Here is a 60,948-nt window from a genome sequence, read left to right on the forward strand (position 1 = left end):
ACATCTTGTTTAGGATACATGGCTAATCCGTCCGAGCGATGGATTGATGGCCTTCAGTTCTCATCGCTGTTCAGGCCTCCGCCGCAGGACCCTCAACATCGAAAGGTACCCTAGTTTCTTTCTCTTGGATTTTCTATTGTCTTGTTATTGGTTTTCTTTGAATGAATCTTTGAAGCTTTTTAAACATTCTATATTTTCATGCTTGGCTTACTTGAAAACTTAAGTTGGTGAAATAGGTGACATAAATGAATATATGACTTCATATTAGCTTTAGTAAAAATCATCATTTCTTATAATCCATTGTGTTACCTTTTTTTTAGGTTCAAATTACTGCATATGTCGAGTATTTCGGTCAATTCACATCAGAACAATTCCCTGAGGACATTGCTGAGGTATGCTTGTTTTCGTATGATTATTTCACATCCCATTGGTAATGGAAGGAAAAGACACTAACTACTTTGCTTATATGTCAAGGGAGGAAATTCTTTTATTGTTTTGGGAGTTTTTTATGTAACAAAATTTGCTTGTTTTGTAACAGCTTGTCCGCAACCGCTATCCATCTGATGAACAGCGCCTTTTTGATGATGTTCTGGGTATTGGCTCTTTCATCTTTTCTATTGTAACACTGTTCCTTACGATAACGCCTTTAAATCCAATGAATTTTTACTTAAGTTATAACTGGGAAATGACTGGTTCCTTAAACTTAATCTGTTTGCAGCAACGTTTGTCCTTCACCATCCTGAACATGGGCATGCGGTTGTTCTTCCAATTATTGCATGCATAATTGATGGTACACTTATGTATGATAAGAATGCCCCTCCATTTTCTTCATTCATCTCCTTAGTCTGCCCAAGTAGTGAGGTATTTTTTTTTCCTTTTTAGTTCAATAGAGAAGATCATCTTTGCTTCACACTATTTTATATTAATATTCTCAATGCTCACTTTTATCTACTTTTTTAACTTTTTAAAAAGTATCATTGTGGCTGACTGAGAACATATCTGTGGCATTTATATTTTTTTTACAGAATGAGTATTCTGAACAGTGGGCACTGGCATGTGGAGAGATCTTGCGGATTCTGACTCATTACAACCGTCCAATATGTAAAACGGAACTGCCAAATAGTGAAGCAGATAGAAGCAATAGCAGCAGCCAAGCTACAACAAGTGAATCTGCTGATGGGGAATCATCCTTTCACATGCCTTCAATGCGACAGGAGAGGAAGCCTTTGAGGCCTTTATCTCCCTGGATTACTGATATATTGCTTGCAGCGCCTTTGGGCATCAGAAGTGATTACTTTCGTTGGTGAGCGGTTTCTATTATTGCAAAGTATTTTTCCTTTCTTGATTTGTTTGAAACATCAATTGGCCTTTATAAAGATAGAAGCGGTTTTATCGGTTGAATATTCCAGTACTTGTGCTCTAGTAAACCTTATAGAATGCTTCTAACTTCAAGAAATAAACATGTTGGAAGACCACATTTGTTGATTAACTGTCATTTTGCCGGTAGATACATGCATATGGATGCATACATGCTTAGGATGCCATTTCCAACCGGCTACCTTGAGTAGCTTTTTTAGTTTGTCAGATATTACTGGTTGGCAATTTTATAGCATTTAATACGATGTGTAAACACCATGATCAGTTACAATGTGAGCATTAGCGTAACTCTGTTTTTGCACTAAACTTTTTGCTGAGGCTTGAATAGTGGGAGTGCTTCTGAGTTATAAGGCCTCTCTAGGAAGTACCTAGATAGTAGTTCAATTTATCATATAACTATCATTGAATTTAAAAGCTCGTGTGATGCATCCTATGAATGGATCCCGCTTTTATGTGCTTATTACTGAAGCCGGTAGCCCTTTATATGTATTAACAGGTGCAGTGGTGTTATGGGTAAATATGCAGCTGGAGACCTCAGGCCGCCTATGACTGGTCAGTTACATATTTTGGCTGGAATTTATTACATGATTTTGCTTCCTGGAATGTATAACAATATATTTTAGGCCTGAGGACTCATTACTTGACTACTGTTGTCTAATAGCTTCTATTCGTGGATCTGGAAAGCATCCTCAGCTCATGCCATCAACTCCAAGATGGGCAGTTGCTAATGGTGCTGGTGTCATTTTAAGTGTATGCGATGAGGAGGTTGCACGCTACGAGACTGCTACTTTAACAGCTGCAGCAGTTCCTGCACTTCTACTTCCTCCACCGACAACAGCTTTGGATGAGCATCTAGTTGCTGGGCTGCCAGCTCTTGAACCGTATGCTCGATTATTTCATCGGTAGAGCCCTGAACCTTTAAGAGCTCTCGACCAACATTGCTTAAGTATATTTGTTCTATAGTAGGTGTACATGGTCATATCTTGTAAGTACTGTGCTTTGCCATGCATACAGGGCATTGAGTGAAGCACTCCCGAATTTATATCAGGAAAGTAGATCTTGTTTGAAAGTTTTGAAGGAGTTTATCTCAATGTTGAATGCCTGACATGTTTAGTTGCTAGTATAAGTGTCCGTCATGATGTATTTTTTTCTCCCTCCTAATTAGGTACTATGCCATTGCAACTCCAAGTGCCACCCAAAGACTTCTTCTTGGACTTCTAGAAGCACCACCATCATGGGCCCCGGATGCACTTGATGCTGCTGTACAGCTTGTGGAACTCCTTCGGGCAGCTGAAGACTATGCAACTGGTATAAGGGTGAGTGAAACGCTTTTCACTGCATATATTTGAATATAAAATGATGCCTTCTGGCATCAAACATGATTTCATATAGTTCTTAGCAAATTGCTTTTACTGGATGTTGATGTAGCTTCCTCGAAATTGGATGCATTTGCATTTTCTGCGTGCAATTGGGACTGCAATGTCTATGAGAGTGGGTATTGCCGCTGATGCTGCTGCAGCTTTACTTTTTCGTATACTGTCACAGCCTGCACTGCTCTTTCCTCCATTAAGACAAGTTGAGGGAGTGGCAGTTCAACATGAACCTTCTGATGGTTATATTTCGTGTTATAGGAAGCAGGTATTAGTGGTCAACTTCAAAATTTTGCATGTTACCTTCCACTTAATGTGAAGCCTGTCGTATGCATATACATACAATAATGCATGATCACAAGTACTGAAAATTTATCTCAAAATATTGTTAATCAGATAGAGGTGCCTGCAGCTGAAGCAACTATTGAAGCTACCGCCCAAGGTATCGCATCAATGCTTTGTGCTCACGGACCAGAAGTGGAGTGGAGAATATGTACAATATGGGAAGCTGCTTATGGCCTGATTCCCTTGAGCTCTTCAGCTGTTGATCTTCCGGATATAATTGTTGCAACCCCATTGCAGCCTCCCATACTATCATGGAACCTATACATACCTCTTCTTAAGGTCCTTGAATACCTTCCACGCGGAAGTCCTTCTGAAGCGTGTCTCATGAAGATATTTGTGGCCACTGTTGAAGCTATTCTACAGAGAACTTTTCCTCCTGAATACTCCAGGGAGCAAACCAGAAAAACAAGATACAGCATGGGTTCTGCCTTAAAGAATCTTGCTGTGGCAGAGCTTCGTACAATGGTTCATTCCCTCTTTTTAGAATCATGTGCTTCAGTGGAGCTTGCTTCTCGCCTGCTTTTTGTCGTCTTAACCGTGTGCGTTAGCCATGAAGCTCAGTTCCATGGGATTAAGAGACCGCGAAGCGAGGAAAGTTATCCTCCTGATGAGAGCATTGAGGAGTCGCAGGCACAGTTTGAAAAGCTGAGAGACATAAAACCTAGAAAAACAAAAAATCAAGGGCCTGTATCTGCATTCGATTCTTATGTGCTTGCTGCTGTTTGCGCTCTTGCCTGCGAGCTTCAGTTGTTCCCCTTGGTTACAAGCGGAAATACTCATTTGATCGCTAAAAATGTTCAAGCTAAACCCAATCATACAAAAGTAAATGGATCTTCTATCGAGTATGGACATGGTATCGACTCAGCTATTCATCATACTCGCAGAATCTTAGCGATTTTAGAGGCACTCTTTTCACTGAAGCCGTCTTCTGTTGGCACCTCATGGACTTATAGTTCGAATGAAATAGTTGCTGCAGCTATGGTTGCCGCTCATGTTTCTGAACTATTTAGACAGTCAAAGGCTTGTATGCATGCGCTCTCTGTCCTAATGCGATGCAAGTGGGACAATGAAATTTACACTAGGGCATCATCGTTATACAATCTCATTGACATTCACAGCAAGGCAGTTGCATCCATTGTTGACAAGGCTGAACCATTAGAAGCACAATTGATATATGCACCTGTTTGTTTAGATAGCAGAACACGAAGCAAACGTACAAATACCGCTTGCTGTGATCCTCCTCGAGTATCTTCTTCAGAATATGAAGATTCAATTCATCCAGCCAATAATCTCAGATGTCAGATGGTGTTAACATCAGATGAAGGCTTAGGAAATTCCACGGGCAAAAGTGTAGAAAGTTTCCCGTTAGATGCCTCGGATTTGGCCAATTTTCTTACAAAGGATAGGCACTTAGGATTCAATTGCAGTGCACAAATTCTTCTAAGATCCTTGCTTGTGGAGAAGCAAGAGTTATGTTTCTCTGTTGTTTCACTATTGTGGCACAAACTGATAGCAGCCCCTGAAACACAACCCAGTGCCGAAAGCACTTCTGCCCAACAGGGATGGAGACAGGTAATCCGATACTTTTCATGCTTCCTGTGGTATTACTTTAGTTGAGACTAATTAGAGAGTGCATAACAGTTGACAAAGTCATCTTTTCATTGTAAATTCAGCTTTATGATTTCATGGAGATATATTTTTCTGACTACCCTATTCGGATGGTATTAGGTGGTTGATGCATTGTGCAATGTCGTATCAGCATCTCCGGCAAAAGCAGCAACTGCAGTTGTTCTTCAGGTCCAAATTTTGTTCTTCTTGAAAACATCAGCTTTCTTTATCGCTGCTGACTTGAACTCCCTACCGCTATTCATAATCTGGATGGTGTCCAAACCAGCAGCCATAAATTTCCTTATTGTCTAGCTGTTTTACTTTAGTTTCTCTATTTGTTTGGTCACTTTTATGGCCTTGTTTTCTTGTCAGGCGGATAGGGAATTGCAGCCATGGATTGCCAAAAATGATGATCAAGGTCAGAAGATGTGGAGAATCAACCAGCGGATTGTAAAGTTGATAGTGGAACTAATGAGAAATCATGATATCCCGGAATCATTGGTAATTGTAGCAAGTGCCTCTGATTTGCTTCTACGTGCCACTGATGGAATGCTCGTAGATGGGGAAGCTTGCACTTTACCACAACTCGAGGTACTGTCTTTCTTTCTATCGTCTCTCATAGATAGTCATTCATCAATGACCGTGTCTTTTTAACTGAGCACTTGTGATACTCTGAAGTCGAATGCGTTCGGTTTTATCTTAAAGCTTCATTAATGTGTTGAGTTTTTATCTAAAAATGGCAGCTGTTGGAAGCAACAGCTAGAGCAGTTCAGCCAGTACTAGAGTGGGGGGAATCAGGACTGGCTGTCGTGGATGGACTTTCAAACCTGTTAAAGGTGAGCAAATGCCCTTTTCGGCATAGTCAATTTTCGATATGCTTTTAAAGGTTCAAGTTAAAACATGCCTGCAAGATCTATGGTGATGTGATCTTTAATGTGTCAATTCATGCAGTGTCGTCTGCCAGCTACAACTCGATGTCTTTCTCATCCAAGTGCACACGTTCGTGCTCTCAGCATATCGGTACTTCGCAATATTCTGCAATCAAATCCTAAGCTGGAAATAAATGGTATCCATGGTCCTTATTTCAGTATCAGTGTCATCGATTGGCATACTGATATCGAGAAGTGCTTAACATGGGAAGCTCATAGTCAACTTGCAAGAGGAATGCCTATACATTTTCTCGACACCGCCGCCAAAGAACTAGGCTGTAATATTTCGATGTAACATGAATTAACCTTCGAATCCTTTTCAGGTCCGACTACATAGAGGAATATAATAGAACTTTCTCCCAAGTGGGTTGAACTGAAGGATATGGGGATGAAGCCTTTGAAGGTTGTGAAAAGCATGCAATACAAGGACTCTGCCACACCAAGGTTTTATGTCACTAATCTTACTTTGACTATAAATTAGCTTTGTTATATTATAGGCCAAGATTCCCATTTGTTTGAGGGATTACAGTATGTAATTTCAGTTAACTTCTATGGTTTCAATCAGTTGTATTTGGATAGTTTAGTTCATCTCAGCATTATGGGTACCTAAAGTTTTTAGTGGTTGATATTTGGTGTTAATTTTGATATAATATTAATGTATGAATGTAAGACTCCCAAGTAAATTTAAGATTGAAACTAGCATCTCCGCACCGCATACGCCGGGGATTTAAAAAATTATATAACTTATTTAACACTTATTAAGTTTAAATTAAATTTTATTAAATTATTTTTAACTATAAAATTAAATATATAATAATTCAGTACTAGGTTAAATTTTAAATGGATTTATAAAATAAAGTGTATATGAATCATTTAAACAATAAAATCAGTAATGATCTGTTTTTTAGTGAATAGATGAAAATCTTTAATATATCATTTAAAAATAATGAGAATATTTGATGCACTATCAATATGACATATCATCACTGAATAAAATAAAATAAAAGTATGCAAATAAATTTTAATAACTTCATTTAAACATGATAAAATCATAACTAATTATAAATAAATTCTAAAATCGTAAATTTGAGATTCTAAACCCTAAATATGAGAATTATTGATATTTATTTATAATAGTTAAAATTAGTTAGTATTTAATTATGTTTAAATAAAATTATTAGAGTTTATTATAAGTTCTCCACAATTTTTTTTTATTTCATTTATTGATGACGGGTCATGTTATTATTCAATGATAGTGTATGGGACTTGAAATAAAATAAAATTTTGCACACTAATCAAATATGAAACACAAATTGATCTATGAATGAATATTCAAATCCAACGGCTAATTGACGTGGCTGGTAAGCGCAACCATTAACATCGAAATAATTTGTCTCCATGAATTATAATGGATATGGATGCTACTTTGATTCTATATTTTTTATATTTTAATATATTACATAAATAATTTTATTAAATTCAAATAATTATAACAAATTATGTAAAACATGAAATGAATTGAAATAATTAACACAAAAGTAATTTAAAAATAATAACCAAAACACGACATAAATTTAAAATAAATAATATAAACATTATACACATACACATACATCTCGAAATATGCACATGTAAAAATTCATATAATTTTGATTGTATAATAACTCTTAATGTTTAACATTCTATCAATTTTATCTTAATTTTGACACATTTAATCAATTTGGTCTCGATTTTAAATTGTTAATATCCAATGAGGGCAAAATTTGCTGAATTTTTTAGAATTAGGACTAAAATGACGTAACTTATAAAACATTAAAGGTTAAATTTATCATAATACCAATCAAAAGGAGGATAAATTGATAGAAAAAGGTGCACGTTGTGATTAATTGTCCTTAGTTGCTCACTTTCAAAATTAATAGGGACTAAATTGCTCCCTTTTTTAGAGGGTTCAATTTGCTCAATATCAAAATTGAGAGGGACCGAAGAGAAATTTACCATTTTTTTCTTTCCTTAAATTTCGTCCTCTCTTTACTGTTTTCTCTTTCATTCCTCTCCCTCCCTGGCTTCTTTTTCTTTAATTGTATAATACTAAAGAATAACGATGAATTGAGAGTGAAATAGGATTTATGAATGGGGTATAGACTAACTCGCAAAAGGTTTAAAAATAGAAATTTTAAATATGTGGTTAAGCATAATCACTAAAGTTGGGAAATGTGGGGCTTATAATCGCAATTGTACCAAAAGAGATGAGGTGATGTTTTTGGAAATAAACCAAAATGTTTAGTTAGCCGTTGATTTGCACTAAAACGTGCCTTGAATGACGATTAAGGTCGTTGGTGTTAAAATCATAAACAGGAGAAGAGGTAAGCACATCTACAGTGCTTACATATGTATCCTACTTTATTATGTTTTATAGATAAATATTTGCAAAACTGTTTTCAAATTCACAAAAAAAAAAGTACGAGGGTATTATACATTTAAAATTACATATAGCCCCTTCCCAACTTTTAATTAAGAGGAGAATACGTTTTAGTACACTTGTACCCACGCCTTCACGCATTCACAATAATGTCTATACGAATCGAGTTAAGACTTAATCGACTAATGAAATTTAAAACAATATAATGTTTAATATGTTAATTTTATCATTATAATCAAAGTCAATTTCATTTTGTTAAATAATTTCTCAAAAGATTAATTTACTTCTATAAATGGATGCTAATAGGCTCTCGCATTCTAAGGAAGAAACTAGGTTAGGGAACCATTACCACTTTTGGAGAGCGGGCAAGTGATAAAGAAAGTTTGCATGTGGGAGAATGAAACCCGTGGTGGTATTGAGTAAGAGAATAATTGCTGCAGTAAAGGAATAATTTCATAAGAGACAAAGGAAGGTGAATTTGTTAAGCCTGGTGAGCTGGTCATTCTGTTTGTTATTGAGATGGAGTTGAATCAGAATAAGGAGAAATCAATGTCTTTTAAAAACTTACTTTTGAACAAAAAGGACGAATCCGACAAAAACACAATGCTGGGAGTGTTATTCCTTCAGTTAAATTCTCTGAAAGGATTCATGTTTGTTTGAGAAGAGTAGGTTGCAGATGATGATTCTAAAATTATTGGGGAGGAAAATGCATTTAGCCCATTGTTGAGTAAACTATATACTCTTTTGACACCATCTCAGCCTTTCCAGTTGATGGATTTTGAAAATTATTACTACATGATTAAATTTAGATCTAATGATAATTTAGACAATATGTCACTATCTAACCATGGTCCTCATATTTTAGTATTGATAAATTATATCCCCGTAACGTGGTTGTACAAGCCCAATAGTGCCTGGGCCCAAACCCAATAGACTCAACCAACTAAACCTAGCCCACAAAAAAAATAGCAGAAACCCTAAGGGCTTCTCTGCCGTCGTCAAAAGCCCCAAAGAATTTCCATCGTCAGACCCAACGCTTCCAAATAGAGGCCAATCGCCGCAAGACTCGGAGACCGACTCCCCACGCGCGCCGTGCTCTTCGCAACACACCTGCAAAAACGGACTCAAGGAGTCCAAAGAAAAACAAACAGCAAGCAATATTTTTCCTTCTTTTTCGATTTATTTTCTTTCTCTTTTTCGGCCTATAAAAGGCCATTTTGTAATCTGTAAAAGGGGGATAAAAATCACAGAGAAAAGGAATTGAAAGAGAAAATTTTTTGAATAAAGGTTTTTTTCTTCCTATTCTGTTCGGTTTTTTTAGATTATTTGTTTTGTTTTTTTAACTTTTGCTTAAAATATAAAGAAAAGAGAGGGATTTTACCATTTTCTTCGTCGTAGTTGTCAAACGGTGGCCATCTCCGTCGCGATCGGAGACTGGGGCGACTAAGGTCGTGGATCGGCCTAGACAGGCGGCGGTGGCGGCATGGAGGGCTGGGGGGTTGAAAACCTAGCAGAGGTTTCCCCCCTTGTAAATTTTTTAGAAAAAATGAAATGAAATAGTTTTTTAGGAATTTTTTTTCGGTTTTAATAATAAAGATAAAACGACGCCGTTTTGATGGCCAGACCCGAGTGGTGGCCCGACCCGGAGGGGAGGATCCGCGCGTTCTGGCCGAATGAGATATTTACACAATTAGTCCTTCCTATTTTATTTTGATTTTAATGCAGTACTTCATGCTTTTTCAATTTTGCCACCAGATTTCGCGCCTGTTTCAATTCGGTCCATGGACTAGGTTCGCAGACTTCGTTGAAACGGCGTAGTTGGATCCGAATGGGCATATTTCCCTTTGGGTCCTCCTTTTGTGACGCGCATTTCGATTTCATCCTTTCTCGTGTTTTCTATTTTTAAATGCGACCCTTAAATTCTGTTTAGTTTTCAATTTGATCCTTAATCGTTTTTTTTAATTTCTTTTATATTATTTAACATTGTATTATTATTATTTATTTTTATTTTCATTTTATTATTTTTATATCCATATGCATGCCTCGGTTTTTATGTAATATATATATATATTGTTTTGTATATAGTTCACGTATTTTGGTACATATTTTATACATAGTATATTTTATTTCCTCACTTTTATATACATATATATACTTCTATACCTTGGTTTCAAATTTTTTTACTTTTATAAATATATATACGTATGTTTTTATATCATTTTCATTTTCTTTACAAATATATGTACATATATATATATGTATTTGAATATATACGTATGCAAATTTTCACGATTTACCTATGTATATATACTTATACATTTTATTTTTCTATTTTGTAAATATATATGCATATGATTTAAATTAAAATAATGATTTCATGTTATGCATTAACATTTATCACACTTTCAAAAACATAGATTTTGGTTTTTTCAAAATTTTTGTTTTAAAATCATCATATTTTATAAATTTTCAAAATATTTGGTACTCATGATTCTCGAGAAAGATCGTATCCTAACTTACTGGATTGCGATTATTTTTCGATGAATTTAGAAAACCAAGTAATTATTTTGCATTAAATTCGCAAATTTTAAATAAAAGCTTATTCTTGGGAGTTCAAGAATGTTGGGTCCTAACTTACTGGTCCTGATATTTTGACTCCTCGAGATAAGAATTTTCAAAAGGAAAAGGCAATATTCGGGTATTTTGAAGATTTAAAAACATTGTGCCCTAACTCACTGGGTGTGGTGTTTTATTTATTTGAAATAAGAATGTCTTACTATTTTGATTCATTCATGAAATAAAAAGTTTTCTTTTAAAATATTTTCAAATTTTCGTCACCAAGGCATTAAAAAAATCAATTTGGTACCAATTTTGGGCGTTACGAGGGTGCTAATCCTTCATCGTGCGTAACTGACTCCCGAACCTGTTTTCTCCAATTTCGCAAACCAAAATTATTTTTAAGGTGGGCCGATCACACCTTAATAAAGGATCGGTGGCGACTCCAGTTTTGTTTTTTTAAAGTCAACAACTAAATTTTTGTTTTCAAAAAACGGTTTCGACAGCTTGGCGACTCCACTGGGGACTAAGAGAGTCGAGCCATGACTTGGTTATATTTTGTCTTTGTGTCGAAAATTAAAAGTTTTTTTAAATCATGATTTCCTTTCTCATTTTTTTGGTTTTCATCGTGGTTCATTCCCATGGTTGAACCAAGCTGGTTGATCTATAATTGCATTTTGCATTACATGGTCCGTTTTACCCCTTTAAGTGGGAGCGAGAAACTAGTCCTTCGTGAGGTTTTCACCTCCATGCAGGGTAGTGGACCGCTTCCGGGATACATCTGTACCTATGTCTTAGTGAGATTTTCATCTTCGTGCAGCCATAGGGAAATGTATCCCCCTGAACTGAACTCGATCCATATTAGCCTATAATGGGTGAAGATCGAGGAATCTGCTGGTTCGGGTACCTTTGCTCTACAAGCCAAACTTCATATAGTGAACCTTAGGAACTTGCCCTAGGTAGAACTATACCAAGCCCTAGTGGATTCCTGAATAAGTGTTCTTATTATTTCATGTTGAATTATGTCTTTATGTGTGATACTGACTTGGGTTTATTTTGTTTTGATTGCATGACATCATGATTGCATTGCATTTGCATATTAGAAAAGAGATGTTGATTTGTGTTCGATTACTAGACTAGAAAGTTTGTTATGGAATACGGGTTTCTTGATAAGGTGGAAGATAATACGGTGGTCCGAAGAAAACATGGCACGAAAAGTCTAACAAGAGGAGTATACGACTTTGCTGCATGACTTGAGGATCCAAATTGTCAAAGTTTATTCAAAAGTCATCAAAGGTCCCAATCTCATAAAGAAGCTAATGAACGTGAATGAGCAAGGATTTACGACCTAGATCAAACAAAAAGGAGATCAAATTCGTGAGATGTATCTTAATATCCGAAGGTAGATGTCTTCACTTGGAGTATGAGGTAAAGCCGTATATATATGTCCGCTTTATGTAAAGAGATTTGTTTTCTAGTAAAGTTTTCTAGTAAAAAATTTGAACATGAATCAACGTCTCTTTTCGCATTCATTTCATGCATTTGCATTTCATTACATCATATGCATTAAACACAGTTAAAGGATCCTAATTAACTAAAAATCATTGCTCAGTTAACTTGGAAACCAACCAACCAAATATCGTTACGGTACTCGAGCAAAGATTAAGGACATGGATCAGAGATTGGAAAAACTCGAACAGTGTCAGAAGGAGATGCAAGACCGACTTCAGCTACAGGTGCAGGAGCGGTTAGATAAGATGCAACAGGATATATCCGAGAAGATGCGAGAATCCCAAGATGATGTGATGGTGAAGCTAACCAAACTGTTGACTGGAGGAGGTGATAAGGGAAAGGGTCCCATGGCTGATGTCGAAGAACCACTCTATCCTCCAGGCTTTACTCCTCCACATGTTCGAACTCAAGCTGAATATCCGCACAAACCCACTGTCACAATCAGGCCTCAGCAGTCTCAGGCCAGTGCTTCGAACTTTCAAGCTAGATTGGGCTCTAACCCCGAAAACTACCCTGTTAATTGTGTCATTCCTGACTTTGATGAAGTGACTGAAAAGGAAAGAATAAAGGAAGAGTTGCCAAAACAGCTAGAGGAAAGGTGCAAATGGCTCGAGGAGAAATTCAGGGTGATGGAAGTCACTGAAAGCTGTCGTGGGATTGACGCTAAAGAGCTGAGCCTAGTTCCTGATTTGGTACTCCCTCATAAGTTTAAGATGTCGGAATTCGAGAAGTACAATGGGACGACTTGCCAGAGGCTCATATCACCATGTTCTGCAGGCGAATGGCTGGATACGTTAACAATGACCAACTATTAATACACTGTTTCCAAGATAGCCTACCAGGGGCAACATCTAAGTGGTACAATCAGCTGAGCCGTACCACAATTGGTTCGTGGAGGGACTTGGCACAAGCATTCATGAAACAGTATAGTCATATGACAGACATGACTCCTGATAGAATTACCCTTCAAAACATGGAGAAGAAGCCGACCGAAAGCTTTAGGCAGTACGCACAAAGATGGAGGGAAGTCGCGGTCTAAGTTCAACCACCACTCTTAGAGAAAGAAATGACGTTGCTTTTTATAAATACATTGAAAGCCCCGTTCATCACACATATGTTAGGAAGTGCCACAAAAAGCTTTCCTGACATAGTCATGAATGGCGAGATGATTGAAAGCGCCATAAGGAGCGGGAAAATTGATGCAGAAGACAGTAACAAGAGGTCAGTCCCAAGGAGAAGAGAAAATGAGGTGAACAACACAGGTTACTCTAAATCAGTTACTGTGAGTCAGCCAAGAAAGGTGGTTGGTAATCAACAGAATTCATCGGGGAAAGATTCCGGTATAAAGACTGAAAAGTTCCAGTTTACACCAATCCTAGTACCGCATAAGAAACTATATCAAAATTTGTTTGATGCACATGTTGTTTCCCCTTTTCATGTGAAGCCTCTACAACCTCCGTATCCCGAATGGTATAATGCAAACGCATAATGTGAATACCATGCGGGAATTACGGGACACTCGATTGAGAATTGTACTGTCTTCAAGAAGCAAGTTGAAAGACTTATCAACATGGGTATTGTCAAGTTTGGTGACTCGTCTAGTGCAGAAAATTTGCTACCCAGTCATGATTGAGGATGGGGGGACTGCAATGTATGAAGAAGTGGTGAGAAATTTTCACATCGATGTCATACATGCAGACATAATTAAAAGGGTCCTTATTAGATATTCACCTTAGAGGTATTCTAAATAATGGGACTGTAGAGGAAACCCCTGATGTATTTAGAGTCTGCTAGAGTAATGTTCAGAACACACTTGTTGCTTTCAGCCTAGAAGCAATAAGAATTTCTTTGTGAGATAGGCTCACGTCTAAACATTATTATTTTAATGAAATACATTATTGCAATCATCTTTGAGCAAATGTTCTTTCATTCTTTACGATTTTTTTCCATTCTTTTGGATTTTTTCTGCCAAACCATTCATTCATATTATTCTTTGTATATCCTTTAGCACCTACAATAGGCCCTTGGATATCAATGACATGAGTGACGCTGCTACAGACTCAAAATTGCCTTTTGAGTGAGACATGTATTTAGAGAGATCTCATGACTTTGAAGATGTCATAAATTGTAGCTTATCTCCGGACTTGTTGAGGATGGTAATGCAATAAGAGAAACAAATGAGACAGTAGAGACTGTGACCTTGAAGGAATATGCATAACCGAAAAAACAAAGCGAGACGTTGTTGGGTTACTTCAAGCATTCAAAGATACCTTCGCATGGTCATACCAGGATGTGCCCGGTTTAAGTGTTGTTATTGTAATCTAAACAACAGCACGATACTAAAAATTTGCAGTATGTTCAAGGTGAATATCATGAATGGTGCAATGAAAACTCTACCGGGGCAATGCCACTCTTTCCAGTTTATCCCATTTTTTTCATTGAAGTTGAAATTCTTTCTCTTCAAGTTTTGGCTGAGCTGAAGTAGGATGAAGATCCAATCCCGATACGGTTAGTTGAACTTAGTTGAAGAAAAAGGCTAGAAACTATTCATCAGGGTTAGATATACCAAGAAATGAATGATACGAGCCTACAGTAAAAGGCTTGTCCCAGAGAATTCCACGATGACGACCTAATGCTGAGGAAGATCCTCACTCTACAAAAAATATAACGGATGCCAAATTGGGAAGAACCTTATGTTATAGAGAAGATCTTTTCCAAATGAGCTTTGATTTTGAAGGAGATGGATGATAAACATGCAAAGTCCTGTAAACTCAAGTTCAGTCAGGAAATACTCCGCTTAAAGAATGAGATGACCAAGGTAAAAACCCGCAAAGGGCACTTTGAGTCGAAAAAATGACGAGATGAAAAATGAAAAAGTGAAAATGAAAACTGAAAAATGAAAAAGTAAAATAGAGAGGCTAAAGTGAAAACCCGCAAAGGGCGCCTTAGACCAAAGGGGATTTGAGTTGAAAACCCGAAAAGGGCGGCTCAAATATTGATCAGAATGTGGCATGAGATTATCGGAGTAGCTCAAATATTGATCAACATGGGGCATGCAGTGGTCTTGCTATACCTGAATCAACAGGAAATGGTAGGCGACATTTTGGGGCATCGACAAAGTACTTTAGATCTCCTAAACACATGTTAAACTCAGAATGGTTTTCAGAAAGTCTGTACAGCAAAGTTCAAGCTACGATATCTGGGGCACCTAATCCTTATACTATTTTTGTTATTCTTGGAACACTTCATTCATTTCCAAGATACGTATTCCTAAATCAATTTCTTTGTTACCCTTGACAATTTATTCATTTCGAGCTATGCTCAGAGCCAACTCTATTCTTATCCATGATCTTTTTGCAAGCATGTTGCATGAGAATAATAATTAATAGACTAATAAAACTTTCACAAGAGAAGTTTTGCATATTACTTTAGAAGTTTCTAAATAATAAAGTAACCTGAAACAGGGCTATTATTTAGAATTCATCAAGCTTAAGGGTTGAATATCTAAGAGGGAGAGTTTAAATTAAGACTATCCCTTCACATTTTGTTGTCAAAAACATTGACTGAACAAGATGACGAGGTCGTGTTGGTGATAAGGCTTCGATAACGGGGCAAGCGATGTTCACCAAATAATGAGAAGAAGTTGTTCTTGGAGAAGAAAATTTTTCATTTGTGCATTGGCATTTGGTATGACGCCCAGTGAATGGTAAAAGACCAAAGAGCTTCACATCCTATATCCTTGAATCTGATAGCAGATGATTGAGAAAATGTTAAATCTTTTTACTTTTGGGTTACAACGGGAGAAAGATGGTACAAATTGTACATCCCAGCAGATCAAACTTTGAGGTTTACAGTGGGGGGCAATCTGGTCAAGTGCTTATTGGGTTCGCTAGCTGAGCAAAAAGGAGCCATAGCACATTGGCAATAAAACTTTAAATAAACTTTAAGTAATGATAACCTAAGTGACAAGGAGGAATCATTCTCGAAAATGACATTCTGCATTCATTGAAATGTCATTCATACATGTCTAGTTAGGAGCATTTGATTCATTCTGTTCATGACATCTTAATCACTAGGCATAAATAGGTTAATAAAATAAATCATACAGGTCATGTTCCACAGAGAGTAGATCGGTGAAATCATAAGCCTTATCTCCCTGAGCAACAGTGGAGCAGGTTAAAAAAAAGAAAGCAGATATTGTCTTCATGTACTGGCGTGAAGTAGATCAAAGATAACAGATCCTGTCTTCCCATACTGGTGGCGAAACAGATCGAAGAAAGCAGATCTTGTCTTCATGTACTGTCGTGAAGTAGATCAAAGATAACAGATCTTGTCTTCCCATACTGGTGGCGAAACAGATCGAAGAAAGCAGATCTTGTCTTCATGTACTGTCGTGAAGTAGATCAAAGATAACAGATCTTATCTTCCCATACTGGTGGCGAAACAGATCGAATAAAGCAGATCTTGTCTTCATGTACTGGCGTGAAGTAGATCAAAGATAACAGATCTTGTCTTCCCATACTGGTGGCGAAACAGATCGAAGAAAGCGGATATTGTCTTCATGTACTGGCGTGAAGTAGATCAAAGATAACAGATCTTGTCTTCCCATACTAGTGGCGAAACAGATCGAAGAAAGCAGATCTTGTCTTCATGTATTGGCGTGAAGTAGATCAAAGGTAACAGATCTTGTTTTCCCATACTGGTGGCGAAACAGATCGAAGAAAGTAGATCTTGTCTTCATGTACTGGCGTGAAATAGATCAAAGATAACAGATCTTGTCTTCCCATACTGGTGGCGAAACAGATCGAAGAAAGCAGATCTTGTCTTCATGTACTGGCGTGAAGTAGATCAAAGATAACAGATCTTGTCTTCCCATACTGGTGGCGAAATAGATCGAAGAAAGCAGATCTTGTCTTCATGTACTGGCGTGAAGTAAATCAAAGATAACAGATCTTGTCTTCCCATACTGGTGGCGAAGTAGATCGAAGGAAAAAGCAGATCTTGTCTTCATGTACTGGCGTGAAGTAGATCAAAGATAACAGATCTTGTCTTCCCATATTGGTGAAGAAGTAGATCGAAGGAAAAAGCAGATCTTGTCTTCATGTATTGGCGTGAAGTAGATCAAAGACAACAGATATTGTCTCCCCATACTGGTGGTGGAGTAGATCAAAGAAAATAGATCTTGTCTTCATGTACTGGCGTGAAGTAGATCAAAGACAACAGATCTTGTCTTCCCATGCTGGTGGCGAAGTAGATCGAAAAAAATAGATCTTGTCTTCATGTACTGGCGTGAAGTAGATCGAAGATTACAGATCTTATCTCGATAAGCAGTAGTGGAGCAGATCGAAGATGGCGGATTTTACCTCCCTGAGGTTACAGTGGAGTACATTGAAGCCAGTAATTCTATCTCCCTGGGCAGCAGTGGAATAGATTGAAGATTACAGATCTATCTCCCTAAGCAGTAGTGGAGCAGATCAAAGATGGTAGATTTTACCTCCCTGAGGTTACAGTGAGTACATTGAAGCCAGTAATTCTATCTCCCTGGGCAATAGTGGAATAGATTGAAGATTACAGATCTATCACCCTAAGCAGTAGTGGAGCAGATCAAAGATGGTGGATTTTACCATTTTCTTCGTCGTAGTTGTCGAACGGTGGCCATCTCCGTCGCGATCGGAGACTGGGGCGACTGAGGTCGTGGATCGGCCTAGACCGGCGGTAGTGGCGGCATGGAGGGCTGGGGGGTTGAAAACCTAGCAGAGGTTTCCCCCTTGTAAATTTTTTAGAAAAAAGAAATGAAATAGTTTTTTAGGAATTTTTTTCGGTTTTAATAATAAAGATAAAACAGCGCCGTTTTGATGGCCAGACCCGAGCGGTGACCCGACCCGGAGGGGAGGATTCGCGCGTTCTAGCCGAATGGGATATTTACGCAATTAGTCCTTCCTATTTTATTTTGATTTTAATGCAGTACTTCATGCTTTTTCAATTTTGCCACCAGATTTCGCGCCTGTTTCAATTCGGTCCATGGACCAGGTTCGCAGACTTCGTTGGAACGGCGCCGTTGGATCCGGATGGGCATATTTCCCTTTGGGTCCTCCTTTTGTGACGCGCATTCGATTTCATCCTTTCTCGTGTTTTCTATTTTTAAATGCGGCCCTTAAATTCTGTTTAGCTTTCAATTTGATCCTTAATCGGTTTTTTTTATTTCTTTTATATTATTTAACATTGTATTATTATTATTATTTATTTTTATTATTATTTTCATTTTATTATTTTTATATCCATATGCATGCCTCGGTTTTTATGTAATATATATATATTGTTTTGTATATAGTTCACGTATTTTGGTACATATTTTATACATAGTATATTTTATTTCCTCACTTTTATAGACATATATATACTTCTATACCTTGGTTTCAAAATTTTTTTACTTTTATAAATATATATATACATACGTATGTTTTATATCATTTTCATTTTCTTTACAAATATATGTACATATATATATATGTATTTGAATATATACGTATGCAAATTTTCACGATTTACCTATGTATATATACTTATACATTTTATTTTTCTATTTTGTAAATATATATGCATATGATTTAAATTAAAATAATGATTTCATGTTATGCATTAACATTTATCACACTTTCAAAAACATAGATTTTGGTTTTTCAAAATTTTGTTTTAAAATCATCATATTTTATAAATTTTCAAAATATTTGGTACTCATGATTCTCGAGAAAGATCGTATCCTAACTTCTTTGGATTGCGATTATTTTTCGATGAATTTAGAAAACCAAGTAATTCTTTTGCATTAAATTCGCAAATTTTAAATAAAAGCTTATTCTTGGGAGTTCAAGAATGTTGGGTCCTAACTTACTGGTCCTGATATTTTGACTCCTCGAGATAAGAATTTTCAAAAGGAAAAGGCAATATTCGGGTATTTTGAATATTTAAAAACATTGTGCCCTAACTCACTGGGTGTGGTGTTTTATTTATTTGAAATAAGAATGACTTACTATTTTGATTCATTCATGAAATAAAAAGTTTTCTTTTAAAATATTTTCAAATTTTCGTCACCAAGGCATTAAAAAAATCAATTTGGTACCAATTTTGGGCGTTACAAGGGTGCTAATCCTTCCTCGTGCGTAACTGACTCCCGAACCTGTTTTCTCCAATTTCGCAAACCAAAATTATTTTTAAGGTGGGCCGATCACACCTTAATAAAAGGATCGGTGGCGACTCCAGTTTTGTTTTTTTAAAGTCGACAACTAAATTTTTGTTTTCAAAAAACGGTTTCGACAGTGGTTACATAGATTACCTTAGGCTCTTTATAAAAAGAGTTTGATTTGAGCCATTGAAAATAATGGGTCTCTTAAGAGGTTTGCGAGAATGATAATGTGGGTTTTTTAAGGCTATTGCTAATGCTAAAGATATACATCGAGGATTGTGTTTAACGAGTGGAATATGAGTCATTACCTAATATATGTTTTAATTGGTAGATGTGGACACTCCAAGTATGTATCCAACAAAAGCAACATCAGGAATTGGTATGTTAGATATGATGGTTGATGCCTTGATGCTGAACAAGATAAACACAATAGTGAAGAAAGCCAAAAAGGAAAGATACAGGCCTTGGGTATCAATGACAAAGAAACTAAGGCCTCAATCAAAAGATAAATGTGGTAGGTAAGATTACATGAGATATTAATGGAGAGTCTAAATTTTATTCTTTAGCTAACTTAAAAAGGAGTTTGAATCAAATTTGGGATCTATTCTTGGAGAGACAATTCAACTAGGTGACCATCAACTAGGTAAAGCCCAAAAATACTGGTGGGCCAATTCAAATCAAAGAGTTTGTGCTAGAGGGTAGGAGTGATACATGCACGGATGGGTGAAATTTATTAAATTAAGTTTGTCAATGTTTGACTCTAGAAAATTAGTTGACTTGTGATGCATTTTTGGATAAGATCTAGACATTTTTGAGTCAATATATCTTTTCGCCAATGAAGGAGCTATCTCTTAGTTTCGAAAAACACTTTGAATCACCTGATTTTAAATTCGTGAGCTCAAGTTATAACAGTTTTAGTAAAGATTGCGCAAGTAGAATTTATGGACGAGGTTATTCCAAAAATTTTAAATTTTGGGTTTTAATTCAAGTTTAAATCATATTAGGTTCGATTTTAAGGATTAATTTTAATTATATATGAGCCTAATATTGTATTTATTAGGTTATATATTTTTGTTATATATTTATTCTAATTTTTATGATATTTTTAAGTATTTCAAGAATAGCCGGTGTTGTTGAGTTTTTCGATCCTTTAACTTATATAGGATTAATTAGTTATATTTCTTGATGGGGGAAGGGAAGGGATATAACTTAGTGATAGAGTATCACCTTGACGTGGTGGAAGTCATTAGTTCGAGCTTGATTATTTCTAAACCCAATGTGAGTTGTTCTATTTTGCCTTATCCCCTTCCTTCGGCTATGATTGAATAAGAATGGAGAAGAGACTCGTGGGAGAGAACTCCGAGCGAACATGAAGCGTATGGATACAAGTTACGCTTTGGAATGAAAGATAATTCCGAACCGGTTTTTTTCATAGGAAAAATTAAACCTAATATGATTTAAACTTGAATTAAATCCCAAAATTTGTAATTTCTTATAATAATTGCATCTAGAAATGTTGCTCGCATAGTCTTCACTAAAATGGTCATAACTTGAGCTTCAAAACTCAAAATCAAGTGATTCAAAATGTGTTTCGAAGATAAGAGATAGCTCCTTCCTCAATTAGAGATCTCGTGACCCAGAAATGCTTCAACCCCATCCAAAACTGCGTTTCAAGTAAACTTATTTTCTAGAGTACAAAATTAACAAATTTGATGAACTTTTAATTTAATGCGTAACTTAGAGGGACCATGATAGAATTTTGGCACTAAAATTGAGCAGTGCGGAGTGGTGCTTTGATGAATTGGTTCTAAAAGGTGAAGCAATTTCCGTTTTCCAAGCTCTCTATATGGTAGATGGTGATTATTCGAATCAATTTCCAATAAAAGGTAAGATTCCAACAATTCATATGATTGACTTAACCTAGATACATAAGGAGGCCTCAAATGTGGAAGTCAAGCAAGCTTTGTTTAATATGGCTCCATTGAAGGCTCTGAGAGTTGACGGATACCATGCCATGTTCTCCTAGAGTCAATAGGATACAGTTGGGAATTCAATCTGTGAGATGTAAAATTAGAACGTCGGTAATGACAATATATCGTAAAGAAAAGAGAAATAAAAATAAAAAACAAACATATTTTTACGTGGAAACTCTTTCGGGGAAAAAACCACAGATAGAGGAGAAGAAAATTCACTATGTCAAATTCGAATGATTAAAAGAGGAGTTTCGACTACATCTATTTATAGGTTGAAAAAACCTAATTCTAATCAAAGTCAAATATATTATGCTAATAAATGCTAAATATATTATACTCATAAATACTAAATCTTCTAGAAAGAAGATATATTTTGTTTAACTTGACTTGCAAGAAATCTCTTAGAATTTGGGTCATACAACTCTAACAATCTCCACATTGACACGAATTCTTAACGAACAAGTTTTTCACCTCTCGATAAAACCCTTTAAGGGTTTAACTTCAACAATGAACACTAACCAAGTCTAAGCAATACTCAAACTTGGTTATAGGAAGTGACTTAGTCATCATATCTGCAGGATTTTCATGATTACTAATTTTGCTCATAACAATATCACCACGAGCAATAGTATCAAGAAAAAAAATGTACCGAACATCAATGTGTTTTGTTCTCTCATGAAACATTTGATCTTTTGTAAGGAATATGGCATTCTGACTATCAGAAAATACTGTACTGATTTTAAGGTCTTCATTGAGTTCACTACAGAGTCCCTTCAACCAAATAGCTTCTTTACAAGCCTCAGTAATCGCCATGTACTCAGCTTCAGTGATAGACAAAGTGACTGTAGTTTGCAAAGTGGCTTTTTAACTAATTGCACAACCTCCAATTGTAAAGACATAACCTGTGAGAGGTCTTCTTTTATCAAGGTCTCCAGAAAAATCAACATAAACATACCCAATGACTCCATCTCTAGTTCTTCCAAACTATAAGCAAACATCAGTAGTACCTCGTAAGTATCTTAAAATCTACTGAACTGCTTTCCAATATTTTTTACCGAGATTCACCATGTATCTGCTAACCGCACTGACTGCATATGATAAATCTGGACGTGAACAAACCATAGCATACATGAGAGATCCCACTACACTAGAGTATGAAACATGTGACATGTACTCAATCTCATCATATGATTATAGAGACAAAGTAGATGAAAATTTGAAATGGGCTGCTAAAAGAGTACTAACAGGCTTAGCACTCTGCATATTGAACTTGAAAAGAACTTTCTCAATGCACCCCTTCTGACTTAGGTACAATTTACTTACTTTTCTATCTCTGAGAATATCCATACCAAGTATCTTCTTTGCTGGTCCCAAATATTTCATCTCAAATTCTTCACTTAGTTGGGCTTTGACCTTTCTTATCTCTCCTTTATCTTTTGCTGCTATCAACATGTCATCAACATAAAGGAGTAGATACACAAAGTAAACACAACTGTCAAAACTACTTCTTTTGAAATCATGAAAAGTCATAAAGGAATCAAACCTCTTGTACCATTGTCTTGGTAACTGTTTCAAACCGTAAAGGGACTTTTCCAGCAAGCAAATATAGTCCTCTTTTTCTAAAACTGTAAAACCCTCTGGTTGTTGCATGTAAATATCCTCATCAAGTTCTCCATACAAAAATGTAGTTTTTACATCTAACTGCTCAAGCTCTAAATCATGCATGGCCATAATACTAAGCAAAGCTCGAATCAAACTATACTTCACAACTAGGGAGAACACATCTGTTAAGTCCACTCTTGGAATTTGACTGTAAACCTTTGCAACAAGCCTTCCTTTATATCTGGGTTCTTTAACTCCTAGAGTCTATTCTTTCTTTTTAAACACCCATTTACAACGAACAACCTTTTTACCTTTAGGAAGTTTCACAAGATCTCGTGTTCTATTTTTGTGGAGTGATTCCATCTCTTCTTGCATAGCAAACATCCACTTTTCTGAGTCTATACAGCTAACCGCCTCAGAATAATTAGATGGCTCTTGGTTTGCATCTATATCTTCAGTGACATTTAAAGCATAAGCAACTAGATCAGCCTCGGCATACTTCTTTAGAGGTTTAATTGCTCTTATAGTTCTATTTTTGGCGATAGAGTATTTTGGTAAAGAAGCAACTCTATTCTGAATTTTTGTACTGGCTTGAAGAGTCGATTCTGTTGTAGATTCTGGATTAATCTGATGCTCCACCTGCTTTTGATTTTCTTTATTGGAAGAGTCTTTAAGAGATAAGTTAGGTGGCATAGCAGTTTCATAAAAAACAACATCTCTGCTGATCACAATTTTTTTATTTTCAGGACATCATAACTTATACCCTTTTACACCAGCTTTATAATTAAGAAAAACACATTTAATGGATCTCGCTTCCAATTTTTCATTATCAACATGAGCATATGCAAGACACCCAAAGATCTTTAAATCAGAATAGTCAGTAGGATTACCAGACCATACCTCTTGTGGAGTCTTTTTCTCAAAGGTAACAGATGGAGATCGATTGATAAAAAAAATGCAGTAGAGGTTGCTTCGGCCCAAGACGACTTTGGTAAATTGGCATTTGACAACATGCACTGAACCTTCTCCATGATCATTCTGTTCATTCGTTCTGCAATGCCGTTTTGCTGTGGAGTATGACGAACTGTCAAGTTTCTCACGATCCCTTCTAACTTGCACAGTTTATTAAACTCATTAGACATAACTCTAAGCCATTGTCTGTACGCCTAAACTTTTCTGGAAAAATCATCAATAAAAGTTAGCATATAATTAGCTCCACCTCTCGAAGGCACTTTGAATGGCCACCACAGGTCAGGATGAATATACTCCAACGTTCCCTTCGTGTTATGGATTTCTCTAGTGAATCAAACTCTCTTTTGCTTCCCAAAAACGTAGTGCTCACAAAACTTTAGTTTGCAAATTCCTTGCCCATCAAGAAGTCCTATTTTGCTCAATTCTGTCATGTCATTCTCACTCATATGCCCTAGGCGCATATGCCAAAGTTTAGTAATATCATCATCTGACAAGGAAGAGGAAGCGACAACTGCATCACCAGTAACAATAGAATCTTGGAAAACATATAACTTGACAGTATTTCTCTACCCTTTCATCACAACGAGAGAGCTTTTGTAAATCTTTAAAACCCCACTTTCAGCTGTGTATCTCTACCCTTTTGAATCAAGAGTGCTTAACGAAATTAAATTTCTCTTCAATTCTGGAACATGTCGCATGTCACTAAGTGTTCTGACAACTCCGTCAAACATCTTAACTTTAATTGTTCCAACACCTGTAATTTTACACGAAGCATTATTTCCCATCAAAACAACACCTTCAGACACTATTTCGTAAGTTGTAAACCAATCTCAATTGGGACTCATGTGGAAGGTGCAACTCAAATCAAAGATCCACTCCTCGCTTACTTTAAAATTATTGATAGAAGCGACTAGAAGTTCACCGTCACTGTAGTCTTTTACAACATCAGCTTCACTTAAATTTTCTAGTTGTTTTCCCTTTTGATTCGTAGCTTCCTTTTTGATCTTGTTCTGTAGCTTATAGCACTCAGATTGAATGTGCCCTTTCTTCTTGCAGAAGTTACAAGTTTTACCTCTGTTTGAAGACTTTGATCTACCCTTAGATTTACCGCTAGGATTCTGTTTCTGTGTTCTTCCACGATCATCATCAGCATTCCGTTCTTGTCTCCCACAAACAATGATACTCTCTCCTTTAGAGTTGGGGTTAACCATAATATGCTTTATCTTATCATACAAGGTCAAAGAATCATAAACCTCATCAATTGTGAGAGACTTGTGACTATATAAAATTGTGTCTCTAAAGGTCGAATAAGACGGGGGCAACGAACAAAGTAGAACCAACCCTAGATCTTCCGTATCATATTGAACCTCCATGATCTCCAAGTTTGAGAAAATTTCTTTAAACATTGTTAAGTGTTTGTTCACAGACACACCTTCCTCCAAACGATAAACATAAAGACCCTACTTCATATGCAACTTGCTGGTTAGATTTTTCGACATACATATTTGTTCCAGCCTCTTCCATAATGCAGCGGCTGTCTTCTCCTTCATCACATCCTGCAAAATTTCGTTAGAAAAATGCAGATGTAATTGTGTTAATGCCTTTCGATCCTTACATTTCTTCTCTTCATCTGTTAATGTTGAATGCATCTTATCTATCCCTAGCAGGGCATCTTCCAGATCCATGTGCGCAAGAACTACTTGCATCTTAATCTGCCACAACGCAAATCTGGTATTGCGATCCAACAGCGGAATTTCATACTTCAAAGGCGTCATTACCGTGACTGAGATGAACAACCCGGAAGCTCGGATACCATTTTGAGAAAATAGAATGTCGGTAATGATAATATATTGCAAAGAAAAGAGAAATAAAAATAAAGAACACACAGATTTTTACGTGGAAACCCTTTCAGAAAAAAACCAAAAGGAGAATAAAATTCACTATGTCAAATTCGAATGATTATAAGAGGAGTTTCGGCTACATCTATTTATAGGTTGAAAAAATCTTATTCTAATCAAAGTCAAATATATTATGCTAATAAATGCTAAATATATTATACTCGTAAATACTAAATCTTATAGAAAGAAGATATACTAAATCTTATTCTAACATGAGATGGTTAGAGGTGTTTCTATTGGTGACAACTTGGAGTTGGCTTTTGACAAGACACTAATTGTGTTGATTTCAAAAGTGCCAAATCTTCAATGTCTTGCTCAATTTCTGTCAATTAGCTTGTGTGCACAGTACTTTACAAAGTTGTTATTAAGCTAATTGCTTATAAATTGATGCCCATTTTGTCAAAGATAATCTCATCGAAACAAGTGAGCTTCAACTTAGGGGTTGGACAAAACATTTGTGATAATATTATCATTGGTCAAGAAGTGATCCACTTTATAAAAACCCGAAATGAAAGGCAGGATGACAATTAAGGTTGATTTAGAGAATACTTATGTGGGGCTTCATTAAAGATTCACTAGTTGATGCAGACCTTCCCATTAATTTGGTGATCATTATTGTGCATTGCATTTCAACTTCAACTGATGGAGGAATTCAAACCACCTAGGGGCATTTTACAAGGTGATCCATTATCACCTTATTTTTTTGTAATTGTTATGGAGAAACTTGCTCATAGTATTGAAGTGGCTGATGGGGAATGACAACTGGTGAAGTTGGTGAGACATGGTTAGTTGTTCTCGCACCTCTTTTTTGCTGATGATTTGTTTCTTTTTTGCAATGTAGACTTGGAGCAAGCTGATGTTGTCTTACGAATTTTGAGTCAGTTCGGAAGGTACTTCGGGCATAACGTTAAACTTTTTTGTGCCGAGAGGGCATAAGGTTAATGCGACCAAAACAAATATCTATTTTTCTTTTAATGTGGATGACTCGTTGGAATGTTTCAACAAGGTGAGGAGTTAGGGAAGTATCTTGGAGTCCCGATCCTACACAAAAGAGTGATAGAGGAACTTTCCAATTTATAATTGAAAGGGTGCAAAGCAAACTAAGTTGTTTGAATGGCAAACTGCTGTCGTTAACAGGGAGAATCACATTGGTGAAATCTGTTTTGCTATCTATACCCAGTTTTTTCATGCAGTCACTAGCTTTTCCAATTGGTGTTTGGTAGGAGATGGAACGAATAGCTCGTAGATTTATCTGGGGTTCAATGGATACAGTTAAAAAACCAGCTCTTGTGAAGTGAGTGAGCTGTTGCAACCTATTGAAAATGAAGGTTTGGATATGAGAAGGCTAGTCGATCAGAACAAGTCATTTTTATTAAAGCTGGGTTTCCAGTTAGTGGTGAACAATGAGGCGCTTTGGGTTAGGGTTTTACACACTAAGAATAAACTATGCGAGGGGTGCCTTGAGAGTATTAGTCCAACTGCCTGCTCTTCTATTTGGCGCTCATTTTCTAATGTACGGAGATGTCTTCGTGAGAACATTTATTGGTCTCTTGGAGATGGTCCAAGCCGTAACCGCCAGGTAGTGGAATTCTGAAGAGTCATGGTCTCTATTTCAACGAGGATATGGCAAATATTAAAGTAGGAGATATGATCGATCAATTTGGTAACTGGGACTGGTCCCGTTTCGCACCTATGTTGCAACCAGATATAATCTTGAGAATCGTGGCGGTTCAACCATCTGCTGTTAGCCTTGGCTATGATATGCTTTTATGGGGTGATTCTAAATCTGGACGGTATACGTTGAAAGAGGCCTACAACACTTTGTCCAGAGATAAATGGGAGGCAAATGACCATATGTGGTCGAGACTTTGGAAAACAAAATTGCCTCGACGCGTGAGGCAGTTTGTTTGTATAACCATCAAAGGAAGCCTGCTAACAAACAGTGAGCGTTGTCAAAGGAGGATGGCAAATGATATGACATGTCCCTTTTGTGGATGTTCTCAGGAGACCTCATTACATGTGCTAAGAGACTGCCTTTTGCACAAAGTATATATAGTCAAATGGCAGTTCCTAGTCAACTCCAAAGTCTCTTTTTCATCTTGGATCTGATTATTTGGCTACTGCATAATATTGTTGATAATGGGGACACGGATGTGCAAGAAACCAAACGGAAGACATTCTTTGGTCTTTTATGCTGTACAATTTGGAAGTCACGGAATAAGATGCTTCTCAGAAATGGTAACTGTATCGTTGAAGGATGCATTTGGCAATGAAAAATATATTCATTTGGAGAAACACATAAATTTGGTCCAGGCAACTGGGTTACCTCGAGGTGTTAAATGGATTCCCCAACCATCTGGTTGGATTAAAGTCAATAACGATGAGGAGGTTAAGGCTGATGGGTGTTACGTAATGAGAAAGGGAACTACTAGTTGCTAGGCTACGGATGCATATTGGGGTCTGCTCGGTGTTGCAGGCAGAATTGTGGAGCAATTCTGATGCTTTGATCATTGCACGGAATAGAGGCTACCGTAACGTAGAAGTGAAAATGGATTGCATCAAGGCTTTGAAATTAGTCGCTGGTAACTCAGTTGATCAAGCATTAAGTCTCTTTGTTGAAGGCCCTGCCAGGTGAAATTTAGCCATATGGTAAGGGAGGCAATGAATTAAAAAAATATATTTACATTCTACTCAAAAATTTTTTTTGACATTATGATAAATTTAGTCCTTAATGTTTAATCATTTTGTCACTTTAATTTTTATTCTTTTTTTTAATCATTTTAGTCCTTTAACTTTCAAAATTTAGTCAAATTATTTTCTTTTGAATAGAAAAATTGACTAAACTATATTCCATACTAAAATTATCAATTCTTTTTAAAATAATTACCAAAAATTAAAATTTGATTCTAACACATTTATCAAATAAGTCATTTAGGGATTACTTTTAAAGGAATAATTACCACTTAGATACTTATTCTTTTATATATTTTTCGGTTCAACTTTTTCTTTTATATTTAATACTAAATAACTATAATTTTGTGTATAAAAGAAATAAATAACTACCATTTAAAAATTATTCACTTAAATAAATAAATAAATAAATAATATTTAAATTATAATAATTATAATAATATTATTATTTTGAAGTATATGGATATGGATATTGATATTTATATTGGTTGTCCAAAAGTAAAAGAATGATTTTGGGTTTTAGCCCAAAAACCCAACCCTAAAAGCCCTACCGCAATCAATATATAATTTGTTAGAAGAAACCCTAGCCTCTAGCTTGGCCTCCATTGGTATACTTCAAAAGCTCATCTGTCACCCCAGAGCCCCTTCTCTCCGCCGAATCTCCTTTTTCCCCCGTAAAAATGGTAATTACAAATCCATCTTTTGCATCCGAATCCCCAATATTCACAACTCTCTTCTCATCAATTCATTACTTCATCTCTTCCTGTAGTTTTAACATGCTTTGTTTCTTGATCCGACTAACTAGAAAGGGGTTGTTATGAGCGTTTGTAAACTGGGATTTACCTTATTTGAATTGTGGTTTATATTTTCTTCCCAAAGATTGTTGCTTTTAACCTCATTTTAATGTTTTATGTGTGTAGTCTCTGGTGGCCAACGAAGATTTTCAGCACATTTTGCGTGTCCTAAACACCAACGTTGATGGAAAGCAGAAGATTATGTTTGCTTTGACCTCCATCAAGGGTATCGGAAGGCGTTTCGCCAACATTGTTTGCAAGAAAGCCGATGTAGACATGAACAAGAGGTTTGCTTTTATCTTTCAAATTTGCATGTACAATGAAATACTGTTTATATATCCATTATAGTCCTTAATTTTGAATAAGATGATTTATGGTACAAAGTTTAGGCAATGATATATGATTCGATCCCAATAGTTTTTGCATTGATTCGAATGTTACTTAGATCGAGTATTCTTCCAGGTTCGAATTATGTATATATGTAGAGTAAGAGTGTAGGCTTTGGTATAATTAAATTGCTGAATGGCTTTCGGTTCTTGGTGCTAATTTTGTCGTTATTAGGGCTGGTGAATTGACTGCACAGGAATTGGACAATCTCATGACGATTGTGGCGAACCCGAGGCAGTTTAAAATCCCAGATTGGTTTTTGAACAGGCAGAAGGATTACAAGGATGGAAAGTATTCCCAAGTTGTGTCCAATGCTCTCGACATGAAGTTGAGAGATGACTTGGAGCGCTTGAAGAAGATCAGGTTAATTCCTTTTTTCCTGTTGATCTGTGCTAGAGTTAGCTTTTGCCCTTGTATATCCGATGCCTAAAAAGAACAATTGCTTTGGCCAATTCGTGTTACAAAGTTCTTATGCTGTATTGGTGATGTTTGTTGATGATTAAGATGAGAAAATAGCTGCAATAACCAGAGCTTAGAAATTTGAATACATCATGTGTTCATATATTGGTTTGGTTAGTATACATGATAAATTGTTAAATGAAAAATTTGTGATGTTACTTTATGGGGTACTGGGGCATGGGACGGCAACTAAACTAACTATCGATGTAAAAATGTGATGCAGGAACCACCGTGGTCTGAGGCACTACTGGGGCCTTCGTGTACGTGGTCAGCACACCAAGACTACCGGTCGCCGAGGAAAGACTGTTGGTGTGTCTAAGAAGCGTTGAATTCTTCATAACATAATCTATAGTATGATGAGGCAGATATTTATTTCTTTGCTTTTAAGCGATGTTTGCATCAAAGACAAAATTTTGGATTTGGTTTTGTTGTTTTAGTTGGTTTTTTAAACCTTGCAGACAAGTAGTGTTTCTCTTTTAATCGATTGTTTGATCTTTTTATCAATTGACATTAAGGATACCTGCTTTGATAGATAAAGATTACACATGTTTTCTTCACCTCAAGTCCAAGTCCTGAAGAATTGGTGGCGTCCATGACCAGATTGGGTTATTCACATATGGGTATTAACATCACATGGTTGTTCATGTTGGGTGCTCATATTTATAAATGATTCCTTTTATATGAAAATATATTATCTTTATTTAATATTAATTGAAAATAGGCATTTGTTATGGTGTTTTGACGTTGCCGCCTGACATATTGATGGTACCAGACTGAAATGTGAAGACCTAAAATATTCAAGAAATTGGGCAAAATATCAATGAAAGTTATTTTTTTTTAAATTATTGAAATGGGCCAAGTAAAAAATTAATTACCGGGATAGGCCTATTTTTCCAAAAACGCGTCCACGTTAACGCGTTATCAGGTGACAAAGCAGGAAAATGTTTCTTCAAGGAAGCGCTTTGTTCACGTGGACAGAAAATGCGTCTTTGAGGGCGCGTTTTGTGTCCACGTGGACAAAGCGCTTCCTTGAATAAGTGTTTTCTCCGTGTCTCTGCGTTAGGGTTATTGGGTTTAGGGTTTTAAAGAAAAAATTAAATAAATAAGAGATTAGGGTTTAAGGTTTTTTAAAATTAGATTTATGGTTTTAAGGAAAAATCAATTAAATTAGGGTTTAAGATTACTTGAGTAAATTAATTATAATTTTTTAAAAATTAGATTAGGGTTTAGTGTTACGGGTTTTAAGAAAAATAAAATAAATTAGGGTTTAGGGTTACTTGAGTAAATTAATTATAATTTTTTAAAAAATTAGGTTAGGGTTTAGTGTTTAGGGTTTTAAGGAAAAATTAAAATAAATTAGGATTTGGGGTTTAGGGTTACTTAATTAAATTATTTGTTAATTTAAAAAAGCTCCCACGTGGACACTTTTTTGCTACAGAAGTTACTGAAAAAATAATTTTGAGAAGATGTTTCTGAGAAAATAGTGTCAAAAACGCTTTAAGTAGGATGCATTGTCAGCGAAAGTAATGAAAGAAGCTCCCACGTGGATACTTTTTTCCTACAGTAGTTCCTGAAAAAATAATTTCGAGAAGACGTTTCTGAGTAAATAGTGTCAAAAACGCTTTAAGTAGAATGCTTTGTCGAAAAAATCTTGAAAAAGCTCCCACGTGGGCGCTCTTTTGCTCTGATGAGTTCCTATTTGGCCTGAGGCTATAAATGAGCCAAATTTTTTTCTCAGATTGCATAAGTTACAGCAAAAAAGTTAGAAAGACTAAGAAGGATAAAAATTGAAGATGAGTGAACTCATTAGTGCTGTTATTTACTATGATGGTGAGGTTCGTCACATCGAGAACGGTGTTATTTTTTTATCGGAGAATACAGTGCGACTGGTTTTTAACCAGAACATAGTTTTGATAGAACTTCGTAAAAGAATTAGGCGTAAAATATTCGGAACGACGCCAATGAAAGTTCTGTCTATTACGTATCGATTTTGTTCATCTGTTGATCTGGTGACATATGACTCGTTCGACATAACAGGTGCTCGTAGCTTAGAGGCAATGGTGCAAACTCATCTCGCTAGTGGAGCACCCTATATTGAGTTATATGTACAATTTACATCGCCAAATGATGCACTTGCGACGGTTGTTCGAGAGGTATACATGACCCCTGCCCGACACTCGATTAGTGGATTACAAAACACAGAATCGCCCATGTTTGGTAGCGGTATGAAATACATAATCCCTGCACGACACTCCGTCAGTGGATGGGACATGCACCTCGGTGGGTCGATGTTTGATGCTGGAAATACGTACTAGAAAACGGCATCAACTTCTAGTGGTTGGCAATCTACATCCAATTGGGGACGTTATGAAACGCCCAGAAGAAGGGATGGTGTATTCCTTACGACATCCACGGTGAGGGGACCTCGTACGTTGCGGATGATGGTGGGTTAGAAGATGACTTCGATGTGGATCCACCTCGAGAGTCCAGGCATGATGGTGTAGAAGTTGCATTATTTTCTGAACCGGAGCCTATTCCAACCGAACCTGAAGATGTTGAAGGGGGTTCAGATGAAGAAGAAGATCCACGATTCAGGGCATAATCGCCTCCAGCCCACATGCATAGTGTGGATCTATCTACAGATGATGCGTTGGAGTTTCCAGATCTATCACACAGAATGCGTGATCGTACAAGTTCGCTATTGGATTCGGGTGAATTTGAAGTTGGTAATGAGTTTTCCAATAAGGATAGTTTTATTGGTGCATTGAAACAACATAGCATCAATAACGACGTTAACTACCACGTGGTTAAATCCAAAGCTGATAAGTTTGAGGCGAAATGTGCAATGCAAGACGATACATGTTCATGGAAAATCTACGCCTCGTTGAGGAAAATGGCAGGGTTGTGGGATATAAAAAAGTACAAAGGTCCACATACATGTGCTGCAGGTACAGTATTTAGGGTTTTTGAATAATACTGTTATTATGTAATGTTGTATTATTTAACGTTCTTCGTTGACAGGTATTTCACAAGATCATCCCAAGATGGATTCAGTTATGTTAGCTACCTTAATACTACCCACGATGAAGGCAGATCTCAAGACTTTAGTGCCGGTCTTAATTGCCAATATTCGTAGCCAAATGGGGTACACGCCCTCTTACCGCAAGGCTTGGATAGCTAAGGAGAAGGAGTTGGAGAAGATGCCTAGTGGGTGGGAGGCTCCATATAATGAAATATGGCAGTGGTGTCAAGTACTAGAGAGATACGTCCTAGGTCGCATAACAGACCTTGAAACGAAACATACGTACTACAACGGTGGGCTGTTTGACGCACTTCATTATCCATGCGCTCATGTAATTGCAGCTTGTCAGAATCTCTACTTGGATCTGTTGAGCTATGTCGACGAAGTGTACAAATTACAAAACATGTACAACGTCTGAAGACATGTATTCCCACTAGTCCCAGATGAACGAAAGTGGCAGTCTGTATCGCTTGCTCCCTTTAAACTGTTACCGGATAGAGAATTACGTCGCAAACCAAAAGGTCGACCTTGCTCCACTAGAATACGTAACAGTATGGATATTCGAGAAACAGCCAATCAACAGAATTTGTGCGGATGGTGTAGGAACCCAGGCCATACAAGTAGATCATGTCCAAATCGCAATAGTTGAACATTATTGTAAAAAACTATATTGTATTATTTATATTTTTTAAAATGAAATAATATAGAAATATTCAAAATATTTCCTTATTTAAAAGAATTTCTATTTTATTAAAAATATTAAAGTAAATTATAATTACTTTATTCAAAACAACGTTTTATTTTATTAAATGAAATAATATAGAAATATTCAAAATATTGCCTTATTTAAAAGAATTTCTATTTTATTAAAAATACAAAAGTAAATTTCAAAGTAAATTACATGAATTAATATAAAAGAATTTCTATTTTATTACATGAAATAATATAAAATATTCAAAATGTTTGTACAAATATATTAAAATAAAATCAATCTCCATGCTGCACGGATTCAATTGCCACATGGTAGTAAATCGTGATTCTGTACTGGATTCCTCCTTTGTCCATCTTTCGGTGGGGGTTGTGGTTGCTCCGAGAGGGATTCTGATTCCTCCGGTAGGGGATCTGGTTGTCGATGTTAGGAGGATGACCCACCTTGAGATAATAGTGACTGTGGAGGTGTTTGCATCACCGACGGTGAAGGTGTTTGAAACCCGTAAGGTGATAGGGATTGGTAAAAAGAAGAGCTCCCCGACGGCCCCTCGTGTGATCCCTCGTGCGACGGTGGCCTATAGATTGGCGGTCCACTCGGTGTAATCGAAAATGGAGATGAACTGGGCCATTGACTTCAACCTGCCATAGGACTAGAAAAAGGAAACATATAAGGGTTAGGATGCATAAAAGGGCTAGGATACGCACCTGCCATCGTCTGAAAAGGTTGTGCTATGGGTGTCGTCGGTTGAAGTGTTGGGTCAGGTGACTGTGTCGGTGCTGTTGCTGGGCCCGGTGATTGTGTGGGCGCTGTTAATGGGCCTGCGTCATCGTTCCTTCTTCTTGGATTTAAAGGGCCACGTCGTTTCCTTTGGACACGCAATTGCTACTGCCTCTTCTCTTTCGACAGTAAATACGGCCTGTCATGGATCCTAAACCATGGCATGTAATCTGACACGCACGCTAACTCTGGAATGATGATCGGTTCTCGAGTAGATATATAATCATAATGATCTTCCCACATTTAGATATAGTGTGACCAGAATCTTGGCCAATCCATATGCAATTCCCGTAAGTCGATTCTGTGATGATCATCCAACACCTTAGGTGCCACGAGAATTGATTGTCGGAATTCAAATTACTGTAATACTCTGTCCAACTGGTGCATCTCCACGATCGCAAAGTTGACCAATGAGACTTTCACATGCCAAGCGTTCGGATTTTGGAAGTATTCATCCAGAATTACTGCCTGAATTGCCAGATTTTCGTATGGTGTCCATTAAAACTATATGAACATAATGAAAATAGTAGTTATATACATAATACTAAATACTAAATACGAATCAACTATCTCATTATGTATATCTATTTTATTTAATACTTACTTGTGCTTCCGACTGTTGGTCTAATAGAAGCAGTATATCTTCAAGAGAGGTAGGTAATCGAGCATAACTTGTCGAATGGTTCCACCTAATTAAATAAATTTTTAGCATACAATTATATTTTAAATCTACGTAATAATTGTAAAATCTAATATAAAAATTACCTCGTTATGAGTGGGAATATATATGGGTGGTTCACTTGATGACGTAAAAATAGAAAGCGAAACCGTGCCCATGACTACAGTAGTGATAGGCAACCTCCGATTTTCGCTTTATTCGGTCGCGTTGCCCCGCACATCTCTCGGTACAATGTTTCCAACACGGCAGACCCCCAATTAAATTCACCAGCTGCTCTAAAATCAACGAGTTTCAACGGCCATCTCAGATGTACAAGGTTCCGTGACAAGTCCGACATCAGATAACCTCTAATGATCTCAAGAATGTATGCCCGAGCATATCAGATTCTTTCTAGTTCGGTAGAATCATCATCCGGCTCTGGGAATGTGTCTCGTAACCAGCCCATCTCGATCCGACCTCCGTTAATATTCTCCGGAATAGCGCCCAAAAACTCGTAGCATATTGCTCCACAATCACCAGATTGAATAGACCCGGTGACTGCGTACCCGTCCACCGGCAATCCCAATTGCAAATTTACGTCTTCCAACGTGATAGTACACTTTTCACATAGAAGATGGAATGTGTGCGTCTTGGGTCTCCACCTCTCTATCAACGCACTAATGAGTTTCGGGTCCAACTTGCATCTCCGACCTATCGTCACCACGTGCCAAAAACCCGCTTCCCGCAGGTAATTCTCTATCAACGGTGATGGAGGACCATGCATATTACGGATATAGCATTGCAATATCCGATCTACAGACTTTTATAAGAAATAATAAAATAAAAATGATTTAAAATTGCATAAATGAAAATAATCTTAAATAATATTTAAAAATTAAATTTAACACTTACCATTTTCATTTGTTCGACGGATATGTGCTTGTTATCGAGATGAATTAATTCTCCGGTCATTGCTAACACGATCAAATTTTTATGATTTAAAAAAAATTCAAAAAAATAAAATTAGATCTTTATTTAAAATAATTAAAGAGAGCTTTAAGAGGAATTTGAGAGAATATTGGTTAGAAATATGAGAGAATTTGAGAGAAAGAATTTAAGTGTGAAAAAAAAATAAAAGAGGGGGTTTTTATAGTTTTTTTTACCGTTGAGGGGATACCAACGGCTATTTTTTTTTACAGTTGGTACTGTAGCGACACGGGGAAAATGCTTCCTCAAGGAAGTGCTTTGTCCACGTGGACACAAAGCGCCCCCTTAAGGACGTGTTTTCTGTCCACGTGGATAAAGCGCTTCCTTGAGGAAGCGTTTTCCTGCTTTGTCACCTAACAATGAGCTGACGTGGACGCGTTTTTGAGGAATTAAGCCATTTCGGTAATTAATTTTTTACCAGGCCCATTTCAGTAATTTAAAAAAAAAGCTTTTATTAGTATTTTGCCCCAGGGATTTAATCTATAAATTTCTCGTTTTGATTGGCAGTTAAAAACGCCTGAATGTGGCAGCACCAAACTTTCAATAAGGTAAATTGCTTCATAAGCCATATTGTTTATTATTTTCTTTTATTCTTCTTTAACATCAAAAATAGATAGGCTTCTTACCAATCAATCCAAAATATTTTTTCTACTAAAAAGTATTTTTGTAAAGAAGTCGATTTCAATTAGAAATAGATCTTATTTATTTCTTGAAAAATAATTTTTGTTCAAATTATGTCTAACATAGCGATTAACGATATTTATAATAGTTTTCTTTTACTAACATTATATATAATTTAACTAATAATTATAATTTATAAATAATAAAATTTTTCTAATGCTTTTATAATTATAATTTTATACATGTCGTAAATCAAATTGATAATAAAATTATAATTATTTTTCAAAAATAAATGAAATTTATTTTAGTTGGAATTAGCTTTTTACAAAAATATTTTTGGTAAAAAATTTTTTGACTAATTGATAAGAGGCTTTCTATTTTTTGTGTTAAAGGGGAATAAAAGAAAATAATAAATAAGAGGGTTTATGAAACAATTTACCCTATTTAAAGTTTGGTGTTGGCACCCTTAAAGCCTTTCTTTTTAGCTGCCAATCAAAACGTGAAATTTACAAATCATGTCGTTGAATATTTTAGGTCATCACATTTTAGTATGGTGCCGCCAATATGTCAAGCGGCACCGTCAGAACATTATAGCAAATGTCTATTTTAGTAATTACTCTGTTTTTCATACTTTTTTTTCGTAATTAATTATTATTTTTATATTATTTTGGTAAAAAAGTCGGGTTATTTACTCCTTAAGGTTTCGATTACTAGTTGCCACCAACAAGATTAGGTTGATTTAAATAGTATTGATAATATTTGGGTGGCTATTTCACTTAAGATTGTAGTAGTATTTCTTGTGTCCATATGGGTTTAATCGTACTGGTTATCTTCATAGCCTTACTGGTTATAATATTTTTTCTGGTACTGATAATTATCTTGCTTGTATTTGACTTCATTTTCTTGCATTTTTGGGATGTTCTGGACCGACCGAGCCACAACTTTTCATTTAGTTTTTATAGACAACGTCGCTTGTTATAATAATTAAATTATACAAGATGCTGGGGTAGACTGTGGTGGTGGTTAACATGATGTGTGGTGTGAAAAGACACTAATGATAGAGTTTTAAGGTGGTGTTTTAGCAGAGTGATGCTATAAATTTGTCTATGTTCCCTTTAATATTGGAAAAATGGAGTATTTATAGGAGAAAGAAGGTTTCGAGTAGGTCCCTCCTATCATCACTATTTCTTTAGTAGAGTCTAATTTAGACCGAGCTTAGGGCATGATTAGGGTGTACTCTAATAGCTTCTGAAGTTGTAAACATTAATGAGATTATATATAATGTGACACATGTCCTTGATGGTGTCTAACGATGCTCTCTTTTCGTGATGCAGGGATATCCAGGTATGAGAGTATCACAATAATAATACAATATATCTATTTAACTAAGCTTGATGTCATAGATGAGGTAACACTAATTTAACAATTATTAAAAAAAATAAATATAACTAGATTATAGCATACCTACGATGTGGGTGAAAAAATTACGTGATGAATTTATTTATTAAAATTTTACATAAAAATCAAATAAACCTTTAGTTAAAATAGTAAAGTAAAATGTTTAAAATTAATTGTGGAATAGGTTCAAACCACATCATAATTGAGATATTTTTCTTATACGAAGATATAAAAGGAAATATAACCTTGTACATAGAAAAGCATTTTACTAATTTCTCAATTGAGTTGGTGTATGGTTGAGTCATGACACTTATTCATTCAAAGACTTAACTATAACCATATAAATATAGGTTTGTTATACCTTAACTGCTAAGGCCAAGCAATGAACCTAATGAACCCCTTGGAGATACCCTTCAGACATATTCTTTGGAAGCAACCCTCGAAGGCAACCTTTTGCCCAACACTCAAGAGGGTCGAACTTATTAACTACCCTGCCAAACTTCAACCACCACATCCCATCTAAGATGATTGAAAAAATGTCATACCGTTAACTTATAGTTCCAAACCACTTGGCCACTTGTCTCTAATTTTACGGTAGAAGTTTGACACGTAACAACCCTTATCTTCTACCATCTCCAACCACCCTACCTAACAACCCTCCGCTTTATACTAAACATGGTGAATTTCACATCTTCATAGTCATCTCTACCTTGTTCAATTAAGCCATTAACATTTGGTTTGGTAAGTATAGAGTCATTCTCGTCATGATATCTTTTTTATGGTGAACCCAAAAGCTAACATCCCTACCAACCAAGCTAACCAAAACCAAACTCAATGCTAACCAAAGAACCAGAATTTCAGAACTTACTATTCTGATCCTTATAACTAGTATTCCCTATCGTACCTATATTAGCAAAGATACTATGAAGCTAACACCAACCACCAATAACCAAACCAGACTTATACAACCTAAAACCAAAATGCCGGTTTTCAACAATTTTTAGAACTCCAAGAGTAATTTTGAAACTTACAAGAGCAGTTCATGTAAACCCAGGAATCCTAATAAGGGCAACAAGAAGCCTATCAACAATAATAGGAGGTGTTGCAACAAGATATATAAGAACCGTTAAATGTTTACAGGTAATAAATGAAAAGGCACAATGATGAGGAAGAAAGAGCCTCCATCCGCCAAGAGCGTGACCATAAACCCAATCGTGAGGCCTTACGACATAGGGGAGTGGTAGTTAACTTGAAACTAGTAAGGAAGCACCGCCTTAAAAGGACCTAGAGTATGTACCAAACATGTGTCAGTTAGGGAAGAGACAATGAAAAGTGAAGTGGAAATTCTCCGAAAGGAGCTGTAAGAGTTGCAAACTACACAACTTAGTTACGATGAATGGACACCTGAGACCAATGGTCCTTGGCTCCCCACATCACTAGCAAAATGTATTTGACCAACTTCAATCTCCAAAAGATAAAATTTGATGGGAGAAAATATCCTACAAACCACTTTTCACAGTTTAAAAGCTATATAAAATTTCTGGGAGCTTTAGACGAGCTGAAATGCAATGTATTCCTGTTAAGATTCGAAGACAATACTAAGAACTGGTACAACTCCTTGCAACCATAGTTAATCAATAGTTTTGAATAACTTTCTAATATCTTTGTGGCCCATTTCCTAGCTAATAAAACGACATTAAAGTAAAAAAAAAGTTTACTAGTGGTAAGGCAATAGCCTGGGGAACCCCTCGGGGAATTTACAAGGCCATCTCGACATTCATTGCTAGTTCCGATAATCAATTCTTGAAGTATGCTTTAATAGTAAAGAAACCAGAAAAACTATTTCACTTGTATGATATGGCCAACAAATACATTAAAACGGAAGAAATGGATAGTGTTGCAAGTTCAAGGTATAACTCTAACCCATTATCCCAAGAGTACGACCAAAGATGAAAGAAGAAATCAGGAAAAGAATAGAAAAAATGAACTAGAAGTTGCAAGTACAACAAGGGGAACAATCATCCCACAAATCCTTGAAACCTTAGAGGTGGCATGTAGAGGGATGTGCCTTGGAGGAGCTTCAGAGGTAGCTCAATTACATAAATAGTAATTAAAAAACAAAGGGCTACAGGCCTTTAGAATCAGTTTGAGGTTTACACCCTTATCAAAACTTCTATCTCAGAATTCTTGTGCTAGGTGGCACACTTGGGAATCCTCAAGGCACATATCAAAACAATTTACATCATAAAACTATTTATTAATTTAAATAAAAAATATTCAAATCCTATCATAATCATAGTATATATAAAATTACTGACCTTATATTAAGCTTACAAAGTTTAAAAATCAATTCGAGAACAATCAGGGACTTAATCGAAACAAAATAGGAAAATGTAGAAAAACTTGAAAACATGGGTCATGTGGCTGTATAGCCAGGCCATGTGACATAGCCCAGGCCGTGTGGCCCAGGGACATGGTCATATGGCCAAACCGTGTACAATTTGAAGTTTGGGTCACACGGCTGTATTGCAGACCATGTGACTGCCTGTGTGCAAATCGAAATAAGGTCACACGACTGTGTCGTAGATCGTGTATGATTTCAAAATAGGGTAACATGGTCATGTCGCCAGACTGTGTAACAACCTCATGCCGTGTGGAAAAACCTACACTTAAAAATCAGTAAGACACGATCGTGGGAGGAGACCGTGTGTGGCATACGGTTGTGTGACAGCCTGTGTCCCAGGCCGTGTGCACTTAAAATAACTTCCAAAACAAGCCAAAACAATGCCCATTCCTTAAGTGCCAAGCCAGACCAATTTCAACCATTCACATACCTTCAAAACACATTCTATCAAGCCTAAAACATACCAAAACATTCAACCTAAGTGCCTAACCAATGTACCCACATTGGTACCACAATTTAAACATCCAACAATCACGCACTCTACAGTCTCAAGTTAATACCTTAAAGATGTACTTAGCATACCTAAATCATTCATTTCATCACATCCATTTAATCACATTTCAGATTATCTTCATAAGGCATAAACCAAAAGACCAAAAGCATTTATAATCACAACCTAAAGCCAAAGGTATCAAACATATTTACATAACTTTTCCCAAACCAAACTCCAAACATCATCAACATGAACAAATTAACCAAAAAGCTCTTAGTACATGCCATTTATAACCAACATCAAAATGACCAAATCTTCTACGGTGATCAAGGATGGATAGTGTGTATGTGGTTTGAATTTATTCTAATCGATTGAGCTTTCCGATGATCTACAAGGAAATAAAACAACTAATGTAAGCAACTGATGCTTAGTAAGCTAATACAAATTTAAACATATCTTACCTAACAAGAATCAATTTATGCACAAATTATAATAAGCTCATGTAACCATACAATTCCTAAACACACTACAATTTCCCCGAGTTAGTAAATTTGTATACATGTGAAACATATAATCACACCATGTCATTTAACATTCATTAACAACCTATGCAAATCAAAACATTCATCTCATGTTCATAATATATTATGCATATTTCACCTGATACATATTACCTGAATAACAATTGGTCGAAGGGTGTCATGACGTCTTTCAGCCACGGTCTTATTTCTTCCTGATCTAATGTCATAGTGTCTTTCAACCATGGTCTTACAAATTTGAATCGTAATGCCATAGCGTCTTTCAGCTATGGTCTTACTCGTTTGAATCGTGATGCCATAACGTCTTTCAGCTTTAGTCTTACTCGTTTGTATCGTGATGCCACAACGTCTTTCAGCTATGGTCTTACTCGTTTTCAACCAACGAATTCAATCATCATATATATATATAAGCGTTAAATCACAAAAAATGACTATTAAATTTAATTAAATTACGAACTTACCTAGACAAAAACAATAGCGAAATAAGACCAGGTGACTATCTACTACTTTGGCTTTTCCATGATCTTTGTCCGATTGATTTGTTTCTTGATCTAAAGAATAATTTTTCATTCAACTATTCAATTCAAACATCACAAATAATTAAACTTAAGCTTATAACCCTTTTCAATATAAAATAATAAAATTAGCCTTAATATTTTACTCTTTATGCAATTTAGTCCCTAAACACGAAACTTACGAATTATCCACAATCAAGCAAGATACAAGTTAGAAGATTTCGATATAGTCCTATTGAGCTTCCATTTTCAAAATTTCACAAAATTCCAAGAATTTTATTCTTTTAACAATTTAATCCTTTAACATCTAAATAACAAAAATCACTTTACAAAATAGTCTTATTTATCAACCATGCTTAATAATCTACCACAAAACTTTACAAACACCTTAAACTCATCAATGGAATAATCCAAAATGTTTAACAGTTTCACGAAATAGTCCCCGGGTTAGCTAAATTAAGCTAAAACGAACTCAAAAACATAAAAATTACTAAAAACGGGCAAAAATTACATACCATGCATCAAAGACAAGCTTGCTCGACTATCCCTTTAACTAAAATGGTAGTTTTGGTTCTTAGCTATGGTAAAATGAAGAAGATGATGGCTTTCCATCATATGTTTTGTTTAATTTTATTTAATTATCAATTTACCATTCTACCCTTATAATTTTAACTTAATAATTAACAAAACATTGACCATAATTGTCCACTATCCAACTATATGGTTTATTTACCATTTAAGTCTATTAGTTTTATTTCCATTTCCATTTACCACATTTAACTAATATAATCTAGTTTTTTTGCAACTTTTACGATTTAGTTCTTTTTAACAATTAACATCTAAACGTTGAAATTTCATAATCAAATTTTAATACGACCTTGTAATAACCCTATAAATAATAAATAATTAATAAATCACTAACACACTAGTCGAATTATGGTCTTAAAACCACTATTTTTGACACCATTAAAATTGAGTTGTTACACTCAATCTTTCGATCATTGTGAGAAATCATTGTTCATTTGTAAATGAATTCATGTCTCATTTTCATTTTCATTTCCATTTTGAGAAAACCAAATTTATGTCCAAATGATTCCATTTTCATTTTCATTTAGGAGAAAATCATAATCATTTCCTAAATGTTTCTCATTTATCTATTTCTATTCATTCTATTCATTTTGATTCAACACACTATTCATTTCTAGTTTCAACGAGCTAGCGAAGGGATCGATTGGATATATGCAATTGAGACTCAAATTATTTATAATTAAGTTTCAGCTTTTTAGCTATTAATTATAAACTTATTTAGTCACGAAATTATTCCACTATAGTATCTGACTGAGCTCTCCCCAACGGTATGCCATTACGAAAGTAACTCGATTACTGCTCGTCTAATGACTTTGTTATAAGTGTGTTACCCTCATAGATTATCCTTAATCTCTTTGGGATAATATTCATTCTCCCAATATGATTCTACTTTATCTCATGGTAACAATTACATCTTCCTTAATGAAAAGTCAATTACTATCAAATAGTAATTAAGTCATTCATCACAAAGACGAACGACCCGTAGCCACGTTTACTTTTTATCAACCATGTAATTCCAATTAGAGGATATCATTTACCCATGTCTTGGGCTATGAATTCCATTGTTGGTAATGCCACCACATACTGCAAAAGTAGTACACCCAGCACACCTACTTTCGGTTCCTTATCTATTTGAACTCAGGCTTTTACTTAAATCATAGTGTACAAGTTACACATGCATAATCTGTTATCCACTCAAGATTTAGGTACACCACACTATGAATGTCACAAGTGAATAAATCCATAAACGGATTCAGGATCTATCCTTCTTGGGTCCAGTCCGATGTACTATAACTCTAGTCACCACATCTATATCTCTATCTTTTGGGAGTCATCCACTTGATGCCCAAGATAAAGCATCTCTTAATTGGACTTGATAGACGAAATTTATTCTTTTAATCGGTTTGATCATTTTTATTAGACTAAGGACATGTTTAGGTTCATCTACTAATATAATGTATCTTTCCAGTATTACAATCCGACTACGTAATATCGCTTAGTATTAGTTTAAACATTATATAACTAATGAGCAACATTCGCAACATGTGCAAAAACCATATGGAGACAATATACAAAATATTAATGTAATTCATGAATAATTTTATTAACCAATCTATTCGAAAAAATTCCAAGTGTACTTAGACAAAATAATACGCTTAAGGCACTAGATCCAACAGTTATGCCATAGAAAATTGTGTTTATCTATAGGATGCCATTAAAGATGTTGTTTGTAAAGGTTAGTTGACTTAGTTTGTGGATAAACACAACTATAAAGATAGGGATTAAACAATGTTCCAAAGGGTAAACCAAAGTTGTCGGTAAACAACAACCCACTAGGGGTGTGATTCACGTGATAGTTTGGGAGTTTCCATTCCCAAGAAAATTCATTTTGAAGCAAGCCCCTAATTAAGGATTAAAAGATAAGTTTCAATGATATAGACTTGTGACCCTAAGTGAAATGGCTAATGATCCGCTAGTAGTAATAGCATGAATAGATGATTCTAATATGGAACGAATCTTGATTGAAAGTGGTAGAATTGTGGAGGTGTTGCATATATGATCTCGAATACATGGATTAGAAAGTCGGGCCCCATATATGGCTTTGCAAACCGGTGATTAAGGTAAAAGGGTCCATTATCTTACTTGTAACTATGAATGATAAGGGACAGATGCCATAACGTCTTTCACTTTAGTCTTACTCGTTTGTATCGTGATGCCACAACGTCTTTCAGCTATGGTCTTACTCGTTTTCAACCAACGAATTCAATCATCATATATATATATAAGCGTTAAATCACAAAAAAATGACTATTAAATTTAATTAAATTACGAACTTACCTAGACAAAAACAATAGCAGAAATAAGACCGATGACTATCTACTACTTTGGCTTTTCCATGATCTTTGTCCGATTGATTTGTTTCTTGATCTAAAGAATAATTTTTCATTCAACTATTCAATTCAAACATCACAAATAATTAAACTTAAGCTTATAACCCTTTTCAATATAAAATAATAAAATTAGCCTTAATATTTTACTCTTTATGCAATTTAGTCCCTAAACCTGAAACTTACGAATTATCCACAATCAAGCAAGATACAAGTTAGAAGATTTCGATATAGTCCTATTGAGCTTCCATTTTTCAAAATTTCACAAAAATTCCAAGAATTTTTATTCTTTTAACAATTTAATCCTTTAACATCTAAATAACAAAAAATCACTTTACAAAATAGTCTTATTTATCAACCATGCTTAATAATCTACCACAAAACTTTACAAACACCTTAAACTCATCAATGGAATAATCCAAAATGTTTAACAGTTTCACGAAATAGTCCCCGGGTTAGCTAAATTAAGCTAAAACGAACTCAAAAACATAAAAATTACTAAAAACGGGCAAAAATTACATACCATGCATCAAAGACAAGCTTGCTCGACTATCCCTTTAACTAAAATGGTAGTTTTGGTTCTTAGCTATGGTAAAATGAAGAAGATGATGGCTTTCCATCATATGTTTTGTTTAATTTTTATTTAATTATCAATTTACCATTCTACCCTTATAATTTTAACTTAATAATTAACAAAACATTGACCATAATTGTCCACTATCCAACTATATGGTTTATTTACCATTTAAGTCTATTAGTTTTTATTTCCATTTCCATTTACCACATTTAACTAATATAATCTAGTTTTTTTGCAACTTTTACGATTTAGTTCTTTTAACAATTAACATCTAAACGTTGAAATTTCATAATCAAATTTTAATACGACCTTGTAATAACCCTATAAATAATAAATAATTAATAAATCACTAACACACTAGTCAGAATTATGGTCTTAAAACCACTATTTTTGACACCATTAAAATTGAGTTGTTACACTCAATCTTTCGATCATTTGTGAGAAATCATTGTTCATTTGTAAATGAATTCATGTCTCATTTTCATTTTCATTTCCATTTTGAGAAAACCAAATTTATGTCCAAATGATTCCATTTTCATTTTCATTTAGGAGAAAATCATAATCATTTCCTAAATGTTTCTCATTTATCTATTTCTATTCATTCTATTCATTTTGATTCAACACACTATTCATTTCTAGTTTCAACGAGCTAGCGAAGGGATCGATTGGATATATGCAATTGAGACTCAAATTATTTATAATTAAGTTTCAGCTTTTTAGCTATTAATTATAAACTTATTTAGTCACGAAATTATTCCACTATAGTATCTGACTGAGCTCTCCCCAACGGTATGCCATTACGAAAGTAACTCGATTACTGCTCGTCTAATGACTTTGTTATAAGTGTGTTACCCTCATAGATTATCCTTAATCTCTTTGGGATAATATTCATTCTCCCAATATGATTCTACTTTATCTCATGGTAACAATTACATCTTCCTTAATGAAAAGTCAATTACTATCAAATAGTAATTAAGTCATTCATCACAAAGACGAACGACCCGTAGCCACGTTTACTTTTTATCAACCATGTAATTCCAATTAGAGGATATCATTTACCCATGTCTTGGGCTATGAATTCCATTGTTGGTAATGCCACCACATACTGCAAAAGTAGTACACCCAGCACACCTACTTTCGGTTCCTTATCTATTTGAACTCAGGCTTTTACTTAAATCATAGTGTACAAGTTACACATGCATAATCTGTTATCCACTCAAGATTTAGGTACACCACACTATGAATGTCACAAGTGAATAAATCCATAAACGGATTCAGGATCTATCCTTCTTGGGTCCAGTCCGATGTACTATAACTCTAGTCAGTCACATCTATATCTCTATCTTTTGGGAGTCATCCACTTCGATGCCCAAGATAAAGCATCTCTTAATTGGACTTGATAGACGAAATTTATTCTTTTAATCGGTTTGATCATTTTTTATTAGACTAAGGACATGTTTAGGTTCATCTACTAATATAATGTATCTTTCCGTATTACAATCCGACTACGTAATATCGCTTAGTATTAGTTTAAACATTATATAACTAATGAGCAACATTCGCAACATGTGCAAAAACCATATGGAGACAATATACAAAATATTAATGTAATTCATGAATAATTTTATTAACCAATCTATTCGAAAAAATTCCAAGTGTACTTAGACAAAAATAATACGCTTAAGGCACTAGATCCAACAGTTATGCCATAGAAAATTGTGTTTATCTATAGGATGCCATTAAAGATGTTGTTTGTAAAGGTTAGTTGACTTAGTTTGTGGATAAACACAACTATAAAGATAGGGATTAAACAATGTTCCAGCAAAGGTAAACCAAAGTTGTCGGTAAACAACAACCCACTAGGGGTGTGATTCACGTGATAGTTTGGGGAGTTTCCATTCCCAAGAAAAATTCATTTTGAAGCAAGCCCCCTAATTAAGGATTAAAAGATAAGTTTCAATGATATAGACTTCGCAGCAGCCCTAGCTGAAATGGCTAATGATCCGCTAGTAGTAATAGCATGAATAGATGATTCTAATATGGAACGAATCTTGATTGAAAGTGGTAGAATTGTGGAGGTGTTGCATATATGATCTCGAATACATGGATTAGAAAGTCAGGCCCCATATATGGCTTTGCAAACCAGCTGATTAAGGTAAAAAGGGTCCATTATCTTACTTGTAACTATGAATGATAAGGGACACACGGTCATAATTAACGTCGAATTCTTAGTTATGGACCAACCTTCCGTATACAATGCCATATTTGGAAGGCCAATAATAAGAAAAGCTAAGTTAATTCTAGCCACCTTTAATGTAACAACTAAATTCCCAACCCCTCGAGAAACTGACATATAGAGGTCAACCAACAAATAAAAAAACATTGCCACATCCTATCATTGTAGTTGACACAACAAGAGAACCCATTGAAAAATAGAGTGAATCTCCTAGATAAACATTGACAATTAGGTGAATCTCCTAGATAAAACCATATTGAAATTGGAAAGTCTGTACATAGGATTGGAGTTGAGCTTATATAAAGTAGAATTTACAGAGAAAACAAAGGACTTTTCCTTATTCAAGAGTGAGGCGGATAAAATAACCAAAATAGTGGCAAGTCTCCCTAAATTGGAAAGAATAGCTCTAACAAGGTTATTGAGAAACAATGTGGATATCTTCGCATAGACCATCACAGACATGCTAGGCATCGACCCCCTAGTAATTGTCCATTCATTCTATGTTACAGCTTGGAAAATTTGATTAAGCAGAAGAAAATGGAATTTTTGAATAAAAAAATCCAATAGGCCAAACACAAAAGTAACCAAGCTCCTATCTGCTATTTTATTTGAAATGTAGTCTATTTAGATTAAGTGTCAAATGTAGTGATGGTTAATAAGCCCAATAGGAATTGGTGAATATGCATGGACTTCACCAACCTCAACAAAGCATACCCTATAACTTTCCCCTACCGCCTATCAACAAGTTAGTTGATTCAACCGTTGGTCATAGGTGCATGAGATTCATGGATGTATTTTCAGAGTACAATTAGGGTGCGTTTGTTTGCTGTAAAATAGTTTTCGGAAAACATTTTACACCATTTCCGGTGTTTGTTTGGGGGAAAATGAATTCCTTTAGGAAACCATTTTCCAAAACATGGTAAAATCAAGCCCATTCCTCCGGAAATTGTCTTACGGATTCAAAATTGGTAAGACATTTTCCATTCTTCTCTAAGCAAACATTTTCCATTCTCTTCTAAGCAGCAGACATTTTCCATTCCTCAAAGCTTCTGCCTCTCCTCATCTCTGCCTTGCCATCTTTGTCTCACAGCAATCTTCCTTCTCCATCTTTCTGCTACATAGATCTGTCGGTGAGTCACCCAAAAGCTTCAAGTTTTTTATGAAATTTGTGGTTTTTTGCTGGATTTTCCAAAAATCGGAAGAAGGATGAAAACTCATCCTCTTCTTCCCTACACCACTCGACCCCCAATTCTTCACTACAGGGAAGCTTTCCCTTTTAATTTTCTTACTATTTTCTCTATAAAAATCTCAACATTTCTACCTTCAAAGCTTCAGTTAGTAGATGCGATTGACCCGATTCATTTCTTATCTCTTATCATTTTTTTTATTTCTTTATTCCTTAGTTGGAATTTTAACTTTATTTTATCGCGTTTTGTTGTGTAATTTTAGGGTTGCTGAATTTCTTAAACGAATTAAGCTTAATACTCTAATGTTCACTTCTTTTTGTATAGTTAATGATTATCATCATTTACGTTACCGTGGATTTTAGAAACCCCATAACTATTCTTAGTATTGCTGTATTGTGTTTCCATTGTCGATTTTATTAGGCATTCATGGCTGTCAGTTAACTTGCTTGGGGCATTTTTGAGCTTTCATATATGATAGTAATCGTGTACTTAATAAGCATGTAGCAGATTAGTAGCGTCCCATGTGGAGATTTTAACTTCACCAGTGGTTAAATAATCTTTTTTTTTCATGGAGACAGTAGATTCTTTTATGTTAAGCATACTAGCAAATAGTGTACTCCATTGCAATTCCTCCTAAACTCCTGCTAATGAATGATATGGATGTTTGAGTTATGCTAATTGAATTTCAAATACAATTAATCCTGAGGTGCTTAATTGAGTAAAACCTAGTCAATATATGACAAGTTGGAGTAGAGGGTAGTTATCAAAGATGAAATTCAGAGTTGGTTACAGTGCTATCATCGTTTTATTGTTAGGCTAGAGAACTATACACTGACATTTGTGTCATTTGCTATGATATGTTACAAAATATTATAGGCTCTCTCTTTCAGCAAAGAAATGGTTAAAATTCTCAAGTTATCAGAGTGGTTTAGTAAATACTAGCATGTTACGGATACTTTTTGTAATGCATCAAAAGAAATAATGTTGAGCTGAGTGGACTAAGAGCATTTCAGTTCCTCTAATTTTAAGTAGTTTCGAGTACAATGATGTTCCTCTAATTTTTGCAGGGCTATTGAGCACCCAACTTTTTCAGCACTTACAAGACCATTGTGTGATCTGTATTCACTTATTCCTCCCCTTCTAGTTGCAACGGATAAGAAACTCAGGGTATGTAGATGTTTTTGTAGTTCTGAATGCCGTGGGTCTTATTTACTGGAGTAAATTGTTATGCTTTTATTCCTTTGCATTATAATTGATTCCATGGTTTAGTTTTAGCATTGAGTTAATGGATTAAAAGGAAGTATTGATGTGATTATCCTTCTTGTTAAGTTTTTGTTTAAAATGTCAAATAGAGACTTTATACTTGAGATTTGATCTTTTATTTCTTGAATATTAAAATTGTTAGCAACTCATATATAGAGAGTTTATGCTTGAGAAACAAACCAATCAAAAATACCAATAAGACTTTCAGTTCAATCCAAATTTCCTTAGAAAATTCAATGTTAAAATGACTACTAGAAGATCTCTACCATAACCAGTTTATTGTTTAGTTCAAAACTTAAAAGTTGATAATTTTTAACTTTTCTTTAATTTTCTATTTTACTGATTTTTTAAATAGTACATATAATTACAATTTTTTAAAAAATTTAAAACCAATGAACTAAACCGGGCAAAATTGAATTTCAGGTCATGAAACTTCTCATAGTGTCTTGGTTAATGGGCTTACAGTAGAGAAAATGTATCGCAATTAGCGACCCAGTATATTATATATGGCAAAGAAAATCGAACACAAAAAATTTTGGCGAAATAAAACTTATATAGGCTTGAAGCGACCATCTTGATCGACTATGGTGGCCCTTTTCGATTTTAAGGAGAATAGTGGACATTTTGATTCGAGGGCACAACAAGCTTCTTCGTTCCAAGGTTGCATTATCCATACAACAATAGCAAAAGCGACTTTTTGCGTTTTCTTCTTTAACTAAGGCCGCTTTATGGACAAGCTTAGTCCAATTTTAGCCTTAGAAATTGAAGTGACGAACATATTTTTTTCCGAGATAGAACTGATAAACCAAAATAAATATATATACTATATAAGAAAAACATAGGTCTAACCCCATGTAGGGTGAGCTTGTTTGACCCATAGCATATACGGGTAACATCTTGAACATGTTTAAGAGCATGTAGGAGACAATTAGCATATCTTGAAATTCTATTTGTTTTTGCAAATTCTTGATTTGCTTGATTTGTTTCGATTATAAGTGGTACTTTCAATGCTTTCATTTTCATGCTTTCATTTTAAGTGGTACTTTCAATTATAATTAGCTTGATATGTATGTATGCACTCTTAGTCATGGTAAATTTATGTGATCTTATGAAAATCTTGCATCTTTTGTAGTGATCATATATTTGTGTGGCATTATTTTGTGTAGATGGATCGTAATCAACATCAAAGCGCAATTGTCGAGTCGTGACTTGAGTTTTAGCTTTTGGGGCTCTTTGGATTAAAAATTAGAAACTAGGAAGGAAATTGCTTCTAGCCCTCGTGTGAATCGAGATTATGAAAGAAAAATTATATTAATAGTATTTTATATAGTGGTGACCAAACATTGTATTGATGTGATAAGGATGAGACCAATCGCCTTTTTTAATTTGTGTGATATTCTTAGTAGGAATCATTTGTTACAATCAACAAAATCTGTGAATATTAGGGAGCAAGTAATTATATTTTTACATATAATTGTTCATAATGTAAGGTTTCGAGTGATTGGATCTAGATATTATAGATCAACTGAGACAGTTCACCGTTACTTTAGGGTTGTATTGAGAGCTATTTTGAAATTGTATAGACAAGTTATTAGATTACCTGATGAGTCAACTCCTAGTGAAATTAGAAACAATCCAAGGTTTTATCCTTATTTTAAAGATTGTTTTGGAGCATTAGATGGAACACATATTCGTGCATTCGTTCCACTTAGCATGCAAGGAAGATTTCGTAGCCGTAAAGGGGGGACGACACAAAATGTATTGGCTGCCATTACATTTGATTTGAAATTTTCCTATGTTCTAGCTGGTTGGGAAGGTAGTGCACATGATTCTAGTATTTTAAGTGATGCACTTTCACGTCCAGGAGGATTAAGAATTTCGGAAGGTAATATTTATCATAAAATAGCAAATAGTTCTAATAAGGTCATAATTTATTAGTATTAATTATGTGTTGTAAAATTGTAGGTAAATATTATCTTGCTGATGCTGGATATGGCATCCGAAATGGATGTATTACCCTATATCGTGGTGTCCGATATCATTTAAAAGAGTTTGGTGCTGAAGGGCCTGAAAATGCAAAGGAACTCTTTAATCTTCGTCATTCATCATTACGAATCACTGTTGAACGTGTTTTGGGATTTTGAAGAAACGGTTTTGTGTATTAGATGCTGAACCATTTTGGAATTTTCAAACTCAAGTAGATATAGTTTTGGCTTGTTGTATCATTCATAATCATATAATGGGAGTTAATCCTAGTGATTTACTTAATCAAGGATTATACGAGGCGTCTGAGTCTGATTTGATAATATCAACTCTCACGGAGCGAGAAGAAAGACAAGAAGCAAGAGAATGGTCTGCTAAGAGAGATGAAATTGCACAAACTATGTGGACTGATTATATGGCTAGAAATATTTAGGTTTAGGGCTTAGGGTTGTTGTTTCTATGTTATGTATGTTTTAGTATTAAAATTTTTTGAATGTTGTTTTTGTAAATGTTGGTTGGATAATGATATTGAAATTTTAGTTTGTTGGATTTTGATATATGTCTTGAATTTGTTAGATATTGATTATGTTTTAAGCTTGTTGGATATTGAATTTATTATTATGTTTTAAGCTTGTTGGATATTGAAATGGTTGAATTTATTTTGTAGAATGGGTAAGGAAACAAAGAAGGGACCTCCAAGCAATTCGTGGACAAAACCGATGGAACATGTTTTCCTTGAAATTCTAGCGAGAGGAGGCTCGAAAAGGAAATAAACCTTCTAATACTTTCAGAGCAGTTTCTATTAATCGAGTTGTTGACGCCATTTCAGAAAGATTCCAAGTCCAATGAGATGCGAAGCATGTGGAAAATCATTTGAGGACAGTAAAAAACCAGTGGCAGATTATATGCAAAATTCGAGGTGAAAGTGGTTTTGGATGGGATGATAACATGAAAATGATCACATGTGATAGAGCGACATATGATGCAGCAGTGATGGTAATATATGTATATATATATATATATGTTAAGTATATTTCAATTGTTTTTTACTTGTTATTCTAATTGTGTATAATATCCAACAAGCACACAAGAAGTATGAACCATTTTTGAATAAAAGCATTGATCATTATGATGAAATGGCTGTGGTTGTTGGCAAAGATATGGCAACAGGGAGTTTTGCCAGAACATTTGCTGACATAGATTTGGATGATGGTAATGAAGATTCAATGCACAGAGACCGCAACAATGAAGAGGTGAAGAGGTAAGAACAAATGTATCTTCATCGGCACATCCAAGCGTAAAAGAAAAAGTGGTCAAGAAAGTCTCGTTGATGAACAAATTAAATTTGTGGGTGAACAACTTGGCAAAATTGCTAATGCTTTGGAAAAATTATCAGATAATACATCACGACTTTACGAACAAGTGATGTCGATGGAGGAAGAAGGATTTGATGAAGACTTCTTGTGTTACGTGCTTGATTATCTAGGAGTCATGAATCGAGGCCAAACTTTTTAGTTAAAATAAGAAGCATAAAAAATTTGGCTTCAAAAATTTTCTCGAGGTTGAAGATATTGATACATTTATGTGGTGTAATATTATGCACTTGGACAATGTTCTTACTATGTGGTGTACCATTAATTATGTATTTGGATATATGTGGTGTAATATTATGCACTAGACAATGTTGTTACTATGTGGTGTACCATTAATTATGTATTTGGATAATATTATTATTTCTAGTACTCATTGTGGTTTGAAGCAATTTATAATTATTCAATACTTGTTTTTAACACAATTACAAATAGTTTATTTGATATTAGTTTTTTTCAATTTATAACGATTAATATTGTAGCTTAATAATTGAGTATTATTATAATTAAATCATTGCAATATATGTAAAACAATTTATTAATATATATTAATAAATATATATTAATATATGTAAAATATATGTAAAACAACTTTTCGGAAAATATTTTGAAATCATAAACAATGAAAAATATTTTACAGATTTACAAACACGGAAAATATTTTCCGATAAATCATTTTACGAAAAGTAAAACATTTTCCAGAAATCATTTTACGGAAAACATTTTATTGCCAAACAAACAGACCCTTAGATCCAAATGAATTCCAACGATTAAGAAAAAAGCCTATTTTATTGTAAAAGATGACCTATTTTGTTACAGGGTAATATCTTTTAGCCTAAAAAAAGCAGGGGCCACTTATCAAAAATTGGTAAATAATGTTTTTAAGAAGCAAATTAGAAGATGTATGTAGGTCTATATGGATAATGTGATAGTCAAAAGTGTGACCATGGACCAACACTTGAAAGATTTATAGGAGGCGAACCATTCTCTCTCTGACTTCAATAAGCGCTTATCTTCTACCATCTCCGACCACCCTACCTAATGATCTCTGCCTTGTACTAAAGGAGATGCATTGCATATCCCCATCATTATCTCCGCCTTGTTCAATTAAGCCGTTATAATATTAAAATAAAAATAAAGGTATATGGATTATTTAAGAAGCACGTTCAAACGTTGGAATATGGACGGTGTGAACTAATTACCAAAACATTGAATCTCCTTTTTAACGTGCTTATTATTATCCAAAATCCAAACGTCAATTAAAAGCTGTATCCATTTATGTTACGCGGTTCAACCGCACTGTTTAAACTGTCCCTCCAACCTCTCTTTGTCTTCAAAATAAAGTTACCAAAAACGAACCAACCTTTCTCTCTTATACAAAATAACCAGAAAAAAATATTTAAAAGAGAAAGAAAAAAGGGGAAAAAATTCTCTCTTTTTTCATCAATCGTGAAAAGCTTCTAAAAGCTTTTTCGATCAGAACCCAATCGAGGAATATGGGGAAGAAAAGGAAGTCCATAGCGACGAGCCTTGATGAGGTGGATCGGACTATGTATGCTTCGTTTTGCAGCGCCGCTAACTCTTTGTCTCAACTTTATACTCAGGCTATGAACCAGCAGAAACTCTCCTTTCAAGCCGGAAAAGGCCATAGCCTTGTACTCTCTCTTTCATTAAAATTTTGGGTTTTTATTCCTATGCAATATTATATTGATGGGTTTTTGTATCCGATTTTTGAATCATGATTTTGTGTTTTACTTAGGTAGTTTAAAGTTATGATTTTGATCAATCTAGCCTGCTGTATATATATATATATATATATATAATTATGGCAAAAAAAAAGAACGTATTTTTTATGTGGATACGGTTAGGGATTTGCTGGTTTTGCGTTAATATGATTAGCTTTTGTTCTGCTTGTGTTTCTGGGTATATTGCATTTGTTTGTTTGTGTGCTTTAGCTTGAAGGCAACTTGGTGCATTTTAATTTTTTTGAAAAACCTAAATGATAATTTTAACAAAAAGAAAAGTTGTGGTTAATATGTTGATTTTTTTTTTTTTTGGTCATCTTGTACTTATTTCTAAGAGTGGAACCGGTTGGTGTGGTATGTTTAACCTCTTGGTGAGGTTCGAGTTGAGCAAATCTTTTGGTGAGCATTGATACATTTATAATAATGGTTTTCGAATCTACAAAAGAATTTCCCTTTTCCTTCTTAGGTTCAATACTCTCTTATTGCATTGCCTTATTTGTGAAAACTGAGGAGTTTGGAAATTGAAGTACTGAAGCTAATAAAACCATTGATATTGCTTGCTTAAGTATATACTGTTTAAAGCTTGAATGAAAACTTGTTAGCCAGAGTCATCAACCCAGCTTTTCTAGAACCCTTTCCAGAGTTTTGATGTTACCTCTTTTTAGAGTTATTAAATGGGGTAAAAAATGGGAGGGTTGTATTGGCAGTTTGACGGAAGATTATTAATCTTTGATGGAGTCGCCTCACTCAAATGTGTTCAGACATGCTTTAGAAAAGCCGGATTATTGCATTTGTATGTTTGTGTGATTTAGCTTGAAGGCAGTGTGGTGCATCTTAATTTTGTTTAGAAACCTAAATGATAACTGTAATTAACCAAAAAAAAAATGTTGTGGTTAGTATGTCGATTTGTTGTTGTGTTATACTTATTTCTAAGAGTGGAACCAGTTGCTTCATGGTGTTTAAACTCATGGTGAGGTTGAGTTGAGCTAATCTTTTGGTGGGCATTGATGCATAATAAAAAAGGTTTTCAAATCAACAAAAGAACTTCCTTTTCCCTTCTTAGGCTCAGTGCTTTCTTATTGCATTGCCTTATATGTTAAATTGGAGGAGTGTGGAAATTGAAGTACTGAAGTTTTTCTTTCATCTTTTAGGTTAAGATTTCGGTCTTCACTTCCTTAGGCCTCTTAAAAGTGTAGCTAACGAAACCATTGATATTGTTTGCTTAAATGTATGTTGTTTAAAGCTTGACTGGAAACTTGTTAACCATAATTATGCAACCATTTTATTTAGAAGCCTTCCAGAGTTTTGATGTTAATTCCTTTTAGTGTTAAAAAAATGTAACTAAAAAAGGGAACGGTGTATTGGCAGTTTGACGGCAGATTATAAACCGTTGATAGAGTCAGCTTTCTCAAATGTGCTCAGACATGGTTTACAATTATTATATTCAACTTGGAAGTTTAATTTCTATAGAGGACTCTGGATGTCTTGTAAATTCTGCATGTTTCCTTTGTTAAGAGCAAAGGTCTATGTTTATTTTCACACAATATTGAGTGAAAAATCTATGAAATTATAAAATTTCAGCCTTTATTTGGGAACTTGCTTATCCAATCATCTGTGAAGTGCTTCTAGTTGCGAGTTAGAAGTTAAGCTAATAGGACATTTCAACTTGCTTTCAGGAAAAACTTTATCAGTGGATTTGGAGACAACAAGAGGGAGGATCAAGAGTAACAACAATGGATATCGTCAATTACCTTAAGGTTTGTTGTTCTTTTACACTGTTTTATAATTCGCAGTTGAGGCAAAAAATGAATCCAAATGCATAAACTTGCCTGGAAAAAAATCCAGATCCAGACTCTTGCATATCTAAATTATCCTAAAAGCCAAACACCCTAAACCTAAAAGAATCCAAACATGAAGCAACCTGAACCCCAATTATCCAAACTTGAGATTGACCTGATTTAAATTCATAATAGCTCAAACTTAATAAAAAAATATATTTAATAACAATGTTCCTCAAACCCAAGATCAACCCAGTCCTGAAATGGTTTGAACTTGAACCTGATATAGCCTGTTTGAAATTGTTTGGTTTCTCCTGTATCTGCCTTTCACTCTTGGAATGTGTTCATTCTGGAATTCTGTTATGAATACCTTAATGCATGTGGGCGCATAAAGATAGGCCTTATGCCATTTTATATTTAATGTAGCTCATTGAAATATCGTCTCTAGGCTCACTATTAAGGTTGGATGAATATCACTTTTCCTTAATTGCCTTTTTGAAATTGTATGACATATCCTTTGTCCTTTGCTGTTGTTTTAAACTTGACTGTCATGTCTCTTCCTTTTCTCTTGTGTACCAGAGGGTCATATCCCCATACCTGTGTCTAGATTTGTATTGAATGCCGGTCTCAGACATGAGTGTTTAAAGAAAAATAAAGAGTTGGAGCAATGTAGGTTTACTAATATGTTAGAAGCCTACAATTTTTTTGAGAATTATCTCTTATTTCAAATATGTTCTGTTTAATTTTCAAATTTTGCATCTGAAAGACTTATAAGAGGAGTTATTTTGCTGATCTTCAGTAGTTTCGTGTTTACACTATGAGCTGGATGTCAACTATAGCACAATTTGAAGGACATTATTACCAAAATGGTGAAAAGTACTGTTTGCTTTTGGAATTAGAAAATTGGGAATTAGTTTTATTATATTCTTCTAGTTTTGACCCCTAAAGATGTGTGCAGGTGCTAGCATGCTTGTTACAAAAATGAAAGATGGCTAGGCTAGATTCTCCCTTCTTACTTGAAGGAACCTTCTTGTGATTCCTTCGGAATTCCTTAGGATTTTGTGTTTTCCGATCCCTTCTATTTGTTGTATCTGATTATCTATATTATATTCAGAAAATCTGAATATTTTTATGATCTCCTTGCAGAATGAGATAGACTACTGTGGTGAGGAGCCATCAATGTCACCTAGAGCACCAAGCCAACAGCACCAATCCCAGCCTACAATGCAGTTCATGAATACCAGTTTCATGGTCTCTTCAGGCTCATCTGGCCAAACTGCTGTGCAGGGAACTCGCCCTGATTACTCTGATCAGCAGCCAAAGAATTCCATATTCTCAAACGCTTTATCAAGCCCCGTTCTTCAGAGTCTTCAGCATTATCACATTGCTCAAGAAGGCTACTGTCCGAATGGTTTGCCTTCAGGAAATGGAGACAGGAACAATGAATCCAACTTTCTCCAGCCCCCTACTCGGGATTCTAACCCTCTCAGCTCCAATGATTCCTCAATGGACATGCATGCGGATAGCCCCTCACATGAATCTACTTACTGAGAATGCAATGGTAGCTGCATTATGAACTCCGAACAATTAAAAAGATCGTAAAGGAGGCTATTGTGATTGCATCACCATTTTGTTTGTTGCTGCTGTTACCAAAGTGAAGAAAGGCTCAACATAAAGATGGCTACTTCATACAAAAAAAAAAAAAAGAAACTCCATGGCACCGGTGATTGAAGAAGAATAGTCTAGTGTGGTTATGTGCTGCATAGCACCCATTGGTATGAATTTATCAGTTCTATGTGCTTTGGCACATATTTGCTTGGAGGTCTTAAATTTCATATGTAAAGCATTTTGTTCAATCAATACAGCTACTTTTAGAACAAAAAAAAAAAAAAAAGAATCAAAACTGGGGTAATTTACCAATAAAAGTCGTTTTTTTTTCAAAATTTACCGAAATGGGTCGATTTTTTGATTATTTACCGGAATGGGTCATTTTCCCGAAATCGCGTCCACGTCAGCGCGATGTCAGAGTATGTGTCAGGATATCGCGTCCACGTCAGCGCGATTTGCTTACGTAGACACAAATCGCGCCTACGAGGACGCGATTTGCTGACGTGGATGTACAATTTATGTTTTTAAGCTTGAAAAACTTTGAAAGGTCATAACTTTTCGCTCGGTTGTCCGATGGAGACGATTTTTTTATTTTATTTTGAATAACTTTTCGAGATCTACGTTGATAGATGCGAAGGCGGTTTGCTGCGATTTTAAATCGAAAAAGATCTTTTTGCCCTAAATTTTGATTTTTCGGTTTAAAATTGAATTTTGAAACATTCAAATCATTATTTTCCTTATTTATTTGAAGTAAACACCGGATTTTTTTTTACAGAATTGTCTTATATCATCCTGTTATAGGTATAAGTCAGCTCATTCCACTTTTGAGAAGTTCCTTAAAATTTTCCATTTTATTCAATTTAGTCCCTAAAACTTAAATAGTCATATTTTCAAATCTAAGCTTCGTTTTGAATTCAAATTCAAATTCATCCTTCCATAAAATTCAAATATTCTTAAATACAAAAATTTCATGCTAATTTTGAAATAATTACACTTTAGTCCCTATACTCGTAACTAACAAATTATACTTTACAAATTAGTCCCTATTCATCTCTAAGCAGTTTGTCAGCGCGTAGATCTCGAAAATTTATTCGAAATAAAAAAAAATCGTCTCAATCGGACAACCGAGCCAAAAGTTATGGCCTTTTAAAGTTTTTCAAGCTAAAAAACATAAATTGTTCATGCCACGTCAGCAAATCGCGTCCTCGAGGACGCGATTTCCGTCCACGTCAGCAAGTCGCGCTAACGTGGACGCGATTTCCTGGCGCGTACCCTGACATCGCGCTGACGTGGACGCAATTTCGCTGAAAATGGTCCATTCCGGTAAATAATCAAAAAATCGGCCCATTTCAGTAAGTTTTGAAAAAAAAACGGCTTTTATTGGTAAATTACCCAAAACTGCTTTGTTAAATTTCGCTCAAATTTTTTGTTACCTTTTAAGCTTTTCTTATTAAGATTTATTAAGATCTGATCATTGATAGCAGTTTACTTATTACAGTTTCTCAAGTGACAGATTTAGCAAAAAAAAAAAAAGCAAGATACAAAAAGGGAAAGAAAGTTGAAAATGAGAACGAAAGTTGGTGATGGCTAATCATTGAGGCTGTTGTGTATACCTTAACAGCGTCATGTCGGCACCATTTGCGTTTAGGCAGGCTATGGCAGATGGGGTCCATAACCCTTTCACCAAGCAATGCCAACCCTCTCTCTTAAGGGATAGGATCACATGCAACGGGAATTTGAATAAATCAGGAGTTGATCCGAGTTACACTTCATTTACTAAGTAGGGGTGATTTTAAAGGGTTAGTAGGGCATGCAATTTAATTCATTTATGGATAATGAAAAGTTAAATTAATATACAATAAAACTGTACTTTACCTACTGGGGCTGTAAATGAGTAGATCCTTTGGTGAATACTTCATGAACAATTCGATTTTTGTATGTTTATGTTGTTTATTAAGTTAAATAAATGAACATGAATAGGATTTTGAGGTTTGTTTATTAAACGAACCGAAAACAAATAAAGCTTGT

General features: G+C 35.2%; 3 protein-coding genes across 5 annotated transcripts in view; all 3 read left to right on the forward strand.

Annotated features, from left to right (window-relative positions):
* Positions 1-6,255, forward strand: part of LOC105797019 (protein GIGANTEA) — a 7,145-nt gene extending 890 nt beyond the window's left edge. For 2 of the 3 annotated variants that reach the window (XM_052628089.1, XM_012626941.2), the window contains exons 3-16: positions 1-105; positions 321-392; positions 539-593; positions 719-861; positions 1,026-1,303; positions 1,874-1,929; positions 2,039-2,279; positions 2,543-2,693; positions 2,806-3,015; positions 3,144-4,664; positions 4,821-4,889; positions 5,073-5,291; positions 5,444-5,536; positions 5,652-6,255. The exon at positions 1-105 is cut by the window's left edge. In XM_052628089.1, coding sequence (XP_052484049.1) covers positions 19-105; positions 321-392; positions 539-593; positions 719-861; positions 1,026-1,303; positions 1,874-1,929; positions 2,039-2,279; positions 2,543-2,693; positions 2,806-3,015; positions 3,144-4,664; positions 4,821-4,889; positions 5,073-5,291; positions 5,444-5,536; positions 5,652-5,924 — 3,468 coding nt within the window. In that variant the 5' untranslated portion in view covers positions 1-18 and the 3' untranslated portion in view covers positions 5,925-6,255. Of the gene's footprint in view, positions 106-320; positions 393-538; positions 594-718; positions 862-1,025; positions 1,304-1,873; positions 1,930-2,038; positions 2,280-2,542; positions 2,694-2,805; positions 3,016-3,143; positions 4,665-4,820; positions 4,890-5,072; positions 5,292-5,443; positions 5,537-5,651 lie in introns of those variants that run through there. The other variant, XM_012626943.2, reaches the window with a different exon arrangement.
* Positions 6,256-28,964: 22,709 nt separating this feature from the next.
* LOC105797020 (40S ribosomal protein S18) lies at positions 28,965-30,629 on the forward strand. Its single transcript, XM_012626944.2, has 4 exons — positions 28,965-29,115; positions 29,353-29,513; positions 29,788-29,976; positions 30,296-30,629. The coding sequence occupies exons 1-4, from the start codon at positions 29,113-29,115 to the stop codon at positions 30,399-30,401; spliced, it is 459 nt and encodes a 152-aa protein (XP_012482398.1). The 5' UTR covers positions 28,965-29,112; the 3' UTR covers positions 30,402-30,629.
* Positions 30,630-55,077: 24,448 nt separating this feature from the next.
* On the forward strand, positions 55,078-59,255 carry LOC105797023 (uncharacterized). Its single transcript, XM_012626947.2, has 3 exons — positions 55,078-55,444; positions 57,211-57,291; positions 58,459-59,255. Exons 1-3 carry the CDS (start codon positions 55,286-55,288, stop codon positions 58,861-58,863), a joined length of 645 nt encoding a protein of 214 aa, XP_012482401.1. The 5' UTR covers positions 55,078-55,285; the 3' UTR covers positions 58,864-59,255.
* Positions 59,256-60,948: the final 1,693 nt, after the last annotated feature.

The sequence above is a fragment of the Gossypium raimondii genome, chromosome 3, assembly GCF_025698545.1.
Source record: "Gossypium raimondii isolate GPD5lz chromosome 3, ASM2569854v1, whole genome shotgun sequence".
In the NCBI taxonomy this organism is placed as follows: Eukaryota; Viridiplantae; Streptophyta; class Magnoliopsida; order Malvales; family Malvaceae; genus Gossypium; species Gossypium raimondii.

Excerpts from the sequence above, each read along its gene's own strand:
- LOC105797020 (XM_012626944.2), top strand. Across the intron at positions 29,514-29,787 it reads GATGTAGACATGAACAAGAG|GGCTGGTGAATTGACTGCAC; the intron begins GTTTGCTTTTAT and ends TGTCGTTATTAG. Across the intron at positions 29,977-30,295 it reads GAGCGCTTGAAGAAGATCAG|GAACCACCGTGGTCTGAGGC; the intron begins GTTAATTCCTTT and ends AATGTGATGCAG.
- LOC105797023 (XM_012626947.2), top strand. The coding sequence starts at position 55,286 with ATGGGGAAGAAAAGGAAGTCCATAGCGACGAGCCTTGATGAGGTGGAT. Across the intron at positions 55,445-57,210 it reads CCGGAAAAGGCCATAGCCTT|GAAAAACTTTATCAGTGGAT; the intron begins GTACTCTCTCTT and ends ACTTGCTTTCAG. Across the intron at positions 57,292-58,458 it reads ATATCGTCAATTACCTTAAG|AATGAGATAGACTACTGTGG; the intron begins GTTTGTTGTTCT and ends ATCTCCTTGCAG.